Source organism: Limanda limanda, chromosome 21 (assembly GCF_963576545.1).
Source record: "Limanda limanda chromosome 21, fLimLim1.1, whole genome shotgun sequence".
Classification (NCBI taxonomy): Eukaryota; Metazoa; Chordata; class Actinopteri; order Pleuronectiformes; family Pleuronectidae; genus Limanda; species Limanda limanda.
The window spans coordinates 2,475,468-2,535,382 of NC_083656.1; the positions used below are offsets into that span (position 1 = coordinate 2,475,468).

The 59,915-nt window shown below is 44.3% G+C and overlaps 2 protein-coding genes across 6 annotated transcripts; one reads left to right on the forward strand and one right to left on the reverse strand.

The window, feature by feature from the left end:
* Window positions 1-11,118: 11,118 nt before the first annotated feature.
* Window positions 11,119-24,220, forward strand: mapta (microtubule-associated protein tau a). Its single transcript, XM_061095491.1, is given in 15 exon segments — window positions 11,119-11,266; window positions 13,924-13,992; window positions 14,920-14,940; window positions 16,503-16,537; window positions 17,453-17,593; window positions 17,855-17,915; window positions 18,033-18,071; window positions 18,268-18,521; window positions 18,992-19,088; window positions 19,868-19,917; window positions 20,117-20,155; window positions 20,299-20,391; window positions 22,002-22,083; window positions 22,233-22,339; window positions 24,023-24,220. Coding segments are annotated over 15 exon segments (1,434 nt in total).
* Window positions 24,221-27,683: 3,463 nt separating this feature from the next.
* kansl1a (KAT8 regulatory NSL complex subunit 1a) lies at window positions 27,684-59,430 on the reverse strand. Of its 5 annotated transcripts, XM_061094813.1 has the most exons (16): window positions 59,410-59,430; window positions 58,732-58,805; window positions 49,734-51,198; window positions 38,445-38,586; window positions 38,169-38,252; window positions 37,189-37,304; window positions 36,633-36,774; window positions 35,469-35,634; window positions 33,919-34,075; window positions 33,194-33,411; window positions 32,047-32,201; window positions 30,884-31,008; window positions 30,619-30,676; window positions 29,944-30,056; window positions 29,601-29,853; window positions 27,684-29,473 (listed from the first exon to the last, which is right to left on the reverse strand). In XM_061094813.1, exons 3-16 carry the CDS (start codon window positions 51,128-51,130, stop codon window positions 29,270-29,272), a joined length of 3,330 nt encoding a protein of 1,109 aa, XP_060950796.1. In that variant the 5' UTR covers window positions 51,131-51,198; window positions 58,732-58,805; window positions 59,410-59,430; the 3' UTR covers window positions 27,684-29,269. The 5 variants fall into 5 exon arrangements, with proteins under 5 accessions (XP_060950796.1, XP_060950799.1, XP_060950798.1 ...); XM_061094816.1 differs by lacking the exons at window positions 58,732-58,805; window positions 59,410-59,430 and adding an exon at window positions 53,715-54,158 and having other exon boundaries at window positions 30,884-31,005; window positions 33,194-33,403; window positions 33,920-34,075; XM_061094815.1 differs by lacking the exons at window positions 58,732-58,805; window positions 59,410-59,430 and adding an exon at window positions 53,715-54,158 and having other exon boundaries at window positions 33,194-33,403; window positions 33,920-34,075.
* Between the last annotated feature and the right edge of the window lie 485 nt (window positions 59,431-59,915).

A 59,915-nucleotide genomic window follows, 5' to 3' on the forward strand; every position in this document is an offset into this window, starting at 1 on the left:
AACAGTATATATAATAATAATATTAGTAATAATATAATAATTTTAATTATAACATGTACACATGTATAAATATGTGTATATAGACTTATATATACAAAGAATATACAGAGAGTATGATATAATATATGATATATAGTAGAGGTATAAATATAAGTATTTGACTATACAATAGGTAATATAATATACTATGAGTGTAAGAATATGTAGACAGAGTGTGCAAAAGACATGTATATTATTTCCTTATGTTTAAATTAATATTCATTGATAATTTTACAGATGATTCTATTTGACTTTCCTCTTTGCTTCTGTGATAAGTTAAATATCTCCAATGTGGGAGGAATTATTTTATGTTTTTCTTTTTTGTGAAACATGTAAATGATTCGGATTGTGAGAGAATGTCTCCCCCTGGTGTTTGACTCCATCAGTGCAGCCGGTGTTGTTTGGGTTTGTCTTTCTTCTAAAACATTTTTAACAAACCGAAATTGAGTAATAATCCGGATTCTTTTCCCAAAAATGAACTCAACATTATTATTATTTCATCTTTTACTCTGTGTTCAGCCAAATTCCCACGTACAGATATTATAATATGCAGTAATAACATGAAACAGCTGTTTGGAGCGACACATGTTGATGGTTAATTTGTGTTCATCCCTGTTTTGTCTGTGTTACGTCACATTGTGATCGTTCTCTCATCTTCTACTCGTCTTTCATCCCTTCTTCACTGAAGGTCATCTCTGTGAGGTCACTGCTCTACTTCCTGTGTGAACCTGCGGTGATGGAGTGTGAGAGGCGACAGTCACACATCAGTGTGGTGGGCTCACACAGTTCGAGTCCTGGCACACGGACCAGTGGCCTGAACACTGTGCCCTTGTGTCGCCCCCCCCCCCCCCCCCCACTGGCCTCCATCACACACTGGGAGCCAACTTTGACACAAAGTCGAGAAACTATTCAGCTCCGGGAAACAGCAGTGGAATTACTGTCAGTCAGATGTGTAGGCAGGACTCTCTCTCTCTCTCTCTCTCTCTCTCTCTCTCTCTCTCTCTCTCTCTTTCTTTCTTTCTCTCCCTCTCTTGGGAACATTCCCAGTTCGACAGCTGCCACGAGCTGCTGCTGCTGCTGGAGACGATTTGGATCAGGGTTCGAATGATCTTTTTGTCTCTAAGGGGGTCTCTATCTCATAAAAAAGTTGGCGCACCACATAGCCTACCAAGGCTGTACAATTAAATAGCCTAGTCGCGAGCAGCGCTTTTGCGCACGGTAGGCATCGGCTGTATATAACTTGACAAACGCACACAACAGACAGACATTTTTGTACAGAAATTGATTTATTTTAATGAATTTCAATATATTATTGATTGTAATCAGGGCTGCAACTAACGACTATTCGCTGATTAGTCACCGATTATTGAAACCATTAATTGACAAATTCTCAATTGCTCTTATTTAGCAAACAGCTTTTTAAATTTAGCTTGAGGTTGTTCGAGGCATGTGATGACTGATAATAAAGACAATAAAGATTGATACTTCATTAAAAAAAAGTATTTTAATAAACTTTGCTGCATAAGGGTACTGTTGACACAAAAGAAAAGAAAAATCAAGTTTTTGTCCATTTAAAACCAAGGACAGACAAAGTGCTTATAAAAAAAAATTAATTTAAAATCAAGTATCCATTTTTCCTGTTAACAAAAATGACAGGGAAAATTGCAGCAATATAAACATCCACAAACCAAACAAACCAAGTTGCAGTGGGATCTCGCTTCTTATTAAAGCAACACGTTGTAACTGCTGCTGAGCCACAGCGCCACATGTGCTGATAAACTGACTCAGTGTCGAAACCTTCTGACGTCACAGTTCTGAGTTCCTCAGAGTTTTTCTGAAAACTCTCAAACACACGAACACGAACATCTGTCGCCGCACAAAGAAAGTTGTGTAACATGGATTTATCCAAATCAGTCACACGAGCTGTGATGATTCCACTGGATTACTGTTGAATAACTCACAAGTACTTGTATATGTATCTCATATTACTGTATGAAAATATGACTTGTAAAGTACACGTTCTCTGTAATTCACTTTACAAGGGGACAAATTAAACATATTAGTATTTTCTGTCTTTTGAATCCATCTTATGTAAATAAATGGAAAGAGATGAACTGAAGTTTTAGTTTTTCTTCTTCTTAATTTTGACATTGCTTGCTAAGTTTTTACTGAATTAATACTTAAAGTACACTGCTTGAGTAAATGTACTTGTAAACAAGGTGGTAATAATAGTAACAAAGATTAAATACGTGTGAAGTACAAGGGAAGTAATATCAATACTTTACAAGTGCAATAACTTTTGTACTTTCCTTTTAGGACAAAATTACACGTATTCATTATTTTCTCCCTTCTGAATCCATCTCATATGTTCTTTATTTATAATATCGATGTTTTTACGTGTACTTGTACCTCAATCACTGCTCAGTTTAGTTTTCTTTCCTGCAGCAGCTCCAGACACTTTTATCTTATACGTCTAAAATTCACTAGATTTACTCTTTACACTTCTTGAGATCTTCTTATTTAAACTCGAGATTATGTCCAGATACTTAAAATTCTCAATAATCAAATCCAAATGTATTGTCTCCATGTGGGACAATGACAGAAAACAGGACAAGGACACAAGACCCAGAAGAATAATAACAATGATAATAATACAAAATAAAGTGAGCTGATTTATTATATTAATATTTATTGCTTCACATGTTTTCAGAGACACAACTCACATGACTTTACTTGGAATCCATTTGAAAACCAATTAGTGATAATTGAACCGTGTATGATCTAACGTGTGTTTACATAATGCATGTGTGTGTGCGTGTGTGTTTGTGTGTGTGTGTGTGTGTGTACATATTCATTATTTTCTCCCTTCTGAATCCATCTCATATGTTCTTTATTTATAATATCGATGTTTTTACGTGTACTTGTACGTCAATCACTGCTCAGTTTAGTTTTCTAAATTATCTAATACGTCTAAAATTCACTAGATTTACTCTTTACACTTCTTGAGCTCTTGTTTTTTAAACTCAAGCTTATGTCCAGATACTTAAAATTCTCAATAATCAAATCCAAATGTAAACAGAAAACAGGACAAGGACACAAGACCCAGAAGAATAACAACAATGATAATAATACAAAATAAAGTGAGCTGATTTATATTTATTACTTCACATGTTTTCAGTGAAACAACTCACATCAGGACTTTACTTGGAATCCATTTGAAAACCAATTAGTGATAGTTGAACCGTGTATGATCTAACGTGTGTTTACATAATGCGTTTGTGTGTGTATGTGTGTGTGTGTGTGTGTGTGTGTGCGTGTGTGTGTGTGTTTGTCTCTATAAAACAATAGAATCTCTGTCTCCTCCGTCAAAACGCTCAAAGGATTCTGAAATGTGAGGATTCTATGTTTGTCCTTGCAGTGCAATCAACATATTTTATTATATCTTTATTCATAATAAACAAACCCTCTTAAATTGCATCCATTCAAACACACACAACTACATTTTCTGTTTCATTTTGAGCTGCACATTTTTTTCTATTGATTATATTCTATTCATCTTATTTGATCTGTATATTATTTATTTTATGAATCTATGTCAAATAGCTTTGAATCCTCACATATCATAGATCGGAGAAGAAATATTTATTTTCCTGGATCGTAAAAAGTGTGTGTGTGTGTGTGTGTGTGTGTGTGTGTGTGTGTGTGTGTTGGTTTTCTATAAAACAATAGAATCTCTGTCTCCTCCGTGCTTCTCTTCTTTCAGGAGCCAGCAGCGCGTCGTCACCTCCCTTGCTCCGCAGCGCCCTCCTCCGGCCAGCCGCCGCCACTGCGCCCAGACTGACGCTGTGTGCGCCCGGTGAAGACACCCGAGGATCCGAGGAGCCGAGGAGACCACACACCCGTCTGCTCAGGTGAGGAACACGCACATCTGCACCCCCACTCGGGTTCGGGTTCGGTCGTGGATGGAAAACTCGGTGCGTTTTGTGCATTTTGTGCGTTTTGTGCGGTGAGGAGGGAGAAGGAGGGAGGAGAAGGGAGGAGAAAGGAGGGAGGCTGGGCCCGCTTGGTGCCTGGATGGATGGATGGAGAGATCTCCTCCATCACCTCCTCCTGCAGCCGCTTCTTTAACCATCAGGGTTGTTTTTCATCGTCTCCATCCATCGGCTGCAAACGAACCGTTTCATCCACCGCGGGTCCAGCCCTGCAGCGCGCACGCTCACACACGCACGGTGCATGTGTCCCCCCCCCCCCACCACCACCACCACCACCACCACCACACAGGATGGATGAGACATGTCTCCGTCCTCCTGCTCCGTGGAGCCGGGACGCGCGCAAACACTAATCCATGTTTATAATCTGCTGCTCAGGAACCAGTGCGTCTCTTTGTGTCTGTGCTGGTCTGTGCTGGTCTGGTCTGGTCTGGTCTAGTCTGGTCTGGTCTGGGTCTGGTCTGGTCTGGTCTGGTCTGTACTGGTCTGTCTGTGCTGGGGAGTCGGTGGTGATCAGGCTTTCATCCCCCTCTCCTCCCTCCTGTGTTTCTGGAGGCCTCGATGGATTCCAGCCTCCACCGCGATCTGTTTATTCCCCCCAAACATGAAACCACACCAGAACCAGAATCTGAAACCAGTACAGAAACCCTGTCCCCTCTCTGGTGTTTCTCATGATTCTGACTCGACTCTGGAGCAGATGATGTATCGGAATCGCAGAGATGCGGCGCCTCATGTGCGCAGGAGGAGAAGCCAAGCCCATTTTTCCCTGCGAGCCACCGAGCAGCTTCTCCAGCTTATCGGTCACACACGGTTCCGCCGGTTAATCCTCCCCAGGGTCAGACCTGATCCGAGGTCAGACCTGATCCACCGGAGCTTCGTGACCCGCCTGGACACGAACCCGCTGACAACACGAATCCTCAGGGCTTAGTGCGCTGGGTACACGAGGCAGGGATGGAGGAGGAGACCGGATCCAGTAGATCCAGTAGATCCAGTAGATCCAGATCCACTGGGGTCACTGGATCCACTGGATTCAGGATCTCTGCTCCTTCTCTCCCTCAGCCCTGTGGGTCTCATGTGCCTCCTTCCATCTTCCATCTTCCATCCATTCCTGCTACAAGGCCTCAGTGTGTGTCTGTGTGTGTCTCTCTCTCTGTGTGTGTGTGTGTGTGTGTGTGTGTCTCTCTGTGTGTGTGTGTGTGTGGCGGGCATGTTGTAACTCTGCTGGAAGCCATTCCACCAGAGGATCCACATAAATCAATGATTGTCAGTTTTCTTAGTCACTCTTAGATTCTGCAGAAATGAGAGAGTTCTTCTCACATGAGAATAATCCTAATATTAATAATCAGTTTTTTATTTTAATCACTTTTTTAAAGACAAATCGGTTTCCCGCCTCACCCTCTGTCACAATAAGACACTTCCTTATCGACCCATGTTTTTATCGGTTGATGTTCACGTGAGGAAAAGTCGTAACTTTCTGTTCACGTGTTTGTTCTCGATTGCGTCATCTCGTTAAGGAGAAGAAGAAATGCTTTAAACTGCATTCTTCTCCCCGGTTAATTGGCCCCATGCTGATGGAGGACAGTGGCTCATTACACCGGTAGTCTGTGTGTGTGTCTGTGTGTGTGTGTGTGTGTTGCCCTGGATGATTTGACACGATGAAAACACAAGAAGAAGAAGAAGAAGAAGAAGAAGAAGAAGAAGAAGAAGAAGAAGAAGAAGAAGAAGAATTCCTCGTAGCTGCAGGATTTTAGATTTCAGACTCGGTGACGATGCAACTTGTCGTTTCTTCTCTTGTGCAAAGTGAAGCAGGAAGTGAAGCAGTGATTATGGGTTAGGGTTAGGGTCAACATGTGTGCACGGAGGTCACGTGCACGCCGGCGCCTGCGAGACGTTTCCCCCCCCCAGCTCGTAGACGAAGGGCAAAATGGAAACCGGCTCCACCTTCATCTCCTCCACGTCAGGAAGGTGGAGCCGCTCTGTGGCCGCCGGAGGCCGAGGACACCGAGAGAGAGAGAGGGAGAGAGAGAGAGAGAGAGAGAGAGAGAGGGAGAGAGAGAGAGAGAGGGAGAGAGAGAGAGAGGGAGAGAGGGAGCGATGGGGAAAAGTAGGTCAGAGCTCCAGAGGCAGCCGAGCATGAGAGCAGCATCCTCGTCTCCCAGCTGAGCACCGACACCCTCCTCCTCTTCCTCCACCTCCTCCTCCACCTCCTCCACCTCCTCCTCCTCTTTCACCTCCTCCTCCTCCGGTTCGGACCGGCTTCACCCCCCAAACGACCACGAACCAATTCACACGAAAGTTTGATTTGCACGTTGAAGCATCTGTTTTATAGATGAAGCCTTTAACACGTGATGTGCATCAGATCTGATTCATCTGCAGAGAAACATTCAATATCAAATTCATCCGTCAGTTAATCGATGGATTGTTTTGTCTGTTAAACGTTCAAAGATAAAAAAAAACTCTCCACAGTTTGTCCTTGAAGGTTCAGACTGAAACCACGAAAAGCAGCAAATCTTCACATTTCAACAATTTTCTCTGCAGATTGAGAATTTAAATCATTTTTTCGAGACAAAACGCTCAAAGGATTCTGAAATGTGAGGATTCTATGTTTGTCCTTGCAGTGCAATCAACATATTTTATTATATCTTTATTGATAATAAACAAACCTTCTTAAATTGCATCCATTCAAACACACACAACTATATTTTCTGTTTCATTTTGAGCTGCAAACATTTTTCTATTGACTAATTCTATTCATCTTATTTGATCTGTACATTATTTCTTTTATGAATCTATGTCAAATAGCGTTGAATCCTCACATATCATAGATCGGAGAAGAAATATTAATTTTCCTGGATCGTAAAAAGTCGATTGACTATCAGAAGTGTTTCATCTCATTGTTTTTGAATTGTTAAGACAAAAGAAATAGTTTGGATAACGATTTTTAAAGACTTTTCTTTATCTGATATGAAACTGAATCGTCTTGGTCTCTAATTCTACGCAGAGAATAAAACAGACGATATCACATTCATACACACACACACACACACACACACACACACACACACACACACACACACACACACACACACACACACACACACACACACACACACACACACACACACGCACACACACGGCTGCATGTCTTGCTCCTGCAGCTCGGTCAACATCCCTGTTGACCGAGCTGCAGGCCGGAGCCAGGATTCCCTTTTCACACGACCCTGTGAGGAACGAGCTGCCTCAGCAGAGTTCTCCTCCGTCTCTTCTCCCTCGTGAAGCTGCGACAAAGCAACGCTGTCACGTTCCCTTTCTGCAGCAGGTGAGATCTGGTGAGATTTGTGTGCGTTTGTCCCGGGGGAGCAAATGGTGAAGAGGGTCGGGATCGTTTCTCCCCTCGACACAGAGAGAGGAGAAGAGCTCTTGAGTCTGCAGATCTCTGAGAGCCTGGAAGAAACTAACTCCTGAAACACGACCACGACACAGACTAATCCACGTTTCCTGTGCACTTGCTCTCGAGCTGCAGTTCTTATCAGTCTGGAGTTTGTTGGCTCTCGAGCTGTCGGAGCTGTGCGGTGAACGGCCTCTCTCAGATATTGTCTTCGTTGGCACGGGTGCAGCTTTCTTCTTGTTCGGACTCTGTCATGTGTGATGCTACAATGGGACGTTTGTCCCGGGGCTGTGTGCGAGCGCGGAGACTTCGCTATTCATCAGGATTTCTATGGGACGCACAAAGGTCACTCCACCTCTGATAATATATGTTTAAAAAAGGGCTGTTTGCTTCTTTTTTTTAAAAGAGAGAAACAGGTTTTATTCTATATTTGTCACCTTCAACAAAACGATTAAACCCCACCATGAGTCAGACCCCAGAAGTCGCTGCTCACATTGTTTCCAGCTGTTGTGCCGTTTGACGACTGACGGATGAAACTAAAAACAAGCGACCGATGTCGAGTTCCCTCTGAGCGTTGAGAGTCAGGATGGGAACGACATGTTCCTGCGTCAGAGCCGGGAAAATGACCAAAGGTTCAGCAACGAAAAGTCCGAGAAGCGTTGAAGAAAACAGGGAAACTTCACCGGTGGTTGTGAGTCGACTTCTAAAAGAAATATCAACTTTCTAATTGATAACAAACGCTGCTAACAACTGCTGCTCGTGGGGAGTGGAACAGCGAAGGAGGGAGGAGGAAGTGACGAAACAGGAAGTCAACAAAAACAATTAACCTGCTAACTTTGTAGTTTTTAGCAAAACACATTTGTTTGAGACCAATTTCAGCAGCAGATTCATCCACAGTTTGCTTGTGTGAGTATTTCCAGCAACAGGATGTGTGTGTCTGTGTGTGTGTGTGTGTGTGTGTGTCTGTGCCTGTGTGTGTGTGTGTGTGTGTTTGTGTGCCTGTGCCTGTGTGTGTGTGTGTGTGTGTGTGTGTGTGTGTGTGTTTGTGTGCCTGTGCCTGTGTGTGTGTGTGTGTGTGTGTGTGTGTGTGTGTGTTGAAATAAACTATAGTGTACTGTGTGCTCATGGTGATGAAGGAACGTGTCTCCCACGGCAACAGTGTGACTCACTCATGTGTTTTTAATAGTTTTTGGAAACAAAGGAGGATCTGTGGATCAGGAGAAGAAGACACATCAGATGAAAACTCTTCTCGTCAGCGGGAAACAGACGTCGTCAGTTTCTGTGGGATTTGTTGACAATAAGGAAAAATACAGAATGATCCCTTTTCTTTAAACTGAGCATATTTAGCTTCTTTCAGAAAACGTCTCTCTTGTGATGCAGAGTTTTCTTCCGTTCATGACGTTTGTCTTGTTGTCTTAAACGTCCAAGGTCAAGAGATATGAGGTGCCACAGAGGAAAGGTCACATATCTGAGACAAGCGTCAGAGGAGGCTTTATAGGGCGGAGTTACCATAGCAACAGTTTAGGTCTCGCCGCCTGTAAAGAGGCGACTGAGACGTCAACAAGTTCAACCTAAAGAAAGACGAGTGGAAGAAGTCGAAGTCTGCTTCAGTAAATATACGTCAACAAATCCTGCGTTCAAAGTCAGACAACACACAAGTCTTGTTAATCTCATCTTTTCTATTTAGATGAAATGTTGGAGACGTCTTCCTCTTATGTTCTCAAACAATATTTATTATTTATCTTGTTTGCTTCAGAGCTTCAGACTCGTTCAGTTCAGTCTGAACTTAAACATCAGTTTCCTCAGAGCAGAAGAGGAGTTCTGGGTCTGGATCAAACTGGTTCTGTTGGTTTCCAGTGAAAACACTTTGTTGGATAGTTTGGACTTTTTGGACCAATCACAGGAAGAAGAGACAGAATTAAACAATAGAAGAAGAAGAAGGAGAAATGTGGAGTTTAAAATGTGGAAGGAAAAATCTGACCTGAGCTGGTTTCTCGACTGAATCTTCTTTCCACCGCTGCTCAGAACAAACATTTACTGAAACATTATTTGCTCAAACAAAGATTCAGTTCCAGTTGAAACATGAAGGTCGTGTATGAACGTTGTTATAAACTCTTTGAGCAGTTTCCCTCAAACACATTAAACAGAATCGTGCTTCTGTGCCAACGCTGAGAAACTGAAGATGCACGGAAAGAGCAGTTTGGAATCTGATACTGATTATAACATAAGCTGTGTGTGTGTGTGTGTGTGTGTGTGTGTGTGTGTGTGTGTGTGTGTGTGTGTGTGTGTGGGTGTGGGTGTGGGTGTCATAGTGAGTGATTGTGTGACAGAGCAGAGGAGAAAAAAATATGATTCAATCTGAAAACCGCTGATGTAACCGGAGGTTTGGCTTTAATCTGACGTGTAATCTTGTCTTTATCAGATTTGATTCCTGTTGAGGGAACTCGTCACGACGGTTGATGTTTATTTACCGTGAAACTGTGAGAAAAAATAATAATAATCATAATCATATTAATATAATATAAAACACACAAAACACATAAAACCTCACATGATTAAAATGAAGAATAGATGGAAAACAATATGAGACAATTAAAGTCATTTGGACGTCACAGTATTAGAGTAGAAAAATAATAATACAAATGATACAGATTCAAATAAAATAAAAAAGAACATAGTAAAACAGTTGGTAAGATTGGATCCAGGATAAACTTCGAACAAGTAGAACTCAGCCGAAGTTAAAACATCCAAACAGTTGAGAAATCAGTGGAAATGTTTCAAACGTCAAAATGTTTACAAAGTGATAAAGAAATTCCTGGATTCGCCCGTTTGTCCGGATCCGAACAAAATGTGTAAAGAGAAATGTTATTCTCACGTTCAGGTTTAATCAGAGTTATGACTGTAACATGTTTTAATGCTCTAATGTTCAGAAAACATATCCCTGTCCTCTCAGACTGTCCATCGCTGCTGCTCCTCTCTTCAGCCTCTGTCTCAAACTCCTCTAGCTCCTGTCTCTTTAAGGCCCCGCCCTCCCGATGAAGCCCAGTCTGCTCTTATTGGCCAGCTGGTCCACTCTGTTGTGATTGGGTCAATCGCGTCCACTGTGCTGTGTTAGTCAGGAGTCTGGGCATTATGTAAATGTGTGTAATTGTGATGTCATGATGACGCGATGACATCACAACGACCACACGACTGACGAGCTGTTTGAGGAGCTTCCGTGTTTTCTCCCTCAGACTTTGAGTTTGTTAACTTTAAAAACTTTCCGAATTCACCGGAGGAAAAAAACGACAAACATCACGTCTCCTTGAAAAGACGGATTCTGTTCGGAACATGAAACTCGAGCGCTGCACCTTTGGAGAATCCTCAGTTCCTCCAGGTTCAGGAAGCGTCGTGGTCGTTTGGAAAGTGTTCGTCACAGCGAGAGCCGGAGGAACTATTTTTATCTGGGAGTCTGTAACTCGAAGCTGCGACCCCACGTCAGGATGTATAAATAACTGCTTTTCCCAGACACAGTGTCTGTTTACATTCGGTGGGGACGGACCGGGTCGCGCACACCGGAAGACAGAGTGTCCACGAAGACGCCATCACTGTGTTTAATCTGTAGAGTCGGCCGTTTTGTCCACGTGAAAACCGGTGATATGGCAAATCCTCACGCCAGCGTGTTCTGAACTTGCTCCTCTGTAGCCCGACCCGCGACCGCCAATGGACTACACGAACAACTCCTCCAACAGCCACGGCCCCGGAGACACCGTGACCTCCTCCTTAGCCGGCATGAGCGTCAACGACCAGAACAGCCAGGAGAACGGCGTCCAGATGGGACACAGAAGCCCCGGAGACGCCAAAATGAAAGGTCAGACAACCGGTGCCGCCGCCGCTGAAGAGAAGCTTCTGTAGTGAGCGTGAAGCTCAGCAGGTAGAAAAGATGAAATGGCAAAGAGGTCTTTAGCGATAACCTCCAATCATCAACTCTGATGCTCTGACCACATCCTGGAATAGCGTCACAGGTTCCGGTCCAGAGGTTAAAGGTCAATTCCAGCCGAGTCGGTCGCTGCGGCTTCACGTTCGAGTTTTAATCTCTCTCTGAAATTCCCTGAGCGTCTCTGTGTTGAGTCTTTAAAGAGTCGCGGTTCAGTCCTGCTTTGTTTGAATCCGTCTTTACACAATGGACACAGGACGTGGTGGACTGGGCCCGAGAGGCCGACCGCAGCTGCACCGGGCCGCGTCCGATCCCTCCGTCCAGAGCCGATTCAGCTCAGGGACAATCCGGCTTTTAAGAAAACGAGAAACTTGTCACTGCAGTGTAACCGATGACTGAGCGGCTTGTTAGTGAGAAACCACCGGAGATGAGTCACTGACAGATTGTTCCCGGCCCGACAGCAACGTGTTCTCTTATCTCTCTCATCCCAATCAACCATACGGCCAATTAGTGCGTAGCCTAGCGTTCCCCAGTCTGCAGCCCTCACTAGTGCAGTCGTTCTCCCCGTTTCCATCCTCCAGCATCTCGTGCACAAACAGGAAGTGGTGCGCGGCGTCCGGTCCGGCTGCAGAGCTAAACGCCGCCGTTACCGACAGCGAACCACGAAGTGAGTATCTGAGTCGTAGACGAGTAGAAGGTGTGAGTGGTGCAGCGGTAGCTAGCGTCGGTAGCTTAGTTCTGTGGTTACAGTCTGTTTACATGTGTTTTATTGCTTTGGTTAAAAGATGGTTTACTCACTTCCTGTTGAAAATATTCAGTGTTCTGCACATTTAAGATTCACTGACAGATCAAAGGATAGAGTGAGAGATGATGGATCAAGGGATGAAGCGATAGAAGGATGATAAATACTTTATAGATTCTGAGGTAAAGTTTGCTCTGTAGCAGCTTATATGACAGTTATAAGGAAAAGCAGTACACACACATATATATAGTATATATAAATATATACTATATTATATTATACGTATAAGAACAAACCGTACAGTTGTGTGCAGAGCTAAAAGAGTCAGTAACCACTGTAACTAATTTGAAAATTAAGGAATATTCCATTTGAATTTTTGTATTTAAAAGTCTGTCGGATATTACGTCTAAGAAATTGCATTTTATAAGGAACAACAATCATTTTATTTAAAATAAAATCGACTCCCATCAAAATAATGTCACCGCTGCGTTGCCGAGCCGACAAGGAAGTGCTTCCTCGACCGGGACGAGTTTCTCGAGAAAGCTGCGAGCGTCGCTTTACTACATGTTCCCTTTATATAAGTATAAATATATTTATAACAATTTAGGTAAATCCAGCTGCTTGTGTTAAACCTTCCCCTGAATGTGTGACGTCCTTCATCATCCTCCATAAAATGTCTCGTTATTTAAATGTGTTCAAGACGTCCTGTGGGAATTGTGTCCTTTAAACTTTAAATTTGAGTGAAATAATAATATGTGAAATGTTGCAAGCGTCTGGATTTTCTTTCGCAGCTCACGTGACCATCACGTGTTTTCTGTCATGACTTCCTCTTTACTCTTTACGCTCCAGTTCACCTTCAGTCCTCAGCAAACGGAGGAAACGAGGTGAAACCTGAGTCTGAGCCGAGCGACGAGGCGCCGGCCGGTACGACGTCTGCATGAAAACCCAAGAGTTCTAATTAACCTTCGTTTGATTCATTTCTCTCTTTTTTTTTTACGAATAACTTATCTTTTTTTCAGAGCTGTTGTTGATCTTGATTTGCTGCTTTTTTCTCTCTACCTCACATTTCAGTGAATATTGACCTGTCGAAGAACACAAGCTAATAATACAAATAAGAAATTGGCCAAATGAGTCATTTGATTTGAAACATTTATTTTATAGGATAAATGCTGCAAAGAAAAATTGCATTTATATTTATATTCAACATAAAAGAAAACTATTTTTTTTCTTATTTAAAGTTGTAGCTATGTTTTTTAGTTACAATCAAGTTTATGGTTTAACGCGAAATCTTAGGAATCATTGACCAAATGGTGTTTGTTTAGATATCAGCTGATATATAAGAATTTACTTATCACAACTTTTTAAATCCTGAATCTCGACATCGACCCACAGAACTCAGTCGGGCTCTAACATTTAAAACGAACGAGCAGAATCTAAACGAGCTGCAGATTCAACTGAAACAAAGAAAGTGTTGATGAGCCGTGGGCTTCCTTATTGGTCAGGGACAAAATGATTAAAACAGAAGGAACGAAAAATCAATAAACCATCATTTAAAACAAGGGAGAATAGATCAAATCAAACTTTCTAAAATGATTTAAATTCAAACTGGAACGAGGGTGAAAAGTTTTAACGTTAAAAAGACTTTTAAAACGTTCAGGTCCTGTGATCATGTTTGAATCTGCTTGTGTTACGGCTGCTTCTCAGTTTCCTCTGTTCTGATTTATTATTTATTATTATTATATGGTTTAATAAGAAGCTTTTTAAAGAGCCTGATGTGTTTGAGGGGCAGACGAGCTCCTGCTGAGCTGGAACATGATCCACAGATAAAGTGAATTTGATCCGTCCACAGCAGAAACGTCTGCTGAGGTCGTCGGAGCAGAAGCAGCGTCTCAGCTCACAGAAGAGGAGGGGCCGCTCGGTACGACTCCGCCCCCTGACTCCGCCCCCCCGCCGCTGCTTCTGCATCTCACCCGGTTTCCCAGCTTCCTTTTCTTTGGTGGAGGTCGACATTTTGGGAAATTTAGCAAAAATTGTGCTTCTTCACGAAGAGAAAGATCAGCACTAAAGCTAGGAGCCTGTTAGCTTAGCTTAGCTTAGCATGGAGACAAGGGGAAACAGCCCGAGCGTCTAAAATCCACGTGATTAACGATTATAATAGTCCTAATTTTACAACTGCTGATTATTTTCTCCTTGAATGAATGAATCATTTGCTCTATAAAGCATCAGAAAATGCTGCAAATGGCATTTCTGTATTTGTATTGTCCACAACCCCCAACAAGTCTCTACCTTAAGTCTTCTTCCGCTTAAGTAAAGATTTGTTTATCTTGATAATATCTTTAGTTGCTAGTTTTATCCCCCAACTTCCAGTCTTTATGCTAAGCTAAGCTAACTGTAGCTTCATATTGAACTTCATCTCGTCCAACCCTCAGGAAGAAAACCTATTTCCCCAAATGTCCGACTTCCACCTCCTGTTTGTGTCGTGATGTTCACATGAAGCTTTTTGTCGTTTCTTTCAGCGTCTTGTTTGGAACGACGTGTGTTTGGGTTTGATTTCTCCTCAGCTTCCTGTTTCTTGTGTTTTAATGCTCATGCTCACGAACAGAGATGGTGACAGAACGAGAGCTGTGGGATCCCGGTTCCTTTGTGCCTTCACGTATTCATCCTCATGCTTCTCAGTGATTTACCTGAGTGTGATTTGCTCTGTGCATTGACTCTGTGTGTGTGTGTGTGTGTGTGTGTGTTGGCTTGGTATTGATTTCCCTGCAGCGAGTGAGTGTATTAATCGCTGGTGATCGACTCGTTACTGACTCGTGTCTCCGTCTCGTTCCAGCAGCAGCAGCAGCAGCACCAGCAGCAGCTTCCACAGGTACGCAGCCGCTTCACCTTTCATCCACCACACTCACACTGGATCGATTTACTGCAGGAGACAGACTCAATTGTAGAAAATCACATTAAATCACATTTGAATCATGTTTAAAAACAAGGGAGAGCACATTTTAAGGATCTGTTCGTTACGTTCACTGGAATGAAGCGTCTGTCGTTACCGTCCATCTCCATCTCATTTCATTTCCATGTGAACTCGAGTGTTTTTCTTTTGAAACCGACCTCCATTAATCACAGTTCATGAGTCGTGCACCTTCTGCAGATCTACGGTTGATTACAGAGCTTTGTTTTCCGTGTGGACACCGAACTTCTTCTGTTTCAATCGGGAGACGACAAACCAGTTCTGTGAGTGTCATCATTAATCTGCTTTTCAAAATGAAACTAGCGAGGCCCGTGGCTGGCGTGCAGCGTGAGGCGGAGTCAACGGGCGACGGGTCAATGCTTGCTGAGGAGGGCGTTGACTTCCTGGGAGCCGCCTGCTCCGAGGACGCCGGAAACAAGATGGCGGGAGAGTGCGGGAAGAGGCTGAGCGACTCGTCGTGGGCGTCTGAAGACCTCAGCTGCAGGTCAGAGGTCAGACGGGAGGCGGAGGCCGGCGGCGGCGGCAGCCCCGAGCGAACCGGAGCGGCCGACGCCCACCGGGCGATCAGCCTGGACGCCGCCGAGTGTCTGTCGGAGATGAACGACCTCTCGTCTTTAGTCAGGAGCACGGCGCTGGAAGACCTCACGGCCATCGGGGACAGACGCTTGTTTCAGGGGGAGGAGCTTGTCCCTGAGCAGGTGAACGATGGACCTGATGACGCAGCTCTGAACTCCTGCAGTGACTCCGGAACCACAGACATCGCTCCAGAACCTCAACCCGCCCCTGAAGCCCAGCGTCTCTCGCAGTCTGCCTTCGATCCTCATCCAGAAGATCTCCACCCAGCGACCAGCGGCAGGGACGCTAGCCCGCCAACCGGAACGCCGTCCGACAAGGCGGCTGAAAACGGCGCCTGCGATTCACGGCCTGACATTTCTAACGGCTCGGAGCCGAGCGGCGGTGGTGGGACTCGAACCACCGGTGCCGCCGAGCTGCCGAAAACACCCCCCCAAAGCTCGCCAGCCAGAAAGTCTATGGTGCCGGTCGCCATTTTCAAAGGTCTGTTTGCTCTGATGTTCACCAGAACGCGTCCTCCTCAGTTCAGCCCTCCCACTTGTTTGATTTACAGCAGCTTCTACCGTCTGTTATGCAGCACTCTCCCTCCGAAGTCCTCCTCAGGACGCCGACTCTGAGCCGAGGACACGCCTGTTGTCCCCCCCCCATCCCCCCCCACCCCCCCCACTTTGGCTTTTGGTTTGGTCTCTCCATCTCTGCTCACTCTGCTCGTCATGCAGCCCCCCCAAAGGCCACTTTGTTGATTTCACGTGTGTCACGTTGCATGTTGCATATCCCACTTCACCGATCTCACTTCATTTTTAATTTGCCATTTGAATGGAAATAGACACTTGGAAGTAGAAGATATTACATTTAAAAAAAGAATAATACCTTTCTCTCTTTCTCTGCAGCTCAAGCAAAGATGGATAACGGCGCCGCAGAGAAGGTACGAGACTCTGTTGTCATTTCTTTTATCTCATTTCATTTAAAGGATCGTTCTCACTTATTAAAACTCGGGTCTAATTTCTGTGGTTTTGTTATTTTCAAACATTTTCTAGAAAAAAACAAAATAATCAAGAGAAAGTCGACTCTACTCTCATTGGCTGCAGCTGGTTAGCTTAGCTTAGCATTTAGACAGGAAACAGGGAGCAGCATCTCCTGATGGGAAATGTTCAAGTGTTGATACCGACGTTTCAAAGCTGTGTCGAGATTCTGAAGCGATTTAGTTACAAAAACAATGCTTTTCTAGGCACAAGGCTCTTATTTTGAAACATGGCACAGGAAGGACATCACGTGAGAAGAGGCGTATAAATGTCAGTCTTTTTTCTAACACACACACACGGACAAACTTCTCTAATTCAACTATTCCTTTCGGTAAGAGCTCTTTGTCTCTTCTCCATCAGCCTGTTTCAAATCAAAGATTTTATTTTGGCGAGTACAGCGTTACAGAAATAAGACCAAACTTTCAATAAAGCTGAACGATCCTTTAACATTTCACAAGGCTCTTATTTTGAAACATGGAACAGGAAGGACATCACGTGAGAAGAGGCGTATAAATGTCAGTCTTTTTTCTAACACACACACACGGACAAACTTCTCTAATTCAACTATTCCTTTCGGTAAGAGCTCTTTGTCTCTTCTCCATCAGCCTGTTTCAAATCAAAGCTTTTATTTTGGCGAGTACAGCGTTACAGAAATAAGACCAAACTTTCAATAAAGCTGAACAATCCTTTAACATTTCATTCTTGAGACTGTTTCTTTCATTTTCCATCGTTTCCATTTGTTGAATCATTCCTCTGTTTCATGGTCTCTGTCATTAGAACTTTTGATTTCCATTTCATTTTTCCTCCTCATGAAAAAGACTCAAACTGCCGCCTCACCACCGTCCGTCATTACAAGGCCGTCCGTAGTCGCCAAGGGCAACAAAACACAAGCGCCCCCCCGAAACGTCCACAGCTCCATCCCCGTTAAAGCCAGCAGCCCAGGGCCCAGGCCGCCCGGAGTAAGTACAGGTCGGAACGCAGCGTAGACTTTAGACCTGAGCTGCGCCTGGCTTTTATTTTGAAAATGTGTGTTTGAGCCTAGGTGAGTGAATCCTGTTCAGAAGCTTGAACGGATTCAAACCACCACTGATTTATTTTTCTCTTCACTAACCAAACCTTCTCCGTTCGTCACTCATCCCAGTTGGACTCGTTGGCACAAACACATTTACGATTTATGATAAAAATAACAAAATGACTGTTTTGATGTTTGTGATTTCCAGACTGGTGCAAAGTTTCAATCCCCAGGACCCAAGATTTCTGTGAGAACTGGAGCTCAACCAGGTGCGGACCGAGGATTTTATATTCTAATATGAATCATTTTCATTTTCATTCATTTTCATTTCTACGAAGTAAGATTTAAAGATTTACTTATGATTTGTCATATTTTTTGTGATGCAGCTAGTGCCAAGAAACCTCCCACTCCAAAAAATGAAAAAGGTAAAACTAAAAAAGCCGAAATAGAGATTAGAGACTCGCCTGGCCCCCCCGACCCCAGTCTGGTCTGACCTGGATCACACTCGGTCTGCTTTTAGCCTCGATAGCAGCTGGTTAATTTTTATGATTTATTGGAATTTCTTTATTAGTTTTCTTTCTTCCACGACGGTCGACTTAACCTTTGACCCCTTGCTTCTAGACGCCATGAGTGGACCCAGCAGCCCCGGAGCTCCCAAGTCCCCGTCGGGCAAAGCAGCTTCTGCCAAGGCGGCGGCCGAGGCCAACAAGGTGAAGAAGGTGGCGGTGGTTCGCTCAACGCCCAAATCCCCGGGCTCGCTGAAGAGCCGCCCGCCGGCGCCTCTGGCCGCCGCCGCGCCCATCCCCGACCTGAAGAACATCAGGTCCAAGGTCGGCTCCACAGACAACATCAAGCACCAGCCTGGAGGTGGAAAGGTAAACTGACCCCACGAGTGACAACCACTTGAGCAAACTCGGTGTTTTATTTTGAAGGAGAAGTCGCTCTGGAGGCCGAAATAACCTCACTGGTGGACTTGAACGCCACCAGACAGATCCAGAGCTCCGGGTGTTTCTCCAGAGCAGAAGCTGTGTGAACACTCATTCCAGACAAACTCTCATTTTGTGCACGGTACCTTGGGTTAGCTTAGCTTAGCATAAAGACAGGAAACAAGGTTAAACAGCTCACCTGGCTCCGCCCATCCATCGATCCATTTCCTCCTGCGGGTTCAAGATCCTCCTGGGGGACCCCGAGGCCTCCTGGGATACGTAGTCTCTCCTGTCCTATCTGGGTCATAAGCACATAACTGCCTGTGAAACCACCAGTTTAGAATGATCATTTATTATGCGATAAATTGATCCGGAATATTCCAGTAGAGTCACGTGTTTCCTCCTCTTGCACTCGGCAGGTTCAGATCCTGGATAAGAAGCTGGAGTTCGGTGACGTCCAGGCTCGCTGCGGCTCTAAAGACAACCTGAAGCACACGCCCGGAGGAGGCAAGGTGAGGGACATCTGACCTTCAGAGTTTGACCTTCACTGTTAATATGACTGAAGTGAAACAGACACACACACGGAGAGGGGTCACAGTGCTGGGGTCCACGTGAGGAACTGCTATCAGAGGAAGATTATTCATTCTAAGGGTCAAATGAAAATATGTCAAACTAAATCAGCTTTCAATTCAACTTTATTCTCAATGTTTTCACTTTATTCTAAAAGTCTCCCTCTTCTCATATTTATCATTTGTGAGTTGTCTGAGCTGTGATCATCATCATCATCCTGCTTTTAAAGAGCTCGAAGACTCCAGGAGAAGAGACAAAGAGCTCTTACCGAAAGGAATAGTTGAATTAGAGAAGTTTGTCCATGTGTGTGTGTTATAGCATAAAGACTGACATTTATACGCCTCTTCTCACGTGATGTCCTTCCTGTGCCATGTTTCAAAATAAGAGCCTTGTGCCTAGAAAAGCATTGTTTTTGTAACTAAATCGCTTCAGAATCTCGACACAGCTTTGAAACGTCGGTATCGACACTTGAACATTTCCCAACAGGAGATGCTGCTCCCTGTTTCCTGTCTTAATGCTAAGCTAACCAGCTGCTGGCTGCAGCCAATGAGAGTAGAGTCGACTTTCTCTTGATTATTTTGTTTTTTTCTAGAAAATGTTTGAAAATAACAAAACCACAGAAATTAGACCCGAGTTTTAGTAAGTGAGAACGATCCTTTAAATGAAATGAGATAAAAGAAATGACAACAGAGTCTCGTACCTTCTCTGCGGCGCCGTTATCCATCAAGTCCTTTATCAGAAGGTGGATTAAAGAAATGTCCAGTCTGTAGTTTGAGTATCTCTTCAGTTAGGATCATCGGGACAGAAGCTCTCAGAGAAACAGGAAGTGATCTGTTTCTTTAGTCTAATCTGTAAACTCCTCCTCCTCTGTGGTTCAAACTGATTTTAAAAACCTTCAGCGATGGTTGTGTCTAGAATCTGATTTGAACTCACTGCTCAGTTTGAAAACCTCTGAGATTCTTGACCTGAAGGAGAATGATAATGATTTCACACGTGCACCCGGAGGTGTTAATGTTAGTGACTCCTCCCCCCGTCCTCCTTCATCAGCCATGTTCCCTGGTTAGATCCCCCCCCCGAGCCTCAGCCTCTCAGCACTGGTCCTCACCCGCTGTTGCTTCCAGGATAACCGTCTTTTTTCCACATATCGACTTTCCAGGTACAAATTCTTGAAAAGAAGTTGGACTTAAGCAATGTGCAGGCCCGGTGCGGCTCCAAAGATAATATAAAACATGTGCCCGGTGGAGGAAATGTGAGTAGAGACCTGAGGGAGTGTCTGCAGCTCCTCCTCCTGAATGCATCTCCTCAGAGGAGCAGGAAGTGCACGAAACCTCCTGTGTGTGTTCCACCCCGACTCTCTAACACGTCCTAACACTTCTATCATCGCACTTATAAACAGGCATGAGCATTTCTCACTGACCGCTGCAGAGCCGTAGATCCACTAACCGCTGCAGCTCCAGAGCTCGACCACGGGGGAGCCGGGAGAGGGACGGACTGGCGTGCTCACAAAGCTGCTTCAGTCACAGCTGATGATGTAATGCTCATGCTCTGGTGTAAGCCTGATGACTCAGAGAGTCTGTGCTCAGTCTGACTGTGATCAGTGTCCAGTTGAAACCACCTGACCCACTGACCCACCTGACCCACCTGAACCACCTGACCCACCTGAACCACCTGACCCACCTGAACCACCTGAACCACCTGACCCACCTGACCCACCTGACCGTCCTGAACCACCTGAACCACCTGACCCACCTGACCCACCTAAACCACCTGAACCACCTGACCCACCTGAACCACCTGACCCACCTGACCCACCTGAACCACCTGACCCACCTGAAACACCTGACCCACCTGACCCACCTGAAACACCTGACCCACCTGAAACACCTGACCCACCTGAACCACCTGAACCACCTGACCCACCTGACCCACCTGACCGTCCTGAACCACCTGAACCACCTGACCCACCTGACCCACCTAAACCACCTGAACCACCTGACCCACCTGAAACACCTGACCCACCTGAAACACCTGACCCACCTGACCCACCTGAAACACCTGACCCACCTGAAACACCTGACCCACCTGAACCACCTGAACCACCTGAACCACCCGAACCACCCGAACCACCCGAACCACCCGACCCACCTGAACCACCTGACCCACCTGACCCACCTGAACCACCTGAACCACCTGACCCACCTGAACCACCTGAACCACCTGACCCACCTGAACCACCTGACCCACCTGACCCACCTGAACCACCTGAACCACCTGAACCCGCCCCTGAGCCAACGTGCATGAATCCTCCGTGTTATACTCAGACTGATCCTTAAATATAATCCTCTTCATTCCCTGATGCTACAAAGTGAGTTGTCTGTGTGTGAGAGTTTCTCCTCACAGCAACAAAGAGTCTCTGTCCGAGTCTCCAACAAACCGCCTGTTGTTGTTGTTGTTGTTGTTGTTGACCTCAGTGAGCTTTGTGTTGGAGACGAGCGTCGATGACAGGACGGCCGAGATGACGTCAGTTCAGACGAGCACCGAGAAGCACGGCTCACAAATCTGCCTTTTTATATGCGATTGGTCAAAATGTAGAATACGATAAAACAAATTCATTATTCTGCATTTTTTAATTACTGATGTGTCAGAAAAGGAAACAACACTCATAGATCTTAGTTTTAGTACTAAACTGTAAGATCTAATCCAGCTTCACGTCTGTTTTCCCTCTGTGATGAAACCTGCATTCTGTGTAATCTCTAACGGGATCAGCTCGTGTGCACCTGCATGTGAACTGAGTGTAAATTCATCTTTGTTATTTCAACTGAATTCACTGTTTTTCTGCGTCTGGTTTCTTCTCCACAGGTTCAAATTGTGCACAAAAAGATTGACCTGAGCACCGTTCAGTCGAAATGTGGATCGAAAGACAACATCCGTCACAAACCAGGTGAACATTCTGAGATGAAGTTATGATTTGATGTTAAAAATACATTTTTAGATCTGGATTTTTATTTATACTTGACTGGTTGGTGCAGGTTGTGATTCCAGGTAATGTGGTTTGACGTGTTTAACCTTTATTTCTTTTGTTTTCCTCAGGCGGTGGAAACGTGGAGATCAAAAACGAGAAGGTGGAGTTCAAGGGTCAGTCCAAGGTCGGTTCTCTTGGAAACATCGGCCACGTCCCCGGAGGAGGACAGAGACGGGTAAAAGCACCTGGGACAGGAGATTCACCTTTCTCTTCTTCCTGTTGTTCTGTCAGTTCTGCCGACGCTTCCTCTTCCAACCTGGAGAATTGATTCTTTACAAACAGATCTCCAGACGAACCTGAGGGCAGCACAGGACTCAGAGAGGAAACTGAGTCTTCTTCAGGGTTTTCTAATCTAGAGAGTGAAGCTGAGTCAGCAACAAGTTTCACAGTTCAACTGAAACTCAGACACAGGTCGACTCAGCAGAAACGCAAACAACAACTTCCTATTTCAACATTATCGGAAAACATGTTATTTCTATATTGTCTAGTTAAAATCTTTAAATACTTTGAAATTTGAGATTTTTCCCTGGGTGTCGCCTCTCAGGCTGCGCCTCCTGGTGGAGGTTGTTGGAGAAACCCTGCAGGCAACACTCAGGGCCTAAGAGCCCGTCCTGTTTAATGTTCTTCAGAAAAACTAGAATAAATAAATGATAATAAAATGATAAAAGTAAAATTAGTCTGAATATGAGCAGAAAGTCTCAGTTAGATCCTGAAACATAAAATTCATCTTCAAGGTTTTAAAACAGACAAAAGCAGCCAAACCCTATTTTTAAATTTCAAACCCTCCTTTCATTCATCTCTCATCCGTTCATCATCACTTCCCTCCTTCTTTGCTTCAGACGCTTCTCGTCCACCAGCTGTTTTCTTTCAGTTCATCATAATTAATCGGTTATTATCATCTTCATCTTCATCATCTTCATCTTCTGTTCCTGCGTCAGTGTTTTTTTTTTTCGTTTTTTGATTTCTCATACGTTGTGTTGCATTTTGATTTGTGTATTTTTGTTGCATGTTACTTGTCCATTTCCTGTGCGGGGGCGTGTCCTCTGTAGAGGGAGAAGGGGAAGGAAGTCGAGGGGAGCAGCTCACACAGCCCCTCCCTCCCCTCCCCCGCTGTCACCCCCCCCCAGTCACCTCAGACCGTCCCCTCCGACACACCCACCCTGACGAACCCCCTCATAAAGATTGAGGACTCCTGTAAGTACTCGCTCGCCAGACGTGTGCAGCTTCACGCACATCTGGACCCGCTCACATCGCAGGTTCTGCTTTCGCTTCGTTTACGGATCTTTGACGTTTTTATCGCCTCAAAATCCAGAAAACAATCAGGTGCATTTAACTGTTTATATTAAAAAAAGGGAAATCCTAAATCTCATCACAAAGATTTGATTTAAGCTTAAACTCACGGCACAATATAACTTCAAGCTTCAATAGAAACTGTAAACTTATGGTTTATATTTAAAAGGGTAAATCCTAGAAATCTTTAAGGATGTATATTGATATTTTATCTCACAGGGTTAAATGTGTAATTTCATACAAACAGTGTGTGACAGCTTTGATTCTAGGTCACAAGTGTGTGGACAACCAATCAGCAGACGAGGTGAAAACATAACCATCTCTGTGGAGGGAATACGAATAAAACTCAATTAAAAGTACAATTACTATTAATAACACACATTTAAAATGAGGTAATAAACAGACGTACTCATGAGTGTCCACATATTTTTGACCGTATGTATTTTAGCTGCAGAATCAGTATCGTGGTCCCAGAGCCGAACGCTCGTGTTCCTCGATGTCTGGCTCCTCCTCCATGTCTGGCTCCTCCTCCTCCATGTTTGACCTTCGCCTGTGATGTCACTTGCAGATTGAAAGCCACAAGCTGAGTTTCCGCGAGCAGGCCCGGGCTCGCACCGACCACGGCGCCGAGATCGTGTCCTTGGAAGACTCCCCCCACCAGCTCAGCACCGTGTCCTCCTCCGGCAGCCTCAACATGGCCGACTCCCCGCAGCTCTCCACGCTGGCCGACCAGGTGTCCGCCTCCCTGGCCAAACAGGGCTTGTGAATGCACCCCCACCCCCCCCCTCTCAGAAGCACGACCACGTAGACGAGTTGTGACGCCTTCCTCGTTGTTTTCACTGGACTTTTTTAGCTCCCATCACTGTTTATCCTTCACTAACCTTTAAAAACAGCTCTCGGGCCGTTAGCCTACTAGTCGAGTAATCAAGAAAAAAAATGGAGCGTAGGACAAAATGTCTGATTTCCGTCTGTGGTCTGCGATCTCTATTATTTCCACCTTTTCTAGTCGTCCCTTTAAGAGTTGAAGCAACCCAGCTCCTCGTGGATCTGACGAATTATCTTATCTTCACATATCCTGGTGAATCTGGTTCAACACTGTCAACCCTTCAGAAAGTTGTTTTTAATGTCCCCTGAGTTTTTTTTAATTTTATTTTCTTACGTGATTAGTAAAACAAGAATAGCGAGTAGGAAATGGTTTGGGTTCGGTTTGTGCGACAGCAGGAGGAACAGTTACAGGGTAAAGGTGACGGGCGCCTGAGGAAAGATCGGTAAAAGATACGTAGCAAAAGTTTCTCGTCAACGCAGAATGAAAAAGCTTTCGGGCGTCGCTGCGTTGTTCGTCGTAACCTGGATTTAAAACAAGAAAAGAAAAAAAAACAGAACAGCTAGACTAGAAACTTCGGTTTGTGTGGGGCACAGTTTTATAATCGTACTCTGTGGATATATGACATGTATTTGATATGAAGAAACATTTGTATTGTGCCTGCTACTGTCAGTGTTTTTTTGTTACTGCTCTGTTGTAAATGCGCTAAAGCTCGACGTACGAGAAGGAAACGTAATCGTGAAGCAGTAAGAGTGTAACGTTCGTGGCCAAATTATCCAGAAACAGAAAAAGTGCTACATTGTTCGCACTCACAGGTAGCTAGCTACGCTCAACATAGTTAAGTCTTAAAACAAGCCACTTGTGAGCTAATGCTAAATGCTACAACTCTTTAGCTTTCAGTGTTGAATGAAAAAGGCTTTTGATATTATTAGCTAACATGGGCTAACTTTAGCTACCACAAGCTAGCCAACATACCAGTGCTTATTTTCACAAATTTACTTAGCTTACTTTTTCTCGAGTTAAACATTATCACTAATGTAGAAGAATTATAAAGAAATTAGCAAAGTAAATTAGCCTTAGAAGTTAGCAGTCATAGTGCTAACTTAGCCAGTGCTAATATGGGCAAAGGTGCATCTTGATGCTTAATGCAAAAACCACTTAGCTAAAACATTAGCATGAATATGGATGAATCATAAAGTAATTTCATAAAATTAGCGAACATTAGCATTCATAATCTAACAGTGTTACAACGCCAGTGCTGGCAACTTAGTCTCTAAATGCTAATACAACTTATTTAGCAAAAATATCAGCACAAATGTGGATTTTGGCCGAGTTAAGGTGCGGGAATTTTTTGTTACTGCTTTTTTGTAAATGCGCTAAAGTTTGATGTATGAAGAAGAAAATTAGTATTAAGGATTTGAAGTGTAACGTTCATGGACAAATTAGAGATTATCATTGACAGTATTTAATCTGCTGTGCGCACTCGCAGGTAGCTAGCTACGTTCAACGTGGCCAAGTCTGAAAGCAACGCCACGTTTCTTTGCCAAGCAGAAGCCACTAATGAGATAATGTTAAATGCTGCTTCGTTGTAGCTAAAAAAGTAGCATTAGTAAACATAAAGTAATTTGACAACATTAGCCTCCAGAGGCTAGCGCTCATACGAGCCCAGGGCTAATTGGAGCGAAGTTATGTTTTGAGCTCACAAATTCAACTTTTTAGTTCTCGTCTCAAAAGTGACTCACTCAAACTTGAAAGATTTTAGAAACAAGTGTTTTAAACACGTAAGATGAAGATGTTGAAATGTGAACAGAGGGTCAAGGTGAGATTAGCACCGCTAACGATGAGAAAGTCCGATTCAGAAACGCAGGATTCATCAGGATGTGGCTCAGCTGGTTGTTTTCACCTTTGCTGCCGCGTTCCATTACAAACCCCCGAGTCGCAAGAGTATTTTTTGTTTATCAGCACTTCTATCGTTAAATTTGTCGTACACATTCTCACAGTTCTGTCCAATTACTGTCTGTAGACGTGTTTCTACGGCGTTCCTATGCAGTGTAATGCGTTATTAAGAATTGGTTTCGATAATGATGGCTAACGTCTGTCAACTCGGGTTATTCGGGTGCGACGTCATTCCGAGCTCCGAGGCGTAATGGAACGTAGCATAAAGTTCGAGTTCCTGGCAAAGAAAACGAGACACGATGTGACCAAAAGTATGTGGACGCCTGGATTTCAAACCTTATCTAAGATCAGAGGAAACTCAACAGGATTTGAAACCTGTTTTCTTCCCTTGAGCCCTGAAAATGACCTTACGACCCCTAGTGGGGAGTCTGGGGGTTGCACTGGACTCTCAGTCCTGATGCTGGACACCACTGGTCCTATATATTACACTCTGATTCTCAAAATTGGAACTAGAGGCCGAACCTTGAAGAACCCGAATCACAAGCACCAAAGTAGTTTGACGGGCGTGTCCACATATTTTTGTCCGCATTGTGTATTTCACATAAAGGAAAATGTACTCTTCTATTGAGGCTTTTATTTTGTAGTTTAACAACCAGCTGCAGATGATCGGTTTCCTCTTTTTCTTCCTTTGTTATCGCACATTCTCAGAAAACGTCCTCCTGAATTTCCCTCGTGACTTGATGAGTGAAACCACTTCTTGCATGCACCTCATGTGAGAGACGTCTGCTTGTCGCCTCCCTTCACAAAGTGGTCTCTTTGTATATCCTGTTTATATTTATGCTTCTGGATCTGGACGAATAAGCCGACAAAAAAAAAAGAAGTGACAAAGTGTGTGTGTGAGGTGATGAACTTCACACTCAGGTTGTGATCAAGTCCCACAATTTGCTCCCCACTGCTGTGTGTGTAACATGTTGCTGACATAGATATAAAACTGTCTTTTATCTCTATGGTTGCAAAGACGCTTCTTTAATTTAAAAAAAAAGGAACAGACACATGAGATTTTAAGCTTATCTGCATGCTACAGTAAATTCACGGTTCCTTTCTATCATGGATCGACCACATTGGACTGAGTGCAGGGCAGACGCGAGGAGTCGAGCACCGAGCGCCTCCTCCTCCTGCAGCGAGAGAAGCTCGTCACCTCGTTCGGTTTCATTCTGACGCTGTACAGTTGTGGAAATGTGATTGTTCTCGTTACTGTGCATTTGATCAATAACTGGTTTATGATGATTCTTGTTGCTGTATATGTGTATTTGAAAATAAATGCTATGAAGTCACCGTCGTCGTGAGCGAGTGCAACACGAGCCCCCGAAAATCACACTCTGTCGGCCATCTTGAATTTGTGTCTCATTTGAAAGCTGGTGAAGCAGAGCGTTGATGGAGCGGCGCCCGGCGGAGGAAGTGATCAGAGGCGGTTTTCGTCTCTGAAGGATTTGAGACCAGGACAAACTGCTCCAAGTTAAACATAAATGTTTTAATGGTACTATTTACAAAAAAGAAAAAACAATTCTGCTTTTTGATTAGGTTAACTGCTGCAACAATCGAACAGGTACATCGACATCTTGCTTAACTACAAAAGAAAACAAACAAAACAGTGATTGAATGGCTGTGGCATAAAAAGAGGTGTAAAATGAAACAACCATAGATTTTTTTTTTTTGCATAGCAATAAGGGAGGGAGGGGGAGGACAAGGGGGGCGGGGGCGGGGTTTAAAGGAGAAGAAAAATCCAACAGAGAATTTGGATCTGATCAATCGATGATGAAACTATTCAACAGCAGAAAGTATTTTTCCCTTAAATTGAAGAACCTGAGCTCGGGGGGGGCGTTTAGCGAAGAGCTGCTACATGTGAAATGTTCGCAGGACGACAAACTGAACCAGGAGAGAGAAATCAAAGGTGGGGGGGAGGGGGCGTTTTATTTTAGGTCTTTATTTTGCCACGTTTTTGGACTTGTGTAATACAGCAATGACCGAGAAGCTAAATCAACAGATGGTGTGAATCCTCCGCTGCGATTGGTTCCCGTCTTTCTCCCGTTAGGTGGAAATCCGACTGTGCTCTTGTGATAAGACTAAACGTTAGCATGTTTTCCCAGCATGCAGCAGCGCTCTCTGTAAGGGCAAGTGCTCAAACGAAAAGAAAACAACAAAAACAAAACGGCCCGGTTCCGAGCGCCGCCGCCGCCCTCGTTCACACCCGACACATCAGAGAGCCTGCTGGCGAGGGGGGCGGGGCCAGGAGGCAGCTGGACACTCTCTACAGAGACCTCACAAAAGGAATGATTTTTTTAAAATTTATTTTTTACTTCTTCAAAATAAAACACAGAATGTGTCGTTACGCTGGAACAGACAGAAACAAATACAAATAAAATCAAGTCAGGAATGGAAACGAACAAACCGACGAACAGAGAAAGCAACAGAAACGAGACTTGGCAGTTTGGAGAAGTGCTCTGGTGATTTCAGGCGACCTCTAGTGGGAGAAGAAGGGACCACATCTCAAATGTACCTGTTTATTTGGATGAGGAGGGCGGGGAGGAGAATCGGAGGGGGGGGGGGTATTTTTTCTTGTATTGTTATTTGTCACTCCACTAAAAATGTACATGGGAATTACAAGCAAACTAGTCAATAGAAAACACCCTTTGGCCATATTTTGAGGAGTCCGCTACATAGTGCGCTACGAGTGTACACGCCACATATGAAACACCACTAAGCCCCCATGTACATTGTTTAGCCTACTACAGAAATCATTTTTATTAACGTGTTTGTTTTATACTTTTTTACCTTTTTTTTATTTTTTACATTTAATCCTTTTTTTCCTGTGACAAAAACAAGTGTAGGGAAAAGGCTTCTATCTCCATAATGTTCACTAAAAACTGTGAAAGTATTAGACTGATGTTTGAATATCAAACAACAGGAACCCATTAATATCTTACTCTGCGTTGAGGTTCTGCTTGTTAATGCCAGAGAGGAGCTGAGGGCGGGTGAGGGGAGGGGCTGTGGTGGTGGAGGGAGGGAGGGGCCGGGCGACCTCAGCCTGTCAGTCATTCATCGGTGGGCGGAGCCCTTGAGTTTGGGGCCGCCCTCGTCGTCGCAAGGCTGATCCATGTCGTCCGAGTCCAGACGTCCGTAGGCTGTTGCTCGGCAACCTGAGATGGTTCTGATCCTGGGCCTGAAGTCGCTCTCCGGCTCCGGCTCCAGCTCCGGGTCCTCTGGCATCGGGAAGCAGCGGCGCTCCCACGGCGGCACCGTCTGGAAACGCCACGAGACGTCGAACACGTTAAACATGACATCATCACAAGTTCGGTGTTCATCAAACGTGTCCAAACACAAGATTCTAACGGAAACAGTTCTACACAACTTGGAACGCAGGACGTACCCGTTCTTCGAAGGTGAAGTCCGGCGTGGAGCAGCGCGTGTCCTCGCTGGACAGCAGGCGGTGGGAGTCCCGGGAGCAGGGGGTGTGGGGGTTGGAGGTGTTGTCCGGGCTCGGCGGGCTCATGGGCGACGGCACGTGGCTGTAGTCGTGGAGCATCGGGCAGTGGCCCGGGTCAGGTGACTCCGGGTGGGGGGTGGGAGGGTTCGTGCCGCACAGCAGCGGCGTGGTCCGCCCATCGACTGACTTGTACGACCTGAGGGACGAGGAACAGAAGGTTAAGGTTTCTGGGTTTTCTCTTTAGAAACGGGTTCATCGTCTCGGCATCGGGTGGTCAGGTGCCGACCTGCTGCCTCGCCTCTTAGCCGGAGCCAACGCCATCCAGGTCCAGCGAGTCCGCTCCTGGTCTTCGTGCGGCTGGTGGAGTCCGATGAAAGCTGCGTCCGTCAGGTCCTCAACCTGCCGAGAGAAAACTCCGTCAGCACCTCCACACTGAGCTCAGAGCACATGAATACTGAAATCATTTATTTATCAATATGAATTTATTTATATCATGATCTGGACAAGCAGCAAATTCTGATTCACCAAATATAAAATGATAATTTTAGGGTTTTGATAAAATCTAATGCTGCTACAAAGAGTTAGACAAAATATCTTTGACCATTTAGTAATGTATTTATACTTTTCATATTCCTTCAAGTGAGTATTTTTTGGAAAGATATGCTTTGTCTTTTATAACAGTCACTTTAAAGCATCAGATTTTGGATCTGAAAGGTTTGACTTCATGAAAGAAAATCCATTTAGATTAATTTAGACTAAAGTAATTTAGAAAATCTGCTTTTATTCTTCTGAAGGATTTTCAAACTGCAGTTTACAAACCACACCACCAGGTGTCGCTGTTCATTCACTCCCCTGGCACATGTTGTTGATTAATACATGAGGAAGCAGCTCATTCTGCATCGTAACGATCAAACACTCCCACACAGTTTACACCCAACTGATGGAAAGATGAAACACAGACCTCTCGCTCGTCCTCCTCATCCGTGATTGGCTGGGAGAAGATGTCCACGCTTCGCCACCTACACCAGAAGAAGAAGAAGAAGAACAGTGAGGACACGGCAGCGACAGCAGGATTTACAGAGGAGGAGGAAATCAAGAGACTGAAAACAGACACCAGGGGGCAGACGAGCTGCTGGGAGGGTTTCTCTTCTTCTGCGTGAGAGCGAACAGAACAAACATCCTGCTGGTCACAGCTGCCGCTCCGAGGGGGAGGAGTCTGTGTTTACCTGGGCGTGAGAATCTCTTTGTACTGCAGCTTCTCCACTCGGGTGGTGGCGGCCACAGACATGGGGATCACGATGTTGTTGATGTCGAAGGAGCTCTCACCCCGCCTCCTCTTGATCGGCTGCTGCTGGGGGGGGGGGGAAGGATTATTACATACATACTAAACTATATATATATATATCATATATAAGAGTCACAACCAACACGTGTCATAAAACCACGGATCAACACAGGAGCCGGGACCTCGTCCGCGCCTTCAGGAGCAAACAAACACGAGTGACTCAGATCTGAGGAATGTAGCTTCTCGGTGGATGAAGTCCAAACAGGAGAAGATGTGTCTTATTTAAACTGTTTTCATCTGTCAATGAGTTCGTGTCACAATATGAAGGTTTGCATGTGTAAAAGTTAAAGTCACACGACTCAACTTCAAAACACACGTGTGAACAATAAGGCTTCTCGACAGATCCACTAGCTCCTCCCCCTGAGGGTCTCCCAGCATCTACAGCTATAAACCAGCTCAATTTATAGATTCTACCCGATTAACTCTCAAATATGAAACAGCTTAATTCATCAGCACGTCCGGGCTTTGACCACGAGAGCTCGTTGCTCTCCAGCGACTCGTCACCACACGTGCATTTCCCCACGTTCATAAACTAACCAGCAGCCGGGTTCGACTCTTCAACTTCACCAGAAACATCCAAACGACGCAGCGCACAAAGGAACTAATGAGATAATAATTCTGCTGAGGTCCGGATAGGCAGAGGCATTTTTTGTGAAACAGTCTATTTAAGGTCTTATTTGTAAAATTGAATTAGTGAGTTCGTTCTTTTTGGGCCAGTCATCGTGCAGCTACTCCTGGAGACTGAAATGTGAGATGAGTAATCCTGGTTTTCATGCTGCTCTCTGTCGTGAGACGCCATCAGGAGGATGATTTTAGTTTATGATATTATATTAATGTCTATGTCACTACAGCTCTCGTCAGTGTCTGATGTTTTCAACCATACTGTAAAACTCAGGGTTTTGAGCCAAAGCGTCAAAGAAACAGAACTTTTCATCTTAATCATAGTTTGATAACAAGGTGCTGACACTTCCTGTCATCCAGGTGTCAGTCCTGTCATCACTCGGCTGCAGCTGTACTACGACATGAAGCCCAGTGTTTCCTTACAGGTGTGCTCGAGACGCCCTGGCTGCTGGCGCCCAGCGGCGTGGAGTTCTCTGAAGACGTGGACAGCTGGCGTGTCAGGGGGCTGTGGAGGGACGAGTGCATGTTGGCCAGAGTCGGGCAGCTGCTGCTTGAGTCCAAGAAGAGTTTCGGGGAGGCTGCAGGAGACGGAGAAGATTTAGATTCGAGTGTAGATTCAGGGAGAAACATTTACTCATCTGTGACGTCTGATCTGAATCCATCTGAGGCAGACGGGTCGGGATTCTCATTTGTCATACCAGGGAACCTTCAGTTCCACATTAAACAGATGTCATGATTAGGGTTGCAAAGGGGCGGAAAGTTTCCGGTAAATTTCCGGAAACTTTCCATGGGAAGTTTAGCTTGGGAATTTTGAAAAAAAAAAATACATATGCAAATTAAACGCTGAGCAATAAAAACATTCAAAACTCTACTTTAAAGATGTATGGAATGCAGCACACACTGCACATTCTTCCATCACATGCACAGATAACTCCCAGCATGCTTCACTCTACAGCAGGGCTACTGAGGCCTGCTGTAGAGTGAAGGACTAGTCAGGTAAGTTTCCATGATATTACTGGAGAAAATATATTAGCATGCTGATTGAGGATTGTTCATCTGTTCATCTAGACTATTTCCATTCATTTATCCATCAATTGTAAAATATTTTTACAGACGATTCCAATTGTTTGGCTAACTATTTATATCTCTGGCATTGCATTAGTGTTTTTTTACAAACTTTTTTCTCATCTTATTCTACAGAACAATGCCACGTGCACTCTCATGTGTGGAGACATTTCACCCCATCCAATGTAGAAGGAAAGGCTGTGTACATTTGCAAATACTGTGCAAAGACCTATGTTAAGAATGACACAACGATGCAGAAGCATATAGTCAAGTGCCCAAAGTTTCCTCAGGGCTCAAATCAGCCTATGACAAAACTAAATGTTTATATTTATGTCTGTATATGACAAGGTAAATACAGTTAGTATAAATTACCCACAACATTTCCAGTTTATTCCCGTTAATTCCCATGGAAAGTTTCAAACTTTGAATATTCCCGGAATTTTGCAACCCTAGTCATGATAGATTCTTCTGTGTTGGAACTGGGCTTCTTTCGTTAAACACTCACTGTCGGTTCGATCCAGCGAGGGCTCTCTTAACCTCTTGCGGCTGTAGTTCTTGTCGTAGGGCCCCAGCGGGTGTGAGATGGCCTGCAGCCGCTCCGTCTTGCACACGGCTTGGCCCTCGAGCCGCGCCGTGTTCAGCGCCGAGCCGCTGCCGCCCACGCCGCCGTCCAGCGTCCTCGGCTTCTCAGCACGGTTCTTATAATGCCCCATTCCTGCAACGCCAGCAGCCACACACACATCTTCATGTTAGACGAGGAGTATTCACGGAGGTTTTAAACTCAAAAACATTTCTAAATGAAATCTCTGAGGTGTCTGCAAAACAAAGCGTTCGTCACATTAAAAGCACTGATTGTTAAAATGATGTTTCACCACTAAAATGAAAACAATAAAGTCTCCTGAGGACACAAAGCGTTGCCACTGGTGAAGCATGTGGCTGCAGCAGCTTTGTCCCCGAGCGTTTCAAACAGTTCTACAAATAAAAACCACTGGAATCTAATAAACAGTTAAACTGTGACTGTGAAAAGAAAGAGAACAAATTTTAGAAAGATACGATTTCTCCGTTCTAATGGAGTCACACTTTGTCTTCATTCACAAGCCTCATTTCTTATTTATATATATATGTAACGGAAACAGTTGAGGTATCTGTGATGGAATCTGCTTTGTTAGGAAGTGAATGAGACACTTCAGCGATATCAGTGGAATCAGTCCCCGGTGGTCTTGGTACTTACTGACTGCCATGAGTGAGTTGGTGAACTTGTGCTTCTCTTTGGACGAGGAGAGCTTGTGTTTGAGGGAGAGCTTCTTCAGGGGTTTGCTCCTCTCCAGGGACTTGGTCTGCCACTGGCTCTTCATCACCTGCTGCAGACGGAGGCCTATACAAACATCTGAGGGAGGAAAGAACACCGTCAACAAGACTGGACACACCGACGCTACATCAGCACAAATGTTTGTTTTAAAACTACATCGACCTCTGTCTTGGTGTAATATCGGCTGATTTGTAAGTATTTTCTGAAGATCACGACGGGCTAATGAATCTCAGGGTTTTCCAGCGCTCAGTTCCCCCCCCCCCCCCGAGAGCAAAGTCGCCTGAATGACTATTTCCTGGACTTGTACAAAACATGTCACGTATTCACCCGGTTCAATCCAACAGGAAACAAGCTGGTTTCAACCGTTTCCCTTTCAATTGTCTTATAAGAAGCTCCTGACATAAACATTAACGTTGCTCGTGTTATTTACCACATTTCTGTGCATTTCAATCCATCTCAGTTCCTCACGTTGAGTTGTGACTCAGAACCCTAACATCTGAAAGTCTGATCACAATACCAGCGCTTGTTAGGTGCACACACACTGGGCGACAGCGGTGGCTCGTCGTGACCACAACACAACTGCAGGTTATTCCTTCTGCCATGTTGGAACTACACGTCACCAATCTGAGCTGTTTGCTGCGCCTGCACCAACCATATCACCACGGTTACCACAGTAAAGAGATTGAAATGGTACAGCTAACCGTGAAACCAGTAACAGTTTCCTCTTTAACCACTGGTAGTCATGTTGTGACTGATAAGAATCTAATAAGGAAGGGGATGGTTCCAAACGTCTCTGTTATTGCACAACCAGACTTCAACATAGTCCCGGAGCGACGCGACGTTTCCAAACTTCTTTAATTCAGCCACTCCAAGTCTCTGGAGTAGTGTGTGTGTGTGTGTGTGTGTGTGTGGGGAGTGGTGTGTCATAAAACTAAATGATGGTAAAGTGCATCTATCCTGAATCAGGAGGTTTCATCCGGATGCAGTTTGTAGTGTTTTATCTTCTGTCAGTAGTTCAACATGAAATAACTATGACGTGCACAATTTAAAAATCAGCCAAAGGCAAAGTGAGATGTGGTTTTACGTCAAACACTCGAACGTCTGGAGGTTGTGAAATAAACCTCGTCTCAATTATCAGTCTTGAGACACGAATGTTCTGGCTTTTGGTCAAACTCCTGAATAATCACAAAGAAATGTCGGCCTGTGTTATAACTGAAAATACAAAAGAACATATTCCCAAAACTCCAGGAAAACAAACAAGGAGGTTGTTATCACTGTTGTGTACACGAGCCTCGCTCTGAATTAACACACAATCCCCCTGACAAACAGAAAAGACTGAACATGTTCTCTGAGAACTTCCTGGAGAGGATTGTCTCCGCGGCCGCTCCCTCTCCGTCTTCCCTTCTGGAAGCGACGGAGGAAACGACTCCGTAAACTGAGCAAGACTGTGAGCGAGGAGCCCGGCACTGACCGTCAGGAAAGGAGAGGATGGGGTGGACGCCAAGATCCAGCCTTGACAGGCGCTCCAGGGTGGGCAGCTCATACTGAGGGTCTTCTCTGGGGGTGGGCCAGCCACCACACATCACACAGCTGGAGTTAACGCGGCAGTTACACTGGATGCAGCTGCTTCTCGGGGCCTGCGGGGGCAGCAGAGACGGGTTATAGACCATATCAGACCCAGCTGTCAATATTCACCCGTGTACTATTAAGTACAATGAAGAATATTTCTAGTAGTTCATGTATCACAGGGGTTAGTTGCCCTAGAAACCATTTCCCTGGCGCTGGATTATTCACACATGGATCCAATACTCTGTTGTTTAGCAGGATTACACTGAAACCACTGAGGGGAAAACCTGGAAGCATGTTGGGACGTGGGCCAAGAAAAATCTGTAGATCCAGGAATTATCTTTACTGGCTTTTCTTTATCACTGCGTTATTCTGTGTGACGCTGTTTACAAACAAACATACAAACCAAGACACACGCGGACGGGGATGAGGACTGAACTTCCCCAGGGGACAAATTACACAGACAAAAATATCACAAGTCTCAGTTTTGTCCCCAGACTATAAATTAACAGTTGTTCCTGCTGTAACTGTTTTTTTTTTTTTGTGTTACTACTGCTCCGTGTTAACGTGGCAGAGAGAATCAGATGTTATTTCTACACATGGCTTAAGGCTTTAGTGTTCTAAGGTCTGACATTAGCACTCAATAAAACTTGAAAGTCACAGAACTCCGCTGAAACCAGCTCATGTTTCTATTTTCTTCTCCTAAAACTTGTGAGTCGTCACAAGGGCGATAACTCGTCCTTGTTGTGTGACTGTGTGTGTGTGTGGGGGGGGGGGGGGGTGTCCTACTTTTTCAGAAATAAGTCAGACATCTCTTGTTTATTCAGCTATGAGGCAACAACTGAAGGAACTAATCAGCGAGTGAAGCCTGGAAACAACGTGGTCCAAGAACAGTCCACTTCTTAAAAGTGCAACTAAGCATTCAACGGGTTCTCAATTTCACAATTAAACGTTTAAAAAAGAACAACGACCTCTCAGTTTGTTAAAGGTTAAATCCCTGTGTGATGGAACACTGATGATTCTGCGACACAGAAGAGTATTAGAAGGCTCACGAGCCTCTGAAGCTCACCTTGCCGTTGAGGTTGGGCACAGCGTTGGGCTGGATGAGCCGCCGCCGCCGACAGCTGACGAGTGGGCGTGTCCGTGCAGCCACACACGTGCTGTCATAGGCTGACGGCTGCTGGTGCTTGTTGTCCGCACTCTCCGACATCCTGACAACCGACAAGAGAAAATAAGATCAACAAAACAGATCCGTGAATCCTGAAAATAAACATTGGTGAATATTTGACCAGAACATCGAGTTTGGCATTATTAGTTATTGATAAATAGAGTTGCAACAGAAACCTTCTTTCGATATTAATACATTGAGATAATTTTCTTGTTCAATCAATTAGTTATTTTGCCCTAAATACAATTTATATAAATCTCAACTTAAACTCAGCTACAGATGTATAAAGGTCAAAAAAGAAAGTCTCAGTCTCTTACTTTCTCTTTCCTTATCATTTCCTGCAGCTCCGTAGAGTTAAGTTTATTTCATTTTATTCTTAAGTACATAGAGGTTTGTGTCTCCATCATCCCCCTGTGGGAACGTGAAATGAGGTGATCATCAGTGTCAGCCGTCGTACCTGCTGAGGACGCCGTTGACCGGCTGTCCGTTCTGACCTTTCCACGGGCCGCCCTCTGCGTGGGAGATGTGGGCGGCGCCTGTGTGCTCCAGCCGTTCTGAACCAGCGTCCTGCATCTACAGATAAGAAGAAGCCAGTGAGACTACACCTCGAGTCAACTGGCGCAGGAGCACAGGCCGAGCAGCAGCAGGATATTTAAGGAAACTCCAGAACAGACAAAGTGAATGGAGGCAGAGCTGCGGCCGTGAATTATTCAGGTGAGGTTTGTGTCCTCGACACACCCGGAGCCTGGAAACCTCTTCTGCAGAGTCATCACAGTGCAGAGCTCCGAGCTTCACAAGGTTTTACACAAATAAGCACAACTTCACCATGTTAGTTATCTAAAGACTCGCCCTCACAATTTGGAGATCGCATTTCACTTCATCCACATTTCTATCCACATGTCTCTATAGATTCATTCAGCTAAAGCACATCCTGCTTCGGCTAAAACACTAAATCATCTTGTATTAAAAACTGAATCTGTGTCTCCTCAGCACATCGTAATCCACAGGTAATCCAGCAGGATCAGAGTCCACACCTGCAGCTGTTCTGCAGCGAGAGAGACTCCCTGTTAGGAATCATCTGAATACGAATGTTTATTCCTCTTAAGCCGTTTGTATGATTCATTGAGAACTGAGGGACACATGAAAAGAAACCTTTTGACATTTCATTTCCATCCGACGCTTTGATTCACAAGAACAAACGAGTTGAAGGTTTTGCTGAGGATCACGAGCCTGAATGAATAAAGTGAGCAGGACAACGAACAGATTACATTTACTTGGGAATATCTCCACTTGATAACTATTTCCTTACCTTTAACTTAATATGTCTCCACATCTTAAGGGTCTAAATAAGTTGGTTTGTATTTTCAGCTTCAAAAGACAGAATATGACCAGTTGTACATGATAATAAATCCCTGTGTCAACCTTCAGTTTGCTCACCTGACTGCTGACAGGTTCTGCTTTCACTTCGATCCCACCGGCCGGCACCGCGCTCGGGGAAACGCCGCCCAGCTCTACTAAGCCCTGAGGAGTCCAGACCTGAGCGTTAGACTTCACATCGAATAAACCAAACGTGTGTGAGAGACGATAAAGAGAAGAGAACGTCACAGCAGCTTCATCATCATCAGGGAAACAATTTAAAACCTAAAATCCAGTATTTAACAGAAACACAACCAGATCCTCACGAAAGCAACCGACTCAAACATGGCGACTGACCTTGCTGGCGCGGATCTGTCTGTAGATGTCGGTCTGCTGGCGGATGCGGTACTCCAGGTCCGAGATGTGGGCCTGGAGCCAGTTCCAGTGGCTGATGATGGCAGCTCTCTCCACCGTGTAGCGGCTCTCGGCTCGCTTCCATCTACGGGTCAAAGAGGGTGTGAGAGTGAGATTCTGGATGACAAGGTGCAATGAAACGCCTGGAGATTTAAATATACCACAGAGCTTTAAATATCAGTCAGTCATCAGCAAAACTACCAAACTACATAATATGTGAGGTGAAATGCAGTTTTCAGCCTCTGAAATATGAAGATATATTGATATTAATCGTATTTTTGCTGTTGGACATTTTAAAAGACAAAATAAACAGCAGTAGTGAAACAGTCACAGTCGACACAAAATCAAATTTCCCTCAAACACACGTATAAGTCGGTTGTGAGTAGTGCTCAGTCCACAGTGGTGAATGTCTGGTCTGTCATGAATCCTCTATTTAAATAAAATGCACTGAAAGAATCAAATGAAAGGCTCGGATCATTTAGAGCAGATCATCTACTGAGCCTGGGAGCATTTCCTCCCTCAGACTGCAGAGGTCAGTGAATCAGCGTTATCCGAAGCTCCCAGCAAAGGCAACTGCAGGCGCCCCATAAAAGCTCCTTCGTCGAAAACACCCAGAGTGACGGGGGTCTTCATCACAAGTGAGGTTGAGAAATAAAAAAAGGGGGCTTTCTATTTCACGGGCTGTATTCCACGTCAGGCAGGGTACGCCAGCTGGGAGCAGAGAACTCCATTTTACCAGTATGACACACAGATTGGGCATTTCAAAGGCAGACATGAGAGGAAAATGTCTGCTCCTGCACCGCGCCGCAGCCGCCACAGAGGGCGCTGTTTGGTCAAAATACGGGCTGCAGTGACCGCGGGTGAACAATGAAAGTAATGACTCAGATGGCAGACAAAGATAGACCTTGCACTCGGAGTCTTTTCTCCTCCTCCCCACACCCGTCTCTGTTTTCAATTTTTCAAAGCTCCACCAGGATGGAGGAAGTTGACGGAGGCTGGTGCTCGGAGGGAGGGAGGGAGGGAGGGAAGAAGGACGAGGGAAGAGGGGAGTAAGAGAGGGACGACCAGCACTGGGAAGCTCTGGCAGCCTGGAGAGGAACAGACGGCCTCTGAAAGCAATCTCCAGGCCACAGGGTGGTGGAGGGGGGTGGGGCTGGGTCAGGAAACGGTGCAGCAGACACAGAGATAACCAATAATCCAACCAGGAATCCTGTCTTATTGTGGAGCTCGGTTACGGTTGCTGTGATGCAGACATCAGCCTCCAATCAGTGCAATGGGAGGATGTCATGACTCCTTCTTCTTCTCCGCCCGTTTCTCTGCATCACAGCATCAAGGACACTGCTGCAGAAACAGCTGCAGCGTTCCCGGGTAATAACATTTCATTTTGCTGTTGTTCCGACTCAATCCTGTTACAGTCACACAAACACACACACACACAGTTTGTTCACTGTGTGGTGAGCGTTCACGCAGACTGCAACACTCCTGCACACGCCCAGAGCTGGTGCATCAGATCAATGCTCTGGCAGTTCATTTGCATCCGAGTCCCTGCGGAGAGTCTTCTCAAAACAAGGCTGGTGGCAGGAAGTGTGTCCCACCGTGGAGTGCACAGATTACTGAGGGACGTGACTCACCGAGCTGTGGACAAACTACAGATCTACGACCAGAGGACGGACCAGGTGACACGTCCCACAGGGGGAAGTGGAGCGTGATCCAGGAGATTGATATGTTTCATGTCAGGGACGACAGATAACATATTAGAACCTGACCAGCGTGGATATCAATATTGTGGAGTAAAACATTTCTATTACTGATATAACGGCTGTAATATATATATATATACACAGTGTTTCTAATTAACTATATAGACTGTGGTGGCCAACCAGACTCTAAATGTGTCCGACCAGTTTGATAATGAACCAGACAATGTTTTACACTTCTCATAATCACATAAGAGATTGATAACTTTGTGTTTTACTCTGTTGTGTAGCTCTGATCAGTTCACGATGGCTCATTCTATCGTTATGAAGTTGTTAGCGTCCACGCAGACACTCGCACCTCCTTGTTGTCATGGGAGAATCCCCCTTTGTGTAGCCGTCACTTGGAATCTGTTGCGTGTCACAGTGACCTTCATGCACCAGCACCCCCCCCCCCTCTACCAACAACTAATTCCGTATATACATTTTAAAAAAGGTACAATGATTCTGAGAGGTCATAATCAGACCCACACGGCAAAGAAAATGCAACTGAAGCTTGATATTTTACAGTTTTAAGCCAAATACTTGGAACTTAATCCTGGAAAATAATCATTTTATGTGAATATAAACATTAACGCATCTTTTCTGCATAGTTTACTCTGAGAATAAAACTTTGCATATCAGCAAACATAAATGCAAACTCTGTTATATCTGAATAATGCTCATAAAGGCCAACTGATGAATCGGTCCGGCTCTAGAAGCAGGACAGCGTCTCTGTATCGTCCTTAGAACAAAGAAAGAAAGACGGCGTCTGAAAAGGTCAAACAAAGGAGACACGGAGACCTGAGCATGAAATAAAGATCTCACATCTTTGGGTTTTATCATTAATGACCGAGTCTGACGAGTTGGATGAATTAAACTACACAAACTCAGCAGTTGAAGAGTCTGATTCCCACAAGAAGGAAACTGATAGTTGTTCATAATGAGGAGGGATGTGGACGACTCAAAACAGACGTTGGAATAAACACAAACACACCGAGGCCATTACAAGTCCAATGACCTTAATCGTCACAGAGGAGGAGGAGGAGGAGGAGGGGTCAGTCAGCAGCATTGAGAAACCCCCCCCGACTCCAGGATCTCTGCTCTCCCCCCCGAACCAGGACATTCACCTCCCCCTCTCCTCCCACACACAAAGCACCAACGGCGATCACTACAGCCGCCCTGTTTTCTGGCCGTCAGCACATTCTCCATTGTGGCTCTTCTCCTGATGCGCCGCATGGTATGTTGCACGGTGCTCCCCCCCCCCCACCCCCCCACATACCACACCGACCCTCGCAGAGCCAACCCGACGGCTCAGACGCCGACAGGCATCTGAGCCGGGCGCTCGCCGCTGAGTCAGGCGATACGTCCACACCTGATATCTGCTACAACATGACCATGATCACAGGTCACGTGACGGGTAGAGAACCTATATTTGCATGTGGGTCGTGTTTCATGCTCGGCTGTTTGTGCAGCAAGTGAAGAAAACATAAAATCATCATTAATATCCATGAACCCGGTGCGTCTTTAATCAACGGTTTCATCAGATTTGTTTTAATTCTCATTTAACTGTCTCCTCCTCCTCCTGCTGCTGTGTGTTTGTTTGTGACAGAGAGGGGGGGGGTACTTCCTTTCTGGCAGGTGGAACCAGATTACCTTTCCATTTGTCTGGCGCTTGTTAGAATCACTGTAATTACGCTGTACACTTCACAACATGTTACGCTACACACATTAATCTGCTGTGACTTTTTTTGTTCATTGTTCCATCGCTCGGTACAACGAGCACCTGAGTGCACACGAGATATAATATACAACATACGACATAACGGAATATGTTTTATCGCTCACCCTCCACGACATGGAACCTGGCAGCAGCAGTATGTGCTCAGGGGGTTTAGAAGCATCGGATTTATCATAATATACAATTTACACATAAACCGGATATTCCAAATCTGATCTTGGTATCCTGCAATGACGATCAAGCATTCATAAACCTTAATCAATATAAAACATTTGACATGTGTCTCTCTGAGGTTTCTACATATTTTTACCTGTTAAAAGGGTTTTTAGTAGTTTGTCCTGACTCTTGTTGAGGGTTAAGGACAGAGGATGTCTCACCATGTTAAAGCCCTATGAGACGAATTGTTATTTGTGAATGTGGGCTATACAAATAAAATTTGATTGATTGATTGATTGATGATTGAATAGGTTTAATGTCGAATTGTAAATCAGTTATAATTGTAAGAAACAAATATACAGCTGCTCGTCTCTGGAGGTGAAAATATAATGTGCTCAGTTGTTTTTCTCTGACACTTTTATGCACAAAAATATAAACACACGAGTTCTAGTTGGAACTTCAGATTTGGGTTCCTTGTTTCTGCAGGGTTTGTTTGCAGATAAGCCACAACTATAACTATAACCGGATTTTAAAAACACCATATTTTGCCGAGATTACACATTAAGAGGGTGTTGTTGGTCTCTACACCTGACATGTTAGCTCTCAAATCCTTCCAGCCACAATGGTTCAACACTGCACCTTCCAAACTATCTTTACACACATTAAAAAACTACATTTAATGAGGGCATTAAAGTTATGATTCAAGCTTCATCATCTAAATGCAGAAATATAAGGCATTTATATACAGATCTAATAAAATAGGACATGTACTACTCATACAATTTTGCTATCACATTAACATGAGTAAATACTCTTATAGTGGGAAAACATACTTGAACAAAACATACAACACAGCCATGTTGTTTAGGTGATAAAAAATACTATCCTGTATTAAACCCATGTTCATATTCAACAAAGAACAGCCAGAGGAACGTTACCAGAGGTAAATCAATACAAACCCCACCACTCATCATTCATGCTCAATAACAAGAAGGGAAAAATCAAAGCATCAACTGTCATTTCAATATTTTTCCTCCCTCGAGTCTGCGATTTTACCATCAACATCTGAGAATTATCCACATACGAGTGAAATGCTGTGAAGGCTGAGGGCTTTACTCCTTCAAGCCAGTGTAGTTGGCTGGAACTTCACAGGACAGCCGTTTAAAAAACATCTGTAACCGGAAGAAACTGCTCAGGAGCCGGGATCGAGCCCGAGCCGACAGGGTGTGGGGCAGGAAAAACCAGAGAGGGCAAACTCAGCCGGAGAGCTGCAGCAGTCATTACATAAAAGAGGGGGGTTACATAACGCCTGTGGGTTCGTGTTGAGGAACTTGGGCCGAGCTAAACACATCCAGATGTGTCAAACAGGACAGAACCTATACACACACTCACACATATACACAGACAGAGCAATGAGGAGGGGAAAACACATCTAAGCTGCTCAGACTGCAGAGTAATGCTGAGCCAGAAGCATGAAAGGAACGCTGTTGTCTCAGCCAACCTAGTTCCCCTGGTTCACGAGCAGCAGGCAGGCATGTTAACTGTCCTGTTGCATAAAGACCATACATGCAACATGTACTCGTGTGCTATCTGGAGTTATGTCACCCTGCAGACACAACGCCAGACAACCTGGACACACTGTGTCGCGAGTCGGGACGACAACATTCTCAGACATTTTCAGCCTCGGTTTTTGTCTGGGAGCCATTATGTAAGATCCGAGATTTCCCGATGAGCATTATTGTTGCCTGAGAAACGGTGCCCACTCTCTTCTCACCACGGAACAACCCGTGCTCTATGCAACAGACTGCCCGTGAACGTCCAGCTCCCGTGCATCTGCTGTTTCCAAGCCATGTAGATTCACGTTGTGTTTCTCTGGAGGCAGCAGTTCCCACACCTTGGTCGAGGCCGGCCTGGACGTCACATTCACAGACAGGCACACAAAGGCCCTGCAGCATAAGCATAGCAACAGATGTTGGCTTGGACCCCAATCCTCTAAGATACGGGAAACCACGTCTACTCTATAGACAGGGATGACAGGATTAGCTGCAAGCGAAGCGCTGCATCCAAACAAGCGGCTCAGATCGGTGGTTTTCCACATGGCTGTCGATGCAGCTGACGTTGAATAATTGAGGTGCTGCCGCCTGAAGAAGACATCACATTGTCTGTAGTGTTTACTGGTGAGTCGCTGTAAAGCCATTAATTGCTAACTGAGACAAACTGTCAGTTGTGATAATGTGACATTATGGTTATTTGCACATACATTCACACACACAAAACACACACACAGGATTTATACAGGTACCAACAAGATCTTTTAAACCATATTGAATAAAAGTCAAGATCTACGTCTAGTACGACGGATATGAAAGAACATCCGAGTCCCAGAATTACTTACACTGCACTACAATAGAGAATAAGGTGAAGTGGTAGTTATAGAATAAACCCTGAAACGCCACGTTATTCCACAAACTACAGAGACAGCAGGAATCCCGTCTTTCCCACAGACAAGCAGAGTGTATATATATATATTAATTCTAACCAATCTTTGGACTCTAATGGTCTTATGTGTAGATTTATGGCATTAAACATTCTCTTATAAACAAAAGTCCTTTTAAGATGCGACTGAAATCAGCGTTAACAACATTAAGACCTACCTCAACACATTTAGGACCTAGCGCGTAACAGTTTAACGTATTGTTGACTTTCTACCTCCTTCTATTAACTTAGAAGCCTGCACACACCCTAACATGCTGTAGGTGTTTTCCTCTGAGCTGAAAACCAGTTCTCAACTTGTTGAAGGACGGATGAGTCTGCACTGTGCATCCGACGGCTCCATAAGAAGCATTACGGATGTAGTTATGTATTTGTAACACTGTGTTGTGTACAGAGAGTGTTTAGACATCTGCAAACAAACCTATCAGAGGGAGCTTTTGTAACAGTGAAAGAAAAGCTCCAAAACGTGCTTTTAAAAGAACCTAATTTGCTCCACGTTGGTTTATATATATATTCTTGAATTTGGTAGTTTCACTGTTTATCCAGCTTCCAGCTCATTCTTATAAAACGTGATTGGACTGGCTGTTAAAGTGATCTCAGGTCTGGGATATTTTTATGGGTGGAAAATGACACTGAGCAAATTGTCTGCAAGGAAGGTGCAACATGCTACAACAGATTTTATAAAAACTGATTAATATGTGGTTCTTCGGGTGATCTATTTTAAAATTAATTCTAATCTAACGGACACGTTTATATGGTGTTATAGACGAGGAACATTAAGGGTCAGCGATATGTACAGCAGGAATCCAAAATCATCATTAAGTACCTCAGCAATTAATTTAACCACACATCATTTACTAACAGATGCACGATGAAATTCGAATTTTACTCTGAAAATAAAACAGTTGATGAACATGCTGAAGTCAAAGGACGAACGTTAGCTTCACCTTTGTCCATAAACTCATGGAAATCTATGTTTAAACCTTGCAGCGAGGTTTGTACGAAGCTGCAGTTGCTTTGTGAAATGTATATAATGGTTGAAGGATTGAAAGTTCTCAGGGTAAAGTATCATGTTTGCTATAACAAAGAAACTTCCGTGCAGACAGAGGCAGATTTGTTGGAAAACCAGGAGATTTAAAATGTTGGACAAAGCTTGTGAGGCAGCAGTAACCGATGAGCGGCTGAGGAATCAAGTTTCCATTGTATTGAGCGGCCCAACCCTGCTGTGAAATCAGAATATTACGTCAGTGTCTTTCCGATGCCTTCTGTAAACTAGGCACTGCAGCATGAAGAATTGTGATTGGTCTACTTCACCTCAGCAACCAACCAGAGCCGTTTGATTCTCATCAGAACGTAAATATAACGAGACAATGTGAACAATGACCGTGTGTAGAACGGGTTAAATATCACAGGGAACTATAAATAAATCCTCTATTCAGAGACACCTTGATGACCTTCGATTAATGCAACATTTAACCTCATTTTCCATAGTCTGACATTGTAAGTTTAGACGTGATTATCTGGTGTTCATTTAAAACATCACAATATAAACCCTTCATCTCAGCCACAATCATAATGACAAACATATCAATGTGCTTTTAACATCACCATGATATTTAATAACTATTGCTAATGTCATGAGACTCATAACCTTAATGCAAGTGACCATCTGACAAATCTCAGTAACCACTACTAATACATACTTGATATTCGCCATAGAATTTTAAGTGTATTATATATAACTGTAGAAAGTACCTACAACTTTCAAAAGGGTTTTATTCACAAAGCTCCTCTAGATCTTTCCCTTTCATTTTGATTATACTATTCATCTTAATATAATAAAGAGCAGGGATGCACTTTTCATGCAATAGCATCGACCACTGACATCAACTGATTCCATAATATATTGTATATTAAAATCAAATGTTACGTTATTCAAATAGTCACAATTAGGTTATCGAAAGGTTTGTTTGCAGCTTCAGAGAAGACGGACGCTCTTCTCTAAGAACTGAGTGGACACGAGATCCTGATTCTTCACTGATGTGAAGTTAGATTAAAGTTCACACTTCCTGTAAACCTGCTCATTACAGCACGACTGGATTATTAAATGTAAACAGAGTCAGAAGTTACTGAAAACAGAGTTATCGAAGGTGCCACCAGTCGTCTCGTGTAGCAGTCTAATGTTAGCCCTGTTGTGAAACACTTAGCTCGCCTCAGCTGGAGATACAATCACTTCTGAGGCCTTGGTGTCCAGTTCGAATGTTAATATAAAAATCTAAAAATACTGACATAATATACACTTGTCCTTCCTCCACCCACAGCCATTGTTGCTGCTTTATTTGAGATTTATTTTCAGCAAGTAAACACATCTCCAACTGTTAGCTCCGCACAGAAAGGGCTGCTTATACATTTTATCATCAGGGGCGTCAATGTGTTGGTGGCCAGCTCAGACTTTCCTGTTTCAGCTGCTGCGTTGAGCCAAATCTAGCACTAGTTAACAGACTAATGTTGAGATACTGAATAAGTCACGGTGCCTCATAGTATTGAGATTAGGGTTGCAAAGGGGCGGAAAGTTTCCGGAAACTTTCCATGGGAAGTTTAGCTCGGGAATTTTGAAAAAAAAAAAAAAAAAACTAGGCAAAATTAAACGCTGAGCAATAAAAACATTATTCAAAACTCTATTTTAAAGATGTATGGAATCCAGCACATGCTGCATGTTGAGTTTCAACCCTCCACTGTGCATTCTTCCATCACATGCACAGATAATTCCCAGCATCCTTCACTCTACAGCAGGGCTACTGAGGCCTGCTGTAGAGTGAAGGACTAGTCAGGTACGTTTCCATGATATTACTGGGGAAAATATATTAGCATGCTGATTGAGGATTGTTCATCTGTTCATCTAGCCTATTTCCATTCATTTATCCATAATTTGTAAAATATGTTTACAGACGATTCCAATTGTTTGGCTAACTATTTATATCTCTGGCATTGCATTAGTGTTTTTTTACAAAACATTTTCTCATCTTATTCTACAGAACAATGCCACGTGCACTCTCTCATGTGTGGAGACATTTCACCTCATCCAATGTAGAAGGAAAGGCTGTGTACATTTGCAAATACTGTGCAAAGACCTATGTTAAGAATGACACAACGATGCAGAAGCATATAGTCAAGTGCCCAAAGTTTCCTCAGGGCTCAAATCAGCCTATGACACAACAAAATGTTTATATTTATGTCTGTATATGACAAGGTAAATACAGTTAGTATAAATTACCCACAACATTTCCAGTTTATTCCCGTTAATTCCAGTTAATTCCCATGGAAAGTTTCCAACTTTGAAACTTTTGCAACCCTAATTGAGATTAACTCAAACATAAACGGCGGTCTGAATAGACCATGTGACAGTGAGTGACAGACGCTGGTGATGTCAGTCGCTTCCTGAACACACAGTTTAGGGAGGAGTGCATGGAATGGTGTGTATGATTTATTTTCCATCCTTCCAGAATGTGAAGACAGCCTCACTCGTCAAGGTGTTTGCATCACACAAGGACAGAGAACAAAACAATAATGTCATCCCTGATCATAATGTCTAAGGGCCTCTATAAATATTGGATTACTAAATTATGGAAAATATGTTTTGACATAACTTTGATGTGAAGATTTACACGTTTGTGAATATATAACAGGGAAGAGTCACACAAGGGAATTCAAAAGCATCATAAAAATGACTAACTGCGTACTTCAAGCTGTGGTGCAGTATAATGACCAGCTGCCAGGGCCGATTGTTGTTTCTATAAGGAGTAATATTTCCTTTCTGGGATAACAAACTTCCTTCTTTACTTCCTGCATTATGTATTCACGTCTATATCTTAACATTCTACACAACAGCTGGGCTGCAACTGAACACAAAGCACTAAACCGTTTATTGTATTGTTACCTATTTGTCAAGGCAGACAATATTCAGGTTTTTACAAAAGATCTGAAATAATAAGCAAAATGGAAATTTACAGATAAAAATAATCTGTTTTCATAAACTACTCATGATGTAATTATCCTCCTTCACTCTCAGGACACACACACACGAAGCCCACTGTCCCTTCTTCTTGATCACGATACTACTGTAATGTTTTCTTGATATGAACAAGTAGGATTACATAACAAGCATATGTTCTATTTAAGAATCCTATATGCAACACACACCGGCTTCCTGTTGAGTTATGAAGATATTTAGGTCAAAGGTCTAAAGTCAACACAGTAAAAGACAATAAAAACCTGTGTTCGCTTCCTTGTTAATAATCTACCCGATCCTACACAGGTCAGTAATTCCATTAACGCTGCTGACCCAGCTGCTGGATTTTTCCCCCTCCTTCCCAACACTAATGACACAGAAACGTGTACTCTGATGTGAACTTCCCATGGAATACATTTGCTGAAATGAACCCGACATCACACCAGGAAGCACGTGAAAACATAAAAACCCACATCTTCTGCAAAAACCACCACCACTCCCCTAACTCTTGTTTCTTCTCGGTTTCAGTTCAAATCAAAAACATTCTCCAGCTCTGTGGGCGCTCACTCGTTTGCTCTGCAGATAAACAGAACGTTCAGTTTCAGGGCTCAGGTTCTCAGGAGGAGGAAGCGCCGTGTGACGAGATATCGCTCTTTACTTTCTGTCCATTGCAGCCCGAGTGTTCTCCACACGGTGATACCGCCCACGCAACTTCACAAACGCTATCTCTTCCACCTCCCTGGAGTTTGACCCATCCACTACCGAGGCAGTTATAATTGTCATTAGCACCTGCTGGGCCAAAGGAGCACATCCCAGGGCCTGGAAACACAGGGACTTTCACCGGGCAGTTGAAGAACTGCAGGCACCATGGAAATGCGAGAGTAGTGCGAGTCACCCGAGTGTGAGGTAACAGGTCAATAGAGACGGTTATTAATAAATCCTATTGGAGAGATTTAATACGAAACTTTTTTCATATAAATCTGAATGTTGTTCTGCTTTCAACATTCAGCTTGAGCTGTGAACTCTTCAGTGCTGCACAGTCACGTCTGTACAGATATAATTTACGTGTGATGTGTAAGTGGGTTAGGAGTAGTACTCACATTTTGACGTGACGCTGATCAATGTCCACTCGGGCCAGCTCCTCCTCCTCCAGGTCAGAGTCCCCTCCAGAGCTACTTTCTGTCACATCGGAGTCAAAGGCGCTTTCTGCTGAATGCAGGTTGGCCGACCCACTCAGGTACAGCCTCTCCAGCTCCAAGGGCATGGAGCCGCCCTTCAGGAAGCGGCTGAGTCCGTCTCTGTTGTTGGAGGAAGAGTGGCGTCCAGTCCTCCACGTGGCTGTAGGGGTCGCCGTCTCCGACTTGCGGTTCCCGGCCAGCAGCCGGTTGAGAGCCGAGTCCAAGAAGCCGCCGAGCTGCTGTTGGATATGCCGCTCCACCTGCTTGGCCTGTACCACCTGGAGACGTTTGCGCAGACGCCTGAGCCGGCTCTCAATCTCAGCTTGGCGGCTGTTGTTGAGAAGCGTGCGCTCCCGAACGTGAGCGTCAAGGCTGTCCGAGGAAGAACTACAGGGGAGAGGAGGCTGCGGAGCAGGTGTGCAGGACGGGGATCCCTGCAGGCTGCTACCTGGCTTCTCCCTATCTGAGCCCTGCGGCTGACTGGTGGACGTGTGTGAATCAGCCTCCTCTAAATTCACCTGTTCATTGGGGTCGGGGTTGTCGTGAGTAAAGGGGGGAAGTGCACGAGACTGAAGCACTGAGGGTTCGAAGTGTTTTCCATCTGTATTTTGAGGAACCCCAGAGGAATGCTTCTGTTTGAGGGTTCCTTTCACCGGGATGTGCCCTGATAAGGTCTCCGAGTCCAAGGGCAGGTTCTGGGACTGAGAGTCTGTGGTGGCAGTGGGTTTGTCACCATTCACTGCCATGACGCAGCCAGGCCCGGACATAGTGGCCAGCTTCTTGGCCAGGCCGTTGACAGGTGCCATGGGCTGGCCACCTCCGTTCGTGCTGCCGCTCATGAGGGTTTTGAGCTGGCTGCCAGAGAGTTCAATCGCCTGCCTCTTCCTCAGCAGGAAGTCTCCTCCGCCGTTCAGCAGGGACGTGGGCAGTATTCTGTGGCTTTTCAACACAGACTGTTTGATGAGGACCCCTTGCAGCTTGATCGTCTCCTTAGTGGAAGGGACAGGTGTCACATCAGAGCATCGATAGGAAGCCACCAGAGGCTGGAGTTTGCCCAGGGCCGAGGCCTGGGCCACGGAGTCTGCCTGGGGCTGCTGCTGCTGCTGCTGCTCCTGGTCCACGCCGCAGAAGTCAAGAGGACACTCTTCGGGGGAGGCCTTGCACTTAGCCGGGCCGCTGCTGTGGATGAGGATGTTGCTGGCGTTGCCGTTGTTCTCTGCACTGGCCGGTGAGAGACTTGAGGATGGGGCAGCCAGTTTGAAGCGGATGTGGTGAGCTTCGGCTGGGGCGTCGGTGAGAGCGGGCGCCATCGCAGCCATGCAGTGCAGAGGGACGGGCACCTCGGCCTGCTCCACACCACCCGCTTACTGCCCCACCTGAGGACAGCCTGGACCGGACAAGGACACACCGGAGCAGAGGGGAGACAAGAATTGAAAAAGTTAAAAACATTGGTTTCATAAACTCAGACACTTTAAGTATACGTGACATTTTTACTGCATCAAATTCTGGTCTTTGTTGCTCTGGGAGGATTTAAGGTAAAGATATTACCCAATCAACAATTTACAGGTAACAATTACAATCTGGAACAGGGATGAGGCCAAAAACAACATTCTTAATAAACATATACACAAAATAAATACTAATTGAATTCAGAAGGCAGCCGCTCTGCATATGTAAACTTGATATACTGAAAAACTGTTCAAAGGCTGAAGGACTAAGACATTGTAACCCACAAGAAAACATCTACGTTTGCCCGTATTAAATATCATATCCTGAGTGCAAAGTCAAACGAAGGCAGGTATTTCCTATATGTAATAGAAGATACGGGTGAAATACTTGCAATACAGGTTCTGTAAGCCTTAAGAGTGCGTGGAAAATTACTAACCACCACCCAATGAAAGTAACATTTCTCAAACGTTCTGCACCAAATAAAATCATTGGAAATGCTTTAATTCCACTGATTAATAACAAGTCCAACCCACTGACTCCAACACAAACCGAGTGAAGGTCCACAACTGATCCGGTTAAAGGTCTAATCAAATGAGCGGGTGACTCATTGACATTTTGCTGACCTGCTGGCTGAGTGTTGCTAAAAATGATCCAATAGAAAAGGAACAAGGAGAAACCTTCAGGTGAATGAAATGGCCATTTTAGCTCCTGCAGAAATCTGGTTCACTGTGATCACAATGATGCATTCACCCACACAAGGCCTCTCTGGAGATTTAAACAAATACCAAACATATCTAATGATTCGCACCGACCTTGGGATCGGAAAACAAAACCCAGAGACATGCGAGTAACAGCAGACATCTGAGCAGAAAGGCCATGCTAATGAATAATTCCCACTACACCCATGTGTGTGTGTGTGTGTGAACAAGCCCTCATTGTCATTCCCTAACAAGGCTCTTCTTCAATGAATAAGCTTTGGAATTCATTTCTGACGAGGGGAGAAACAGGAAAAGCCAAATGCAGACAGCCGAACCCCGGTGCCCTACATGTGCCCTGGTGAACCAGTGCAGCCGGGGCTCCTCCACACAGTAAGTCGGTGGATTTAGGCCTCAGCATTAGTCCAAAGCACATGATGTCATCCTGCCTGGGTTCCTGAGTGGATTCCTGCTCAACGTACACATCATCTCCTATTCCCCCCCAAATATCATCCTCCAGATAAATGCATGAAGGGAACAACGTGCTCAGGGTGAAGCATGATTTCCATCGTCACGTTATTCAGATTGATCTGCTGCTGCATATTTTACGTGTATTCAACTTTTCTTCAAATGACTGGGGAGATAAAAAGGGATCTGCATCCCCGCGTCTCGTCTGCAGGCTCACATGAATGGAGGCTCAGTATTTCACCGCAGTTTCCAGTCAGCGCGCACTACGCCATGTTGGTATTTCAGAGGAAGATTATGCAATGCGATTTAATATAACTGCAAAAAACGCCCGTTCCGCTGCAAAACACAGCAAATGTGGATGAGAGGAAACGAGCCAATAGCGTAGGAATAGTTCGTAATCACGAAGGGAATCGGGATAAATAACCCGCCTGTGGGCAGAGATGCGACAAAACCGTCCACATCGAATGTGTTCCAGGCATAACGCAATCCCCAAAATGTCTTCGAATGTTTACAAAAACATATGCAAACATACCAGAGCGGGTTTGTGCGCAGGAAGCGTTCAGGAGTAATTACGGTATTTAATTCTGTGATGTGGATCCGTGTGCTCGCATCGCAGGGACGGAGACAAACAACAAGCACCGAGGAGCCACCATGAAGGAAGCAGAGGAGATGTGTGCTTCACCCCGGACTCTCTTTAAACCCTGCGTGCATGTGAGTGCGGGAAGCTGCTGATGCAAGACCCGCAAGCCGCTGGAGGTGAGGGTGCAGCGGGCTGCAGTGCTCCCCGGGCAGCGCTGCTCCTCTGGGGGCTTCGCTTCCTCCAGCTCCCCGGTGCAGCCTGCTGCCAGAAACTGATCAAATCAACCTCCTGCGCAAAGCACGTAAACATGTCGAGTCGCTGGCTACGTAACCCACGTTCCCCCTCATCGTGTTAAGTCACGAACGCCCACATCGATGTGTGTTATTCTGCGTTAAAAGCCGCGGTAACACGCCAGCGAACCTGCGGGGCTGTGCGGTTCCAGCGGAGCCACAATAACATGACACCTCCCCGCATGAGTGGCTCCTCAGCCCCGCGGTGGACGTGGGGCTGCATGGCAATGAGACGACGGGGGGAAACAGAGGCGCCGTGTGGGTGTAAATGTGCCCCGGTGCTCCGGTGCTCGTCCCGGGGCTCCGGTGCTCCCCCGGGCCCGCAGGAGGAGCACCGGAGCCCGGGCGCTGGGTGCAGATGTGTCCGGGGCGAGCGGGTCGGAGGAGCTAGCTCGCTAACAAAGAAAAAGGAGGAACCTACCACGTGACGAGGTTGCACTATCCGAGGGAATTTCGGCAACAATCCCCCGCAGTTTGTGGAGAAACAACAAAATACACCGAAAAGGGTGCGAGGGGGAAAAAGCGGTGTTTGGGATTCGATCAATCCGCCATGAATTAATCCAGAAAGAGGCTCCTCGGCCCGGGTCGCACGGCCGCTCGGCTCGTTCCGGATTCAGGCAATGGGCGAAGCGACCATCTCCTCCTCCTCGGCTGCTAGCTTCACCCGAACCCGCCGAGAAGACGAGACCAGGCCGGGGAAAGGTTCGATCCCCCCGCGTGGCTTCGACTGCGGGCGATCCGGCGACCGGCCCCCGCCAAAAGAACCCGGGTGTCGGTGCGCAGGAGCGGGTCCGGAGGGCGGCTCGTCGCGGGGCTTTCTCTCTCGTTTTAGGGAGAGACGCTTAGAAAATGGCGGCTAGCTCCGCTCCCTCGGATTTGAGTCTGACAAACATAGAAGTGCAGAGTGTGTGTGTTGTAGGCGGGAGACAGTTCCCCTGCTCACCGCCAGGGGACGGGGCAGATAAGAACCAGATACCACAGGAGGGCATTGTCTCCACAACACTGCCCCAACATACACGTGTTCCACAAGCTGATTCATGTTCACTTCCCTGCCTGTGGTTCATCTCCTTTTTATATTATAGCTCCTGTTTTATTCTGGCACTGTTTCCACTTTTTTTCATTTTTTTAAATACACTTATATCTGCTGCACCATTATTTTACAGGCCATGTTAGTGTAATGCACAACTTTGTAAAGCTTTAGTTATTTATCTTTAAATGTTTGTTGCCGTCTGCCTCGGTTTCTCATGTCTTTCAATATACTTAAAATATCTGTATTGTCAGATTAGCAGATACTTCTACTAGTAACATAACACGGTAGTGAACTTATTCTTGACCTATTCTCGACCTTTCTTAATTCTTATTGATGCCAAAATTTACCATTTATTTCAAATATAGGATCCATCTATCTATTTAAATCAATTTAATTTATCTCATTTACACACTTTACATTTTTCTGTTTTGAATACACTTATATCAGCTGCACCATAATTTTACAGGCCGTGTTAGTGTAATGCACAACTTTGTTAAGCTTTAGTTATTTATATGTAAATATTGCTGTCTGCCTCGGTTTCTCATGTCTTTCAATAAACTTATACTTCAAATATCTGTATTGTCAGATTAGCAAATACTTCTACTAGTAACATAACCAGGCAGTGAACTTATTCTTGACCTTTCTTTATTCTTGTTGGTGCCTAAATTGACCATTTATTTCAAATATAGGATCCATCTACTTAAATCAATTTATTAAATTTAATCTCATTTAAAGACTTTACATTTTTCTGTTTTGAATACACTTATATCTGCTGCACCATTATTGTAAAGGCCATGTTAGTGTAATGCACAACTTTGCAAAGCTTTAGTTATTTATCTGTAAATATTTGTTTGACGTCTGCCTCAATCACCTTATACGTCAAATATCTGTATTGTCACATTAGCAAATACTTCTTCTAGTTGTGGTGTCTTTCATATCATGGTAGTCAACTTATTCTTGACCTATTCTTGACCTTTCGTTATTCTTATTAATGCCTAAATTGACCATTTATTTCAAATATCTATTTAAATCAATTTATTTAATTTAATCTAATTTAAAGACATTAAATTGTTCTGTTCTAAATACACTTATATCTGCTGCAGCATTATTTTACAGGCCATGTTAGTGTAATGCACAACTTTGTAAAGCTTTAGTTATTTATCTTTAAATGTTTGTTGGCGTCTGCCTCGGTTTCACGTGTCTTTCAATAAACGTATACTTCAAATATCTGTATTGTCAGATTAGCAAATACTTCAACTAGTTGTGGTGTCTTTCATAACACAGCAGTGAACTTATTCTTGACCTATTCTTGACCTTTCGTTATTCTTATTGACGCCTAAATTGACCATTTATTTCAAATACAGGATCCATCTATCTATTTAAATCAATTATTATATTTTAGAAAAGGTCTTTTACCTAGATTTCTTAAGTCTTTGTTTGTGAAGCCCATTGTAAACTTGTTTTTAAAAAGTGTTACATCAATAAAGTTTTATTGTTATTATTTTATTATGTCAAGACTGACACATGCTGTACAATTATCTCACCCTCACATCTAAACTACTGTAGAAAACCAGTTGGGACAATATTAATACAGATTATTTGTTTTTATATCACGTTTCCATCTGAATACACGTAGTAATTCCTACTTGTATAATCACCAATTTAGCAGCTGCCCAGTAGTAGGTTTAACTATGTGTCCTTGGAACTATGTGATTTGGTTAATCACAAATTTATTGGGAATTTGCATCAGCAAGTATGTCGACTCCTCCTTCTTTTAGTTTCGTCTTAAAAAAGGGATTTAGATCTCAAATTAAGCTTATATTCTATAAATTATATTTATTTTGATAATTTTATTTAATACATGTTACTATATATTTTTTCTTTGTTTTTAAATTGGTTAATTTTTAAGCCTGTTTTTTATTTTAAGATAAAAAATGCAACCTACAATTAATCTTCCCTGTTCATTGGGAAACTGATACTCGTGAATTTTTGATTCGTTGATGACTTATCATAATTTTCAGTTTTAAATCCAGGATCTTTTAAAAGTCTGACATTTAATTTACAAAATAATTAAATATTCTTCTTGCCTGCCATCAACATAACACTGTTGCTCGTAGCTAGGAGCCTAATCATTTATTTATTTTTTAATGGGTTAATCCATCAATCAAATTATCTAAATGCAAGTCATGATAACTGATTGTTTGTGATACAATATGCTTAGAATATATTTTTTAAAATGTGATTCAATATGTTTATCTTCTTAATACATAATAGTAGGCCTTATTGTCCTTTCTGGTTTTCCCGAATAGTTTAAAAAGCACGTCAAGAAAACATGTGAAATTGGCTTCTCTGTAGCATGTGGTGAGTGGGGCTCTGTTCTGAAGGGATAAAGCTAAGTGCTTGAAATGACTCAGTATGCTTCCTAATTATATTGGGTATTAAAGGAGAGGAGATCAGCCCTGTCACTGCTGACAGGAAATGAGACGGTCTACTACTACAGCAGCTGTTGTGAAGGTGCAGCCAGTGGCCACTTGAAGGAGCTCTTCTCCACATGACTGTGGTGCATCCACAACCTAAATATATTACACCACCATATGTTGTTTACAGTTACACGCTGACTAACACGAACGGGTATAAATCAAATCCTACCGCAGCTACTCTCAGGGAAACTCCAGAGATGGATGTCAAAGCAAAGATATTAATAAAAATGCTATTTAAAACATAAGCATTTAAAGGTTGTTTTTGTTTAGTCTGTGTCAGAGGATGGTAGCCTGCAGTGGATAAAGAAAGTATAATATATAACTATATAATATTATGACAAATAACCACAGCACAAGCTGCTGCCATTAGAGTTAGAAGAAAACATTTCTGACACAATCTCAACAAAACTATTTACAACCTTTAAACAGGAACGGGTCTATAAATGTCATTTAAATTTATATACTAACAGCTGTAGAAGAATTTTACATGAGAAATTGCAAAAGTCTATGTTTTAACTTTAAATTGGGAATCAGTTGCTAGAACTGATACCCAGTCCTAGTAGAAAGATATTACTTTTACATGGCTTTTGTATTAGACTGCATTACATTGTACGTGTATTTTTTTAAATTGTGTCAATTATCTGTAGTCTTCACTATAAGGACTTAAGACTTAGCAGCTTATTGAGTAAAAGTCAGGCCTTGTATTAACATTTAGTTATACCTTGAATTCATTTTCTGATAAAGGAAAGAAGCCCTGGAACGGCCCGTCATTTAAAATGAATGGTTCAATACATATTGGAAAGTCTGTCGTTAGCTTTACGATGACCAGCGTTATTATTTAGTTATTATTAAAACTGTTTTGTACTGCACCTCTCAGAGTATTTCATGTGAGCAGCGCTGATATATCACCGGAAGTTTAATGTTTTAAAATGCATCTCTTTCCTTTGTTTGTTGGTTAGTGCTGTTTCTCACGCTCATCTAATTTATCTTCTTTGACTTTAAGTAAACAACTGTTTATTCCTTCCTGTGTTCTGTAATATTTTCCCAAACAAGACTTGTTGCCCACAGGATGTTTGGTTACGCACTTCAAATTAACAACATCTCATTAATCTTTATAATATTGTTGTAAATTATTTTAAACCTGTTAATTCTCTGAAATGGGTAAGTGTGTGATCACATGGGTTCAGTTTCTCTAATCAGCCAGTGCGGATGAGAAACACTCTTATTGTTAATAAATGCAAATTGATGCATATCACTGATTTCCTGCAGCTTTTGCATAACCACTGAGTTACTATCAGACTAGTAGAGTGGACATGCATGATAAATAAGTTATTATTAATGATGTGTGAGACCAGAGAGAGCAGCTTCCTATCCACCGGAACTTAAAAATTAACTAAATTGATATCTGCATAAAAGTCTTGGGAGGCAAACGACGAATGAAAGGATCAAACGGCTGATTTGACTTTTTGATAATTATCCAATGTGCTAATATATCCTCGTCTATGATTCAGGTATTTTTCAGACCCGCTCAGATACTACATCATAATCCATCCAGTATGATTTGGGTCTCCCCGGTGTTTGAAATACCTCCACAGGGACGTTTCCAGTCCTCATGGCCCTCAGGCGTCTCCATCCAGTGCCCCCGGGCGAGGACAGAAGAAGAACTTTGAACTTAATCACTAAAAAAACACTAAATGAGAATGATCACTAATATTTGAGGGTAATTTTAGCCCTGCGGTTGAAGGGCACATTCCCAGGCAGCAGAGCAGCTGTTCCTTTAAGGCTGAACACAACTTGTTTGGGTCACTTGCATCCATCAGATCCTCCTCTTTTCAGACCCACTACCCACAGGTGAGGGCAGGTTCAGAGCATCAACCCCTGGAGATAAAAAGTCAAATAACACAAAAAAATATATGATTTAAGAATACCTTTAACTCCATTGGGGGAATAGTCCATTCAATAATCCCAGGGGCCATAGTTCCAGTGGGAGATACCACGACACCTTCAGTCAGAAAGAGACATGAGAGAGGAAGATTAGTTTCATCATCGTGAATCAACTCAGACTCTGTGTGTGTCCTTGTGTGTGTGTGTGTGTGTGTGTGTGTGTGTGTGTGTGTGGTTGTGTGTGTGTCCCTGCGGCCAGCTGGCGTGCTAGCGCTAGCATGCTAACAGCTCCCTATCATTTCAGCGTTTATAATGAAAAAGTTTCAAATGTGGAACAATGTGGAATGAATGTTGATAGATTCACGACTGAGGACCGATCCGGTCCGGGTGTGGGGGGGGGGGGGGGGGGGGGTGGTCTGGTGGGGGGGGCGAGGGGGGGGGTGCTGCCGGGTGATCTCAGCCACAGAATCAAAACAAGAACTTTCTCCGGACGCTAGCTCGGGAGCTAACAGCGCTAGCGGGGCTAAGCTAGCGCTGTTAGCTCCCTAGCTCCCGCAGCCACTTCTCTCTGGCGTTTTTTTAACACGTTTCACGCAAAAGTGCGGCGGGAAAAACACGCACAGCTCCCGCCGCAAGTGCGGGAGGTCGCTTGTGTGCGTGATTTCTGCGTGCGCGCTTTGCGTTGCGTGATATAAAGACAGAAACAAGATAGAATCTCTCACCTGCTCGTCCTGTTACTCACCGATCACCACTGATAACAACCCGCCCCCTTGCTCCCATTGGTCGAGGCGGCTGCTCCGCGCCTCCCATTGGCTGCCGCGGCTGTCACTCTGCTGCAAATGCCCGTACAGCGGAAATAAGGACGAAAGTTCATAGCCCGAAACTTCATCCTCAGAAAATATTGTTTTTCGTGAGGAAACGTTTGAGTTCGTGTCTCCATCTGCTCGATGTGCACAAGCAGCTGATCGGACTGCTTCATTAGCACTGAGTGGTGTGCAGCTCTCGCATGCTAGCTGCTCACAGCCCAGCCTCATGTGTGCACACTTTAATATGAACATGTTTTTAATGCTCCGTCTGCACGACTTCACTCGAAATCACCACCACATCTGCAGAAACCAACAAAAAGCACACGCACGCAACACCCACGGCTGCAAATGAGCCCAAGCAACATGTTTCATCTCATGTTATTCTCTGCATGTCATGCTAAACACAGGGATCTGCATGGAGA

Coding starts and splice junctions, on each gene's coding strand:
- kansl1a (XM_061094813.1), bottom strand. CDS start 51,130: ATGGCTGCGATGGCGCCCGCTCTCACCGACGCCCCAGCCGAAGCTCAC. Junction 31,009..32,046: donor AGGGCGTCTCGAGCACACCT/GTAAGGAAACAC, acceptor CCCCCCCCCCAG/CAGCAGCCGATCAAGAGGAG. Junction 29,474..29,600: donor ACTTCACCTTCGAAGAACGG/GTACGTCCTGCG, acceptor TGGCGTTTCCAG/ACGGTGCCGCCGTGGGAGCG.